General features: G+C 39.3%; 1 protein-coding gene across 1 annotated transcript; it reads left to right on the forward strand.

The window, feature by feature from the left end:
• The first annotated feature begins 577 nt into the window (after window positions 1-577).
• ngfra (nerve growth factor receptor a (TNFR superfamily, member 16)) lies at window positions 578-52,439 on the forward strand. Its single transcript, XM_053515146.1, has 6 exons — window positions 578-781; window positions 6,784-6,946; window positions 16,646-17,014; window positions 28,846-29,059; window positions 30,150-30,358; window positions 48,251-52,439. The coding sequence occupies exons 1-6, from the start codon at window positions 746-748 to the stop codon at window positions 48,301-48,303; spliced, it is 1,044 nt and encodes a 347-aa protein (XP_053371121.1). The 5' UTR covers window positions 578-745; the 3' UTR covers window positions 48,304-52,439.
• Window positions 52,440-72,089: the final 19,650 nt, after the last annotated feature.

The raw sequence follows: 72,089 nt of genomic DNA on the forward strand, positions 1-72,089 counted from the left end.
AACTACTAATTATAGTCATCATCACCATCATCATCAACAACATTACTACTACTACTACTAATAATAATAATCATTACTATAAACATCATCATTATCATCATCATCATCAACAACAACATTACTACTACTACTAATAATAATCATTACTATAAACATCATCATCATCACCATCAACATTACTACTAACAATAAAAATAATCAATACTACAGTATAATCATCACCATCAACATTACTACTACTAATAATAATAATCATTACTATAATCATCATCATCATCATCATTAACATTACTGTTACTACTACTAATAATAATAATGTGCGCTCCAAATGAACAGAAATACGGCCAAAAGGTTGCATCTCTCTCTCTTTTACTCAATGGATGAGAGAGAGAGAGAGAGAGAGAGAGAGATGTGAGGATGAAGGTGATGTCGTGCCTCCTCCTCCTCCTCCTCCTCTTCCTCTGTCTGCTCCTCGTGCCCGTCTCTCAGCTCCGCAGTACACTGGCGGACAGTACAGCTCGGGACCGGACACACGCGCGCGCGCGCGCACACACACACAGAGACACACACGCGGGACGGGAGCGCGCACGGGCGCGCGCAGAAGGAGGAGAGCACTCGGGTGCTGAAGTCCCACGCACGACAGTAATACTCGCCTCGTCTTCCACACGGGACTCAGTATGAGCTGCTCACGGCTCGGTGTCCGCTAGCTGCTGCGCTCTCACACAGGACGGGAAGCCTTTCAGTCATGGACACTCGAACGTGGATGGTGTTTTGCGCGGCGGTAAGTACAGGGGGACACTTGCCGGGATGGGATGCGATATGAAGTGTTTTCCAGCCTGCAGCACATGACAGTGGAAAAAAAAAAAAATGATAAAGGGAATGTTTTATAGGAGAGGAATGCATGTGAGGAACAATGCACTGAGTCTAGGGATGGATAGATTACTAGACACATACAGAGAGAGAGAGAGAGAGAGAGAGAGAGAGAGAGAGTTGATTTAACTTTTACAACAGAATTCTGCTTACAGTTTTATCTCCAGTGATGCACCAGCAGCAGTGCAGTTCTCATACAGTAAGTGCAGATGATCATTCAGAGTTCAGCCCTGAGGGAGTTGCACATTTCAGGCTTTGCAGATCTGCTGCATTAATAAACACATTCCTGCTGTTGGAGAACTTGTTCCTTCATATCCTGTATTCCCACGATTTCTTCACTTCTATTAGTATGCTTACTCATCATTACTTAATTCCAAAGAACAGGTCCTGTTTTTTTTTTAAAAACTGACTTACCTACTTAATTTACTTATTTTTTTAAGAAAAAAAATGGTAAATAGTTTTTGCTAAAACATATTTGTCTGGATGAAAAATAAAAATAAATCCAAGGAAAGTAAACAAGCACTTGATATGGGACCACAAGTGCATTAATCTCTTTTTTTATAGCAATTCTTTTTTAAATAAAATTTTACATGACGAATAGTATCATTTTCTTTAATTGTGTCCTTCGAGCTGGTCCTTCTTCCCGTTCACATACTTATCATTTGTTAAAACTTAAATTCATCTGGTTGACATGGAAAAAAAAAAAATCAAGAAAAAATAAGCAAGCACTTCATAAAGGACCATGTTTCATGAGACAGGTGCTTTAATCCTACTTTATAGTCAGGTCTTAAACAACAAAGCTCATAACTGACTTACGTTAGACTCAACAAAAGATTTTTTTCTGACATACGATAAAGTTCTCTTGTGATGCATCATAATGCTTTGTGCATCCAACTTGATGTTGGAAGTCTTGTAGACTCTCATAATGTACAAGTGATTATTTTTTGTCTTTAAAAGTTTTACAGTTAATTTTTCTCAATGCCAGTGCTGTTCATTGATGTACAGTGGGAATATGTGTTATATATGTGTTATTAATAATATAAATATTAATATTAACACTAGTGTAAGAGTAGATGCTGTAAGGTTCTGAAGTTGTAACTGTAAACAGAAATCAGTGTTCATAATGAAATCATCTCCCGAGCCCCGAATACATTTCAAGGTCTATTTCGTCTATAGCTTAACCTTATATAATTAACTTATATAATAAACCCTATATATTTAACTTATATTAAGTCGTTACCTGGCACTTTTGTCACTTTTTCCTGTTCCAAAAGTTTTGTGTGCGGTTTCAGTTGTGCACAAGTGTATACCGGTCTATGTATATTATAAGCACTGAGATATGGATAGAAGTGGCAGAACTCTTATGCAGTGTTGGATTCGGTTTTATTCAGTCATTCACGATTTTAAAAGCTGTAGTGTGCTCAGCTCTGGATCAGCTAAACCTGATCTTACACGGCGTAACTGAAGAAGTCCCCATGGGTGGGAGTGTGTGTGTGTGTGTGTGTGTGTGTGTGTGTGTGTGCGCGCATGGTGGGCTTTACTGCAAAATGGACAGCTTGGCTAGAACAGATTTGATCAGCAAAGGGTATTGATACAGTCTGGTTGTTTGGTGCACTACTCACACCACATGTGTGCAGGCTTTTTTTCTCTCTTATCCAGGACAGAATGCATCCCAGTGCAAGGAAACATTTCTGTGGAGGCATTGGGATGCACCCATATTTATGTTTTGCTGCATGCATCAATTTAAAATAGCCTTTATTAGAAAACCCAAATCATCCATTTAAACTATTGCAAAATTCACATCTTCACCCCTTTTTTCAGATGGAATCAATGTGGAAAAAAAAAACTTACATGTTTTTTGTCCTTTTTACATTTTTAACTGGCCAGGGTGTCAACGAGACAATTATTTTTCCCCATATGGTGACCTCATATAAGATATCTTCCTCTGTCTTGTTTCTCAACTCTGCTGCTCTCTTGCGAGGCATGGTTCAGTAGTAACCCATTTACAGAGACACTGAAATGGCATATTAGGTAAAGGAGTGTATGCATGTATTATCTAATGGATATTTTAGTTGGACCATTAAAGACCTTTGAGACATGTTAAGGTAGCATCATGTTAACGAAGGGATAAAAATACGGGACCTTTAAAGTTAGGCATTAGGGTAAGGTGTAAGCAAAGGATCACTGAGATATTATAATGCCAATAAAAGTCAATAAAAGGCTCTTAATAAAGTAAAAGAACGTGGGTGTTTTACAAACAGAAAGAGAAAAGGCAAGATACAGAAAAATATCTGTTTGATTAGTCATACGAACATTAAACAAAGCTTTGAAAGATATGTAACAAAACAAGGGCTTGTCAGCAACTGAACCGGAATGAACTGAACTGAATCGAATTAAGAAGAGGGAAGAAGGAAAAGAGGGAGGGGCAAAGTAGAGAGTAAACGAGGGTGCTAAATTGGTCCCTGCGTCTGGGCATCTGCTTCTGAAAGAAAGTGGGGGTGGTAAGAGGAGTGTGGGGGCAGAAGAGAGTATCGAGGTGCATGCATTAAAAAAAAAATCAGAAAGAGAGAGAGAGAGAGAGAGAAAGTATAAAAATTGTGATTTCAGAGAAGTACAAATTATAGAAGCTTTTCTTCGTCATGTGGTCTTGATAATTGCCTCCTTGTTCCAATTCTTATGTAATCAGCCTTGGTTCACATGACAGGGAAATATTCTGTTTGTATCAAAGGCAGTTTGTGTTTATATGTGCATAAGTTTATATATTTTCCATATGTATGAAAATGCCCATAGATGTGTACATCTTTTAAAGAATAAGCTGAAAGGAGTGAAACGAATGAATAAAACAAGACAAGCTCGGTTAACATATATGGGCACATGCTTGTCCTTTATTTTTCGCTAAGCCTTAGGATTGTGTGTGTGTGTGTGTGTAAATGAAAGCATGTGTGTTTGTGTGGAGCACTCTCAATCATCCAGCACCTGGTTGGTGGACACAATCTTAACTGTCAATCATGAACACACACTGTGCGGTGTTGTCTTGAGCAAACACTTAACTTTAACTGAGAGAATTCAGGCATCACACACACACACTCCCATGTTCTAAGTGAGAAGAGTGTGACCGTATAATTATGCTAGATTTAGATTTAAGTATTCAAGTCACTGGATGATCATTTTCACATGTATGTGCTAACAGCAGGGTTACCAATCATCTTGGGGACATACTGTATATAAATATGTGTGTGTGTAGAAAGTAGCAGTGTGTGGCCCATTAAGGCCTTATTCTCTGACCGATGTAGCGGAAACAGCTGCAAGCAAAATTGTATACCATCCCTCCTGCACACACCCTGATTTATGGACCAAGTGGTGCACTCCATGGGCTTGAGTTCGGCATTTAAAAGCCTCCGTTCCCTCAGATGAGTGAAAGGTCTTACAGGCCACTTATTCTGTGGAGGAGTTAGGGTGTTGCTGAAAAATGAGAGGTCGTGGAGGTCACTTCTAGGTCTTCGTGTGTTAAAGCATGGTGTCTTTTTCATGCTGCCCTTTTTTTACGTCTGATGTCTAATAAACGCCTTGAGATAAATTAAATCTCTGCGTACAAATGAAAGGAATACTCCAGTTCTCAATCATGACTTTTGCAGCACGACAGAGAATAATGTCTTCCTGTACTGTACTATACGGAACTGAGTAATTTCCTGGTAACGGAAGTTGAACAAATATTTATTTAAAATGCATACTTTTGTCAAATTGTTTTATGAATTATTCGCTTAAAGATTTATCAATTAAGCAAAGAAAAAATTAATATAAGTAAAATCTTTAAATATGTAACTAAGTAGTAGTGGTTAAGTCATGGAACTATGGTTCGGAAGGTCCCAGTTTCAAATCCCACGACAACCATGTTGTCCCTGTTGGGCCCTCGAGCAAGGCCCTTAACCCCCACCTGCTCAGATGTATAATGAGATAAAAAGATGTAAGTCGCTCTGGATAAGGGCGTCTGCCTAAGTGTATGTAATGTAAGTTGTTGTAGATCCTGAATGTGCAGCAGGAAAGTGTTCACTCTATCATCTGCAAGTGCAGGTTTGAATCCCATTGATACCACAGCCACAAATGGCCAGGAGACTAAAAAGAAAATTGAAAATACTGCCTAGGTGAGAGGGATGGCACATGCTCTCTTTTATCAATCACAGTCACACTATACAATCATGGCTGTAAGTGTCTATGAGTGTACAGACGAGGACAGATATCCTTATTTTAGTGCTGTCAATCAATTAACAATTTGTATCTAGTTAATCACAGTTAAAGAACTTCCGGGCGCTGACGCAAGTGGCAGGCCATTCAGTAGCGTTAGTCCCTCTTAAAAATTTTTTGTTTTGAAAAAACACTTGTGGTTTATAGGCTTTGTTTATATGCCTTCTATATATAGTGTCGTTTTTTTTGTCCTTAGCATTGCACTAGTAACTTCTGGTCAGTTCTCACATTCCTCTCATGGTTATACTGTATGTAAGACACAGTGTGCAATCATATCTACTACCTGTCTTGGTGTTACGATCCCTATTGATGTTGGAATAAAGAAATGTATGATAATCTGATTAGAGAAACCTATACAGTTTTATATTATCTCAAATATTAACATTTAACAAATGTTAAATTGATGGGTCCAGCACTGCATACAGTGGCGGAGCAGTATGGCAAAACCCACCAATGGCGTCAGACCCAAAAATCAACAACCTAAGCCTAAACCTAAACTGACCCTAAGGTGCCTAAGTTTCATAGAGTACAGTACCTTCGATGTATTCTTGTAAATATTATTTTTTTTTACCCTTGCTACCTTAAAGGAAGCTAACCCGAAGGTAGCACGCGCACAAAACTTTGGTTTTATCCAAACTTCCGTTTAGAAGCTTTGTATAATGAAATTTGCCATTCAGCACACCTGATGATGTTTCCTTTGTCATCTTATTATTTGAGTTAAACTTGCCATTATCACACACTGCCAGGTAACTGTGCTGCGGTTATGGGAAGCCAATAGGGTCAAACTTGTCATTTAGCTAATATTAATATTGACAGCCCTACTGTATTTGTCACATATGCATTACTTGACAGTGAAATTCTGTCCGTCGCATATCATAGCCTGTTAGGAAGTTGGGGTCAGAGCGCAGGTCAGCCGTGATACAGACAGGGTTAAGGGCCTTGCTCAAGGACCCAACAGCTGTGGAGTTGGGGCTTGAACTGGTGACCTTTCAATCAGCCTACTGAGCTACCACTCCACCCTGCACACGGCGTTTTCCTTGGAGTGTGTGACACTGCCCTGTGACGCAGCCTGATCATCAGTTTAAAAAGATATTTCCAAGTGAGTTTTATTAGACCAGTCTTTGGACCAGTCCATGTGGTCTAACCTTTCCTCACACCCTTAGTTCCCACTTGCAGTTAGTTTCTTTTATCTGTTTAAGGTGCAAAAAGAAAAAAGATCCTTCTACTTATTCTGCCATCTTTGATTATACATTAAATTAAATAGAGACATTTTATAAAAGGAAATACCAAAGATCGTTAGTAGCCCTGAGTGTATGGAGGTTGTAGAGTTCACTTGCATTGATATTCTGTCAATGAAGCTAGCATGAAGCCAAGCATATAATGTAAATGACATAACCAAGTTTTGGGTGGAGCTGGTGTAGGGTATTTTCCTAATATAAAAATAAAATCTAATTTGTTTGTTTACAACGAAAGGGACTGTGTTTTTTTCCCACCTTGCCTGTACACCTATCTCGACATGTAAAAATAAATAAAAATTGAGTTTTGCAAAATCAGTCCCCTTTGAAGAACAGTGTTGGTGGTGCTGACTTTAAGCAGTTTGAGAAAACCTTCAGTTGAATCAATGTGATGAAATGACCAACACTGTGCTTGTGGTTGTGTGTGTCTCCATAGGTGGCAGTAGTGTGTGGCTCTACAATAGAATTACCCTCGGAAGAAATCTGTGATTCTGGCACATATACCAACAGTGGTGAATGCTGCATGGAGTGTCCACCAGGGGAGGGGGTAATCAAACCGTGTGGAGAGACTCAAACCGAGTGCAGCCAGTGCCTTGACAGTAAGTACACACACACACACACACACACACACACCCACACCCACACACACACACACAGACACACGGTGTAAAAGGCAGTCATTATGTGGCTTCATGCAGCCTCTTTGATGTGTGTGTGTGAGGCTATGGTTAACAGCATACATGGTGTCTGATTACTTTCATTAGGAGCGTTTTTCTGGGCAGTGCACCATGTCCTGACGGATCTCCTACCTGATCTCCGATGCCTTCGGATCTGTTTTTGCGTTGTTTAGTTGACATGATACTTGGAAAGATAATATGTGGTTGTGTTGGGATGTGCTCTATAGAAACCGCTGACACATTTACTGTGAAGACAATGTCAAATAGTTTGGGCATGTTCTTCCATATTAACTTGCTATCATAAAAAAAAAAAAAAAAAAAACTTCCCTTTGTCCTGTTCTGTAATAAATTCCTCATATAACACCAAGAAAAGACCCAGGGACTAAATAGGCCTCTCTGGGTACCTGAAACAATTGGATCGATGAATAAGATAAAAAAAGCACAAAGGCTTTGAATAGCAGTCCCAGGACAGCTCACTTTTTTTTTTTTTTTTTTTTTGCAGCACCATCGGTGTAGGGTGATTCATGTGAAGAAAGAAATATGACCTTCTCAAGCAGTAGAGCTATCAGCTTTGGGGTGGAGACAAGTCTCATAAAACCCAATTCAGAATTTGATTAAAGCTCATTCTAAAAACTATTAACAAAAACATTTTCTCGGATATGATATGTTTGTGGAGCCGTAAGGTGTGTTTCGGCATCGGATAGCTTTAAGGGATTGAACTTTTGAAGTCTAGATATTCATTTGCTGTTGCATACACTTTATATTTATTAAGGCAACTAGTTATGTTTTTTTAAATTATTATTATTTTTATTATTATGCCAGCTAACGTCAGAGATTCCGAATAAAATGTTCAATACTTTTCAACATTCCTTGGCTCTTTAAATGGGTTAATAATTTTAATCCATTATTATGATTTCAGGCATTTCTGTACTTACTTTTTTTGGGAGAATCCTGTATGGCTATGGGAGTGGTGGCTCAGGTGGCTCAGGTGGCTAAGGCTCTAAGTTGTTGATTTGAGGATCTTTAGATCCGGGTTCAAGCCCCACTGTTGGTGGATTGCTACACCCCATACTACCCCAGCAACTACACACAGTGCTGATCCCAAGCCCAGATAAAATGGGAGGGTTGTGTCAGGAAGGGCATCTGGCGTAAAACCTGTGCCAAGTTGTGTGTGGATCAGATTGTCCGCTGTGGTGACTCCTGGATAGGGGCTTTTATTGAAAGAATAAAAGAGTTGTGTATGTTCAACTGTTTAATGAGAACTCACTGATCAAAGATCCCCTTGAAAATCCAACACCAAACCATCATTACCATCAAATTGGGTTATAAAAAGATTTTACCGACCTGGATCTTCCATCTAATATACAGGATATATTGGTCCATATTAAGTTTGTACTGTAGACGACATGGATTAACACTTTCGATTTGGTCGATAAATATGCAATGTGTATTTAAACTGATTCGATTCCTGACATTACACTCTCATTTGCACTTAAGTGTGTGTCTCACAGTGATGTCACACAGTGTCAAGTCCGAACACCGTCGAAAAATTCTGGCTGCCCTACTGGTAATTACATGTATACATTATGGCATGATCCACGTGACTGCTTTGCAATTCTGAAGCTTGTAATTACTGTAATCATGTCATAATGTGAATGTCCTATACTTATCATGGAAGTCAGTAAAAGTAGTGTTGTTAGAGTTACAAAGTGTGGGAGTCACAAAAATGATCCAGGCAAAACACACTCTACATAAAAGTGCTCTATACAAGTGTGAACATACTGTAGGCTTAAATGGAAAACTTGGGATAAACCACCTTTCACATTTCCTATTGTTCGAGTAATGGCTTATAATTGGACTATTCAACACCACTCAGTTTTCCTACTGGAAAAAAAAAAAAAAAAAAAAAAAAAAATATATATATATATATATATATATATATATATATTTGTGTCAATTTCTGTAAAATATGCTGTTGAAGTAATATTAAATTAAATAGTGTTGTGTTGGGCCAGAGCTTCTTAAAACATTTAGGCATTTGGCTGCTTAAATCTCTAGAACAGCTTAAATCTATCTTGACACATTTTATGTTTCTTTGGAACTGCCCTGGAGCAATCAACATAATTATTCCCTCAATTGGTGTTTTGATAATGGGGATTAACAGCACTGTACAACACATTATTCCAAAATCTGCCATATCAAATGTTCAGTGAGTCGAAATCTAGTGAATGTGATGGCCATAGCACCAGGATAGAAATATTTAATCAGTTAGATCACTGATAAATCACTCGACCTTCTAAGGGGACAACTGAAGCCAAACCATGAATTCTCCACAAAGTGTAACAGCGCTGTTTTTTTGTAAATTTTAAATTGTCACATTTCTATATCGGGAAACAACCAAAATGACTATAATATAGGATACATACACACATATCACAGACCAGCCATAACATCAACACAACATACTACAGCATTTACAAGTTACTGATAAATATCAATTACATACCAATAAACTGGTGACACGATCACAGGCAACCAAGGCTCATTTATGCAACAGCTAGGCAATGCAGCACAAATCGCCAACACTGCCATGATAGAATGGCACCAGAACACTCAGTGCACTACAGCCTGCCAGACATGGCCCCACACCTGCCTGCAAACTCCCCAGATACCATTCCGAACAAGCATCCATTTGGGTTTTAATGTTATGGCTGATCTGTGCATACAGTATGTACTGTATATGTGAGACAGACAGAAAACAGTATAATTGGTAATTTTTAGAAAAAAAGAATTTAGATAAAAATATATAGAAAGATACTGAATAAAATGATCCGTCCACTCTCTGTCTCTCTTTTTTCTCTTACTCTCTCGCTGTTCCCTAAGCAGACACTGAATGTTCCCTAAGCAGATATGATTATTGTCACATATCCCTCATCTAAAGACTGAACAAAACCCCCTCCCAGTTGTGATTGAGTCTGTGTTTATAGTCACACTTTGTACTCACTTAATGAAGTGGAAATAAAGGTGTTCAGTAGCGCAGCTCTTTCACACCAACAAGGTCTTACAGTCTGGAACTCCAGCTGATTGGTAATAGTGAGAATTTGGCAAAAACACCTTCATTTAATGAGGCATTTACAGACAGGTGAGAAATGAAACTGTGACCCGGTATGCTTGCCTGATACATACATTATCTGTATAAGAAAATTAAAGGTTAAGGCGTTCGATTACTGCCTCAGGTCTGTGTGCGTGGAGTTTTCATGTTCTCCCTGTGCTTGGTGGGTTTCCTCAGGCTTCCTTCCAGAGTCCTAAGCCATGCACAATAGGCTAAATAGGTATTCCTAAATTGCCCATAGTGTGTGTGCATGTGTGCTATGCGTGCCCCACCCCTAAGGGTTACCAAAATGAAAAATTTGAAGACTGTGCTTTAACATTAGCCAGTTACATTGTTACTTACACAAACAGGTCAGCAGATGAGTTGTTAAAATGCATTTTCTTTATACCGTTACTTACACAAACAGGTCAGCAGATGAGTTGTTAAAATGCATTTTTTTAATACCGTTTTTACATCCTATTTCTTTTGCTTTTTTTTTTTTTTTTAATGATGATTGTTATTGTAAACTTGCCCAAATACATGTAATTACGAACAATTCCAATTGCAAATGCAAGCAGTTAAATGTTTTTAGTTAAAACGACTTCGGTCATTTGGATCCTTCTGGTGCATGTTGCACTGGGTCATAGGCCATAAGTCAGTCCATTAACTCTACTCAAGAGAGTAATCTCCTGCAATCACAATAATAAAGGTAATGAACACACCATTTTGCAATATACACTCATTTTCACGGCAGGTATGAATGCCTGTATGTGCTGTTCCTGTCACTGTTCTGGCAGTGTGATGGGAAACACAGCAGGAACTTGAAATATATAATTCTAGCATTATTGTTAGTTGCATATGCAAATACATAAACACAATACATAAGCTATTTATATTTCAGTTCTAGCATAGGAATTTCTTTGCACAAGAATTTTCTAAGATACAGTACTGTAAGAGTGAACACAAGTAGAACAAGCCGAGTACTCGCACCATTAAAGCATGCCACGTGTCATATGTAGGTCAGAGTGATAAAGTGAATGCTGGTTTGTAGAGCTGAGAGTGCTGATCTGTCAGAACCCCAAAGCTGTAAGATGTTGTAGTGACCCATTCATAATTAATAAAAAAAATAAGCATACATGAAGAGAGTGAGAGAGGTGCATTGTTAGCTGACTAGACAGTTTTGGAGAACATTAGACCCTCGTTTTGCTTGTCCATATGCCAAGCAAACAAATAGGCCAGTTTGGTCTCAGCTTTAATTGGTCAGCACCAACTCTGAATATGTTTATGTGAGTGTGGGCAAAATCCGTTCCCGCCAGCATGGTTCGAGGGCAGCTGGCTTTGTATTTGCATTACAAGACTTTTGGTATTGCAGCTATGTGTGGCAGATGATGAAAGGGTGTATTTGTTGTGTGCATCATTGCCCCCCCCCCTCTCCACCCCCCTTGTGTAGCAGCTTGTGGCCTTCTCATTCATGGCATGTACAGATGTTTAGATGTAATGGCTACCATCAGTGTGTTGCCCTCGTTATTCAGTGTAAATAGACCCTTCCGGATCTCTCACGTCGATATGACGCATTTTAAACCTCGGGGTAAAAATAGAGTTTTGCTAACTGCCCGGATGCATTTGTCTTTTTTTTTTTTTTTTTTTTTTGCATGTGTGATGTTGTTTTATAATAGACTCCATTCACAAGCCATGGAATCATTTAAACATCCTACATTAGAGAAATGAATACTGGGGAAGGCCTGTTTCGAATAAGAATTTGGCCTTTTTTCCTAGCTAATCAAACAAGAGCAGTGGAGGGGGGCTTATTGGTTTGCAGATTGACTCAATTTCATTTTTCAGTGAATTTATACCAGATGCAATCCTGGACCTAACAAGGCATACTAAAATAGCTATTGCTCTATAAGTAGGTCTATGACTATAACTGTGACAGAGTGAATGATCATATGAATAGTATGGTAATAGATTATTTGGGAGTCAGAAAGGGGGGGAGGGTGGGTAGAAATTGTGCTTGTGTATCAAATATGGAAAAGCAAGCCAATATCATTCATTCATTCATTCATTCCCTCTTAACATGCTCACAAAGAAATCATAAGCAATGCCTAACAAATCAATGCCTTTTTAAACTTTCCCTGGGGAAATAGAAACAACACTATTAGTTAAACAGACCCCAGTGTAGGTTGAGATATCGCTTTGTGGGAAATCAATTTACAAATATATTTAATAAAATAAATATATTGAAAGAAATTATAAATTCACAGAAAAAGCCAACTTTTTGTGTGTACATAGGTATATCAGATCCAAACCACTTAAAACATTCGATCCACTTTTTTGGACCCCAAATAGGGAACCATGCATACAGTATAAAGTTTATACTCTCTTAAGTGTGTTCTGTTATTCTGCATAATCAAACGTCCCGGGTTTGACTTAAACATCCCTTATATCTATGTATTGTATGAACAAGGGTGTATGATTTGTGTTTTGGGTGGAGGAGCTAGGTGTATCTGGGATTTTGCTCTAGGCTTTTTCACATCAAAAATATTTAGCTGTTAACTTCCAAACTGACTGCCATTTTGCAATGAACAACCCCCTGGTTAACTATAATCATTAATCTTAAATGTTTCCTCTTCTGTAACCCTACAGACAAAAAACAGAAGAAGTTCTAAATGTGTGTATATGTGTGTGAGTGTGTGTTTACCGGTCTTGTGGAGTTCTGTAATCCACCTGCACTGCAGATTGTGAGATTTTTTTTTCTTTCCAACATACCTGACTTAAATATTTGCTGTGCATCATGACATGACTTGGAAACACACAAGGGTTTGTTCAAGCCGCTGAAATCCACGATTATCATGTCTACAGTAGGTCCCAGCCTTATGGTCAATCTGACCCTCCCAAACTTAAAAATAAATAAACTATCATTTTTTAAATTCAGTTTTATCTGTATAATGCTTTTAAGAATGGACATACCAACAAAAATTAGATTGAGAAAATGTGAATTTCCAATGAGTGAGCAAGAGGCAGATCTAGATTCTGTTGGAGCTCGAGGCATAGATTTGCAGGGGGCCTCTCTAACCAGCATTCATCACCATTATCTTATAAAAATAAACAAGTTTGTCAGCCATTAGGGGTCCCCTACTTTCCTGGGGCCCGAAAGGAGTTGCCTACCTTGCCTGTTGATAAGCAGTGCCTCTGGATACTGGATAAGGGGATTACAGTATACATCATTACACTAAACTGTATATAGTTGTATACTGTAGTATGGAAATACTATGACAATTGTCTTCTTTTAATTCTTGGTATGGCAAGTGGTTTGTAGGTATCCATGTGAGATTAATAAAATTTAAGACAAACTATATTTAATCCAGTAATCATGACTATCATTAGCTAATAATTTGTAAATGATGTTCTAAACATAATTTGATGATGTTCTAAACATAATCTTTAAATTGTCTTGTATCATGATGATTTCGTATTTGCATTGCAAAGCATTTTTAACGATATACAAAAAGCCAGAAGGGGTTTGTTAAAAGAATCCGTTACATATTTAAACCATGAATCTGGCAAGCCTTCTGAACTCTCTTACTCATTGTCTATACCACTTTATCCTGTATACAGGGTCACAGGGGGCCTGAAGCATATGCCAGAAGACTTAGGGCATGAGGTGGGGTAAAACCTGTGCGTAATACGAATCCATTGCAGAGCACACATGTACATAAAACACAAACACACGTGCTTATTTACACTCTATGGGCAATTTGGGAAAGCCAGTTAGCCTAATCTGCAAGTCTTTGGATTGTAGGAGGAAACCCACCAAACACGGGGAGAACATGCAAACACAGCCCCTGGGTGGGAGCAGGGTGACAGTGCTAACCACTAAGCCTCTGTGACGCCGGAATTCATTAAAGTAACCTCCTTAAACTATGTCTTCCTCTAAACTTCAGCACCAGAGTCATTATAGATGCCCCATGCAAAATCCTTTTTGCGCACTGACATCACTACTGCGAATAATTGATTGACTTTCTAATTATAACCGCAAATAATGCTGCAAGAATGTGCAATATTATTGCTGTATTTTTGGAAGACCATACCAAAACTCCAGCTGATGGTGCAGCTTCCTGTATACAATTCCTAAATACAATAATTTATATAGCATTAGTGCTAACTGCTTAACCAACCCTTTAGCTGACTTGCTAGCATTTTGGCGATGCTAGTTAATGATAGCTAAGTTTGTGATGCCTTTCATGCTACAGTAGAAAGCTATCTAATGTATTTATCCCTACCTAGCTAACAGATAGCTAACTTAGTCACCATGAGCAAGCTAATCAAAAACATTGGCGATAGTTTGCTAGCTCTAAAAAATAATTAAACTACGTTTTAATTGTTTTTTAAAAATGTGTCAAGTCCTTTTTAAGAGTAAATTTTTCTACCCAGGTGACTGTACTTTCCTGTGTAACCTGTCAAGATTTTTAGTCAGATTAATTTATGAGAGAAGTGAATGAGAGAGGCTAGTGTAAAAATGACTGTACAGTTTATAGGAGTTTGTAAGGCGATAACAGGAACTAATTTGTCTCATCTTGCTGACATTTCAAATCATGCAACTATGCAAACAAACTATAACTGAATAAACTTAATGAAGTGACATATTTTGATTAATACAAAAAATAAGATATATAAAACAGGTGGCTTAGTGGTTAGCACTGTCAACTTGCACCTACAGCGTCTGGGTTTGATTCCCACTTCAGTGTGCATGGGGTTTACATGTTCTCCCTTGCTTGGTGGGTTTCCTCTGACAGTCCAAAGACATGCAGATTAGGCTAATTGGCAGTACCAAATTTTCCCACAGTGTGTGAATGAACGTGTAAGTGTGCCCTGTGATGGATTGCCACCCCATTTAGGGTGTACTCCCCGCTTTGTGCCCTAAGTCTCCTAGGATAGACCCCAGGATAGATTATTATCTTTTTATTAGTCCCAGGTGGTTAATATATATTTTTTTGTAACAGCACTAACTGAAGTGCTTTATTTCTTACGTATTCGTAACTGAAGTGTGTGAAACTTGTTGAGTGTCTGAGTGTCTAAGTGTATTCATGATCGCAGTTTCCTTAATGCAATGCAACTGTCTTTCACTCTGAGCTTTTAGATAATGCAGTGCAACTGTACTTCACTCTGAGTCCTTGTGTCTATACACAACGATCGATCCTTTAATGAGATAAACAAAAGCACTGTCCGAACAAACACACACAGAAAATCAGATCAATGTGGGCGACCTTTCCAGCGACGCCCAGTAAGCACTATTATCCACATTACTCCTCTTCCATCTTTTCTGCCATTTTCCTCCTCTGTTTCACCATCGCACTAAGTTCATTCACTTGTCTTTCCTCTCCAGTTTCATCGTGTACTTTTCTAACTATAATCATCCATCCATCCTTCCTTCCTTCCTGATCTCTCCTCAGGAAGTCTTTAAAAGCTTAGTAGCTATTAATTGTTATACATTGACTCAGTTTTGTTGTTTATCACCTACAGTATGATATTTCTGTCTTTCAGTCATTCATCTCTCTCTCTCTCTCTCTCTCTCTCTCTCTCTCTCTCTCGCTCTCTCTCTCAAGTTCTCTTAAATTCATTTGTAAGTCATGCCCTATCTGACTAAGGTCATTTTAAGAATCATACACCAATCAGCCATAACATAACGAACACTGACAGGTGGAGTAAACAACACTGATCATCAGCTGTACACCAGCAGACTGGTGATAGTATCATGGCCATTCGAGGCTCAAACCCAAAGAAAAGCCAATGTAGCACAAACTGGCAAAAAAGTTAATGCTGGCCATAAAAAAAGGCACCAAAACTCACGATGCACCACAGCCTACCGCTCCCGGTGCCCAGCAGGCAAAGAACCCAAGGTCCAAACTGCTCGGATCCCAATTCGATCGAGCACCAATGGGATGCACCAGTCAAACAAGTTGATCCTCACAGGCCCCCACCGCACCCCACAGCACCCAAAGGATCCACTGTCAACTTCCTAGTGCCAGCCACCAAATACAAAACCCCAGAGGCCCTGCGGAGACATGTCCCAATGGCAACAAAGGGAACCCAAAACCTAGGTGGTTAAAAGTTAATCGTTTTAAGATTATGGCTGATCGGTGTAAGTTTCCAGGTAGTTTAAACTTTAAGCTCTAGAAGTGCAGTGTCCTGCATTTCCTACATCCTCTATATTAGTCTTTAAAAATGCTTTAGCTTCTAGAAGTACTAATATTTCTACTGTGAAATGGTTTTCATCGTTACTCTTAATACTTTTGGTTATTCGGTTATATCTTCAGTACATGCTTTATATGCATGTCAATATGCACTATGCACACAGATACACTTATTAATACACTTATTCACATGTAGGGGTGATTGGGATGTGTGAGTGAACCTGCGAGAAAAACACTGGGATACTGGAATACATGATAAACTCTACAGTCTATTATTACTATTATTTTATGAATGCATACATCAAAATCTCTATAACTGTGTTTTTTGCCCCCGTGCAGGTGAGACCTACTCGGACCAGTACAGTCACACAGACATCTGTCATCCCTGTACAGAGTGCACTGGGCTCATGCGCATGGAAACCCCATGCACCGACTCAAATGACGCAGTGTGCGTGTGTGATTACGGCTACTACATGAATGACCTGACAGGCAGCTGCGAGCCGTGCACAGTCTGTCCACGTGGTCAGGGGGTCTACACGCGCTGTGAGCCTAACCATGACACGAAGTGTGAGCCATGTGAGGATGATACCTACTCAGACCAAGAGAGTACGCTGGATCCCTGCATGCCCTGCACCATCTGCAACGACGGCTCAGAAGAATTAGAAACACTGAGGGAGTGCTCGCCCACAGCAGATGCCCTGTGTTATGGTGAGAGACATGTACTGTATTTTCCAGGCTATAAGGGCACTCTTACAATGAAGTGTATTTAAATCGGACCCTGATGTGTTTACTCAGTGTGCTCTGTTTGGACTAGAACAATCAGACTCGAAGATAAGCTTAGTGTTTTTTAAGAGTCTTTCAGTTTCAAAAGCATCATGGAAATGCATACAAATATTTAATTTAATGTAGTTTCATTTGTATAGCGGAAATAGACATTTTCACAAGCAGCTTTACAGAAACATATACATTCTGGGTATTATATTTATATTGATAAATTTGGCCCCAATAAGCAAGCTAAAGGTGAAAGCAGCAAAGAAAAACTCCCTGAGGGAGAAACAAAAGGAAGAAACTTTCAAAGGAACCAGACTCATCAACAATTGTGACAAATTTTCCTATATAACTGTTTAACCAGGAACTTATGAGCAACTTATGAATATGAGTCATTTTTGAATTCATTAGTTTAAAATTCGATTTTGTTTATCGGCTCTTAAATAATGGAGACTTGACTCCAAATCTGTTATAGCGTTAAAAAGGTTCAATCTGATATCAAAGGACATCTCAAGTAACCATGTCTACTTTAGAGTTGACGTTTTTTGCTCCAGTTTTGGAGACCACACACATGGATTGATAATTACCTGATGAGTCAGATGTTAGTGCTGAGAAAATACAAAGATGTACACCAAAGTGGTCCGGCAAGCCTAGCAAGATTTGATTTTGCTGCAAAATACAAAGCAATGTTTTTATTTTCACGGATAGCATGTTAAATTTTCATACTATCAATTTTAGTCTACCAAAAAGCAGATTGTGATTATTTTAACTATACTGTAAGAGATTTTTACTCAAAAGTTTGTAACTAAATGCAAGAAGTAAAAGAGCAGAAAAGGAACCTCTTTACGAAGTGCATTAGACACTAGACAAGCCGTCTATAATTTGAGATTTAAAATAGTCTTTATGCTTCACTCAACAATTAACAACAATTGTACCCTTCTTTACATATTTTTAATCCATTTATTAGTAATCTTAGTTCATGCACACCAATCAGCCATGACATTACAACATATTGTGTACGTAGGTGCCACCTACTGTAGGGTTCTTATTTCACCTGGGTAGCTCTAGGCCCTCTGGTGCAGGACTCTTCTGGTGTCCTGCTGTCCACCAGGATGCTGGCAGTGGATGAGTGATGTGGGTTGCAGAGTGGGGTCTTGCTGGATTGGACTTGGTGCATCCCATGAATGCTTCATTAGATTGGGATCTGGAGAGCTTGGAGGGCAGGTTGTTGGCCCTGAGTTCTTGCCTGGTGGGCTCTGTGTGTTCTGGTGCCTTTCTATAAGCCATAGATAAGCCTTGGGTAGCCATGGTCCTGTCACCAGTTTATTGGTATTTACAGTAATAGATCATCATTGTTAATGTTATGAGGTATTATTATTATTATGGTTGATTAGTGTATACATTCCTATGAATTAGCTGTTATTATAGAAACAATAATTAATTAAAAGGAGTCTCCTAATATAAACCTGAGATTATTAGTCTTGCATCCAGCACTAGTGTCAGAGCTGCTGTAATAGAAAATTATTAACACCAATACAATATCTTTAAAACAATTAATTGTTAAATACCGGTGTAAAGAACAGTCCAAACGCTCACTTGGGAAAATGTTCTCGTAGTTAAAAAAAAAAAAAAAAAAAAAAAGATTAGGAGAAAAAAACAAAAGATTAGGATTAGGAGAAGATTAGGAGAAGTGAATGCAGTCATTGCAATAACTAATTGTTCAATATAAAATTTAAATAATGAACAAAAAATAGATTGTTGCAAATAGATATAATTGTACCTAATCTCCATTTGGTGCAATGCAATTGTTCCAGCACCTAATAAGTGAGTGGATTTCTCAAGGAAAAAAAAAAAAAACTAATTCATGTCTCTGATAAGCTTTTCATTTGACTGCTCCTCATAGTCCTTTTATCAGTCATTTGTTTCTTCATCCATCAATTCATTAATCTCAGCAGATGAGCTTGCTACCGTATTGTGACATTTGATTATTGAAATATCCAGGTGAAAGAAGGCATGACTATAAATAAAGCAATTATCCATAGAAATGAATTCTTGTAATGAATTCAACACTACTCTTACAACTCGTGTGTGATTCAAAATCTACCTTTTATAAATGGTCCAGAATAAACTAACTAACAAATACTTTATTAAGATATGATTGCAACGACCATGGGAGAACACTCTGTGTCCCAGGTTTGTTCCAGTACCAATATGTTTACTGATGCACATTGAAATAGCATAATTAATTCTAAATGTAATTAAGCTAATGCATTCTTTGGACACTCCAATTAGGTTTTCCTGCTCCACATCACCTCATCCTCCTCTCAGTCTAAAAAAAAAGCGAAAAAACAACAACCCACCACTATAAATTTTCCTGACACTCTTTGTTCATTTGATGGGTTCGGGGGTTATATCAGATCACTTCCTCGTGTGTGTTCCAGCATGACAGGTGCAGGGTCAAAGTTCAGATATGCAGTTAATGCAGTCATTTAAGCAAAACGGTATAAGGAGGTCAAGACCAAGCGCTGTTACTACTCTTTTATAAAACACCTCCTAAATAGCAACGGGATAATTCAATAACATTACACTATCCCATCCAGCCAGAGAAACTGCGCCTGTATTTAATTGCCCCGTGGACACATGACATATTTTTGGTGCTTATGTGGCTGTTAAGGTTAAATAGAGATTAAAAATAGCGATGCATGAATGTGTATAAAGTTAGTAAAACAATACGATGTTATAATTTGGGTGTATGTGAGGTGGGGTGGGGTGGGGTGGGGTATCGAGTGGGCTGGTGGGGGATTGACGTTATAATCTTGTTGAGGGCCAGATGATGAACAATACCCTACAAGGCGGTTCGAATCGTCAGTTTTGATTTGTGGCGACATTTTTCCGCATTAATAATTATGTCAATGGAAAGTCTTCACGATGATCCAGTGTGTGTCAGCTGCTGCTTCAGCTGTCGGCGCAGCTGACTGTGCTCCAAGCTTGAGGAAGACTAAATCGGAGCTGCTGTTTATTCTCACTGGGGCTTTATTCTTGTGCAGGTGCAGAAATAATAATACGTTATTTAATATTACTAATTTTGTTAGCAATTTTGGAGGCATTCCCCCCCCCCCCCCCATCACTAGCTGCTGTTTTATTTTTAGGAATAAAACTAAACAAATGTGAGTGGTATAGGTGTGGCATTTGTAATCTACTGATCTAATGCCTTTTATTTTATTATTCGTTGGTGCAAAACTGGAGAAATGTAACTATATCCTAGGACTCTCTCTGTCAGTACAGATGCCACCGTCTGTGTTTTGGTCTATATAGTGTAGTGAGAAAAACAAAAGCTGGTGTCTTGGCTTTGGCTTTTATGGAAAGGGACAGAAAGCTGCTGATTTGTCTCCTTAGGCTGTATGAAGAGGACAAAAAGCAACCTTATTTTTTGGTGTTGGGCTCCATAATTAGGAAAGAAGAGCTGCGATTTTTGCTTTGGGCTCTATAATGAGGGATAAAGAGATCATTTTTGGTTAGGCTTCATACAATGAACAAAGAGCTGTTGTTTTTTTGCTTTGGGTTTCATAATATCATATAGCAATCTGTTTATTTATTTATTTTTGTACTTTTTTTTCAGGGGTATCTAGCGCTTATGTTTTTTACATTATGACGAGGAGCATAGAAACGCGTTTATTAATTAAATAATTAATTAACTTATTTCTTTTAAAAGGGGACTAAGTTTTACTTAAGAGACATAGAACTGACCTTGGTTTTGGAATTTATAAAATGTGTGCGGACACAGTGCTGTTCTTTGCTTTGGGTTTTAATAGAACAAGACATTGGGCAGCGTTTAGTTCACCATTGTCTTGTTGGAAGACGTACAGTAAAGCTGCCATTTTACATTTAGAGAGAAACATTCAGCTTCCCGTTGCGTTCCTTTCGCTTTTGGTTTTATGAAAAGACATAGAGCTGCCTTTTCCTTTGAGTTTTACGGAAAGAGACATAGAGCTGCCTTTTGCTTTGAGTTTTCTAAGAAGAGACATAGAGCTTCCTATTCCTTAGATTTTTATGGTAAGAGACACAGAGCTGGCAGCACAGTGGCTTACTGGTTTGCACCTCTAGGATCTTGGTTCGATTCCCGCCTTGAGGTCTGTGGGCACCTCCGGGTGCTTATGTTTCCTCCCACAGTCCAAACACATGCAGAATGGGCTAATTGACGTTCCCATGGTGTGTAAGTGAGTGTGTTTACCCTGTGATGGATTGGCACCCTGTCTAGGCTGTACCCTGCCTTATACCCAAGTCTCCTGAGAGCGTTCCAGGCGATGAGTGAGGGTGAGTGACTGACATTTCGCTTTGGTTTTTATGAAGACACTTGAACTGGGATCCAATCAGCTGTTGATTTAAAGTTGCCCTGTGTGCGGAGGGATAGTGAGCAAGATGTTCTATCCCTGGGAACTGGCCAACGATTGTAGAAAATCTTGCTGATTTTCATCTTTTTTCTAAATATAACCCTCAGCGTATATATTCATTCCCATGTTGAAGAATGCTTACCTAGTGGTGTTGTGATTCTGCAGTCAGATATTTCAGCACGTTTGACAGCAGAGGCAGCATTTGGTTTCAATAGCGAGTTGGCTGTGAGCTTCAGTGATGGATGAAAAGACTTCCTGGATTTAGTACTACTATTCCGGTACATTCCAGCAAGCGCTTGAATTCGATTTGCATTTGCTAGCCGTGCCACGTGGCTAGCGTGTGCGCGAGCATTCGGCCACCTGCTTGTAGTGGGGATGTTAAGTGTTATCTGTGTACAGATGGAGGGCATAAATCAGGGAGACTCTATAAGTGCAAGTCAATTTACTACACACACACACACACACACACACACATCATTGGCAGCTGTTCATTTGCGAAAGGTTGCCTTTGATCACAACAGGCCTTATGTCTCTGTTCTGAGAGAGAAGAGGCAATTATTGCAAGAGGAGACGTTGAGAAATTGAGAAGTGAAGAGAAGAATTCTTTACGCTACTGTAATCATCTTCACTGAATGAGTGGGTGTGTGAGTAAGTGTGTGTGTGTGTGTGCACCCAAAGGTTCCAGGAGGTGAGGCTTCTCAGCCATGTATCTTGCCCTTACAACAATGACCATGACTATAAAGTCATAGGCCACTTTAGCCGGTCATTGTTCATGGTGATAGTAAAGAACAAAATGAAATAGAATCATTTTATTCTTTTATTTTATTTTTTTTATGCCATAATATCAGAGAATCTCAGTTGATTAGAATCTATATGAATTGAAATCTCCTATAATTTATACTCTTACTATAGTGAATCAGGAAAAAAACAACTAGGACAGTGCCATGAGTCAGGAGAGATCACAAGACCAGCACGGATCAACTCAAACCACTGTTTGTGTGCTTTCTACAGTACAGTCCTCTCTGACTAATCTACAATTCGTGTGTACACACACACACACACACACACACACACGCGCGTGCACACACGCACACACATGTGGAGAGTCCCTGATGCTTTTGGAAAGCACAGAAGACCACCCTGAATGATAGACACATAGAGTGAAACATAAGTGATGACCTCAGAAGTGACATTTAAAGTTGCTTTCATTTTAACTTCACTCGGTTCTCTTCTTTTTCTTCTTAAAATACCTCTCTTCTGGCAGTCTTTTGTGCCGCCTGGGTTTCTGATCTGCATGCCTTTGATTTAGCGGCACGTTAGTGACAATGGATTAATGCACACATGCACATATACACACATGAACATGTAATGGACCTTAAAGTGAATAAATGCGTTGGCGTGTGTATGTGGGATCATTAACTCTTCGTCTTTAGTCCCATTGTCCAGACTCCGGTCTCTCATCTATCACGACCTTCATTCTTTTTTAATTTCAGTGAAAAACTTTTTTCACTTCTCGGAACCTACACTTGACTTTTTCACACACACACACAAAGCTCTACTTCTTCTGTTTATTTAAACCTTTTAACCCCTACAGCTGACCACAATATGCAAAAGTAGTAGTACTGTAGTTTTCACCCTGAAATTCCCTTTCATTTATTTAACAGTCCCAGTAGGAGTCTGAAATTCCCAGTAGGATCAATTCGACTATGTTAATTAAGTAAGCATGACTGTAGACATGTAACTCAGTGTTGTCAATACCACTTTATCCTGAAGTCTATCCTACAGTAGGAGACTTATGGTCTGAGGCGGGGTACACCCTGAACAGAATGCCAATCCATTGCATGGCACACACCCACCATAAACACACTACAGGGCAATTTGGGAATGCCAATAAACCATGTCTTTTTTTGAAAGATTGTTGGAGAAAACCCACCAACTACACACACACACAGACCCGAGGCGGGAATCGAACCCCCGAACCCTAGACTTACAAGGCGACAGTGCTAACCACTAAGCCACAATGATGCCTTAGACATGCAACTAAATGATCTAAATTTAGCATTAGATTTATCATTTTGGAGAAGAGGGGGTAAAATTAAAGCAAAAACAAAACATTGTTAGAGCAGATGAATGAGACGAAACCAAAAGAAAGATAGATAGGTGAAGAGAAATCGAGAGAGAGAGAGGGAGAGAGAGATGTGCTGAGTTGTTCACTCCGCATGGTCGATAGCGCTGCTGGAGTTTCTCTCTTAGCATCAGGTTTCAATCTGTGACCTCTATCAGCAGCCATTACTGCCGCATACACACGTGCACGCATACGCACACACACCTTACGTCTAAACTTTCAGTGGAGCTTTTAGAAGAGACACAGAAAAGAAGCGCTATTATTAGCATGTGTTTGTGTGAAATTTTCATCCATCACTGTACTGCAATGTAGTGTTGTGTTTTTTCGTTCTATATTTGTCCACTCCGTTTTATCGGACACTCCATATTCCTCCTGCTCCTGTCGTTCCCAGCGTCTGCTTCATTCTTCATTCTTCCCATCCATGGTGCGGCTCGCCTTTTCTCTCCTCACTTCACTATCTTCTAGCCTAAGCAGACAGCGGGGCTAAAGGTTCATGCATGAATGACTGAGACTTTGTGAGAACGTCTACATAAGTTTGTGTGTGTGTGTGTGTGTGTGTAAAATGCCTGCTGCAGCGTAATTACTGCAGCTAATCAGAACACTTAACAGCAGCGCCTCTGTTCATTTACTCCTTCACCCACTCCCTCTCCCTTTCTGCTCTCACTCTATTCCCTTCATTACACTCTTATCACATTCACACACACACACATACACGCTTACACAGGGTGAGAGAGTAAGAGGGGCACTGAGTCTGTGTGTCTGTGTGTGAGTGTGTGAGAGAGAAAGAGAGAGAGAGACGTGCAGAGATACAGGCCACATCCTTTCTGGCAGATAAAGAGAGCATTATAAGGGTTGTGGCCCCAGACCCCTCCTGGTAAGGAGAGCTATAAAGATCTGAATATAAAGCCTGCTCATTAAAAGGGATGCACGGTTAACAAGTGCTTAAAAAGTTGCCAATGAACCCTGAAAATGTTAAGCTGAGGATGAAAGGAAAAGGAAAAATGAAAAAGAAAAAAAGAAAAAAGAATTTGACAGCTTTTCGGCAGAACTGCTCTGGCCTGGCCTTTAAAAAACAGAGGAGCTGTTTCATTTTTGCGTATACCCAACTTTAAATTACCCATGAAAGTTCAATAATGGAGAAGGTAAAAATGATTGTGGGACTTTATAATGGCTTTTTGTAACGCTTTTTAAAGGAAAGTCAGAAATATCTCTCCTGCAAAATATCTGAACGTGTTAACTATAAAAGCATGCATGTCAATCCCACATATACTGTATAGTCATAGCTGGCTTGTAAACGTCTAGTAAACTAGCTCACATAACTATATGACCAGTTGCCACATAGTTTGAAGTGCACTAATGTGTAGGATATCAATGTATGATCAGGGGTGGAAAGTAACGAATTACATTGACTCGCGTTACTGTAATTGAGTAGCTTTTTTGTGTACTTCTACTTTGTAAAGTAGTTGTTACGTCAAATGTGTAATTTTACGTTAACTTAAGTATGTATTGTTTACGATGCTAAAGTATTGTACTTCGCTACATTTGAATTCACATTCGCTATTGAGTAAAAAATAAATAAATGAAAATGAAAAAGAATTAAAAAAATAATGCAACGAAGAAGGAAAAAATTGCACCTAGAAACCACTGCACTGATTGATTTCTGGGCGGGGAGAACAAACGCGTTAAATTCACCAGAACGATGGAGACGGACAAAACAGATGCCAGTGATTTAAACTCAGCTAAGAGCAAAATGGCACCAAATTCTTATGGAGCAAACACCTGGCCATATTTAAGCGACCATTTTGAAGGCAACAGCTTTATTATGCAAAGGTGTTCCTTCAATTCAAAACAACTAGTTTGAGAGTTATATCCGTTTATCTTTTTTGAACTACACTAGAATCCCCCATCCCATCCCCGCTGGTAAAAAAGTAACTCAGTAACTTTTACTCTGAGTAAATTTAAACTACTTTTTACTTTTACTTGAGTTGATTTTTACAGTATAATGGCAACTTTACTTGTACTTCAGTAGAATTTCAGAAAGAATTTAGCAAAATAATTTAGCAGCTTGTGTGTTTGTGTGTGTGTGTGTGTGTGTGTGTGTGTGTGTGTTTGTGCATTTTTCTCCGTGCTTGGTGGATTTCCTCCAGTTACTCCAGTGTCGTCCCACAGTCCAAGCACATGCAGTGTAGGCTAATTGAAGTGTTTGTGTCCCATTGTGTGAGTGTGTGTGTGAGCACCTTTCTGTTGCAATGGGTTGCAGTGCGTTGACACCCCATCCAGCCATGTGCCGTGACCTTCCTGGAATAAGCTGCAGGCTCCCTGTAACTATGCAACATGAATCAATGCACTAAACATATCAGGGAGCAAATCGTGTTGTTCGGTATGCTCTCATGTTCCATCAATGGCCCCTTACATCTTCAACCAGTGCGGCTGCAAGCTTTAAATCAGGCGCTCTTCGTGGAAGGAGAGACTGCCTGGTCTTGTAACTTTTTTTTTCAAAGTTCCGAAAACGCTCAGAGTCCTAAAGCACGAAAGGTAGGACAAATGCAGTGGAAAGGGGTAAGGGTACAGTATGACACATAAGCTCAGGCAATGGATGTGAGTACACTTAAGTCGAGAGAAAAATTGGTTAAAATTAAAATATGCTGAATTTAGCTAGTTATATTCAAAAGTTAGTACACCCTCTTTTAATCCCATGTAAATTTTTTTTGTAAAAATACAATAAAAAAATCATCTGATTGTACAAGGTCTCATTCGGAACAACATATAACTTTTTCAGTGCGCCACTATTTATTTAACAGAAAAAAATAACATGGGAAAAACTAAGTACCCCCATGATTCAATACTGTAGTTTGCAAAGCCACCTTTTGCAACAGTAACTTAGTAAACAGTCGTTTCCTGTATGACTTTATCAGACTCTCGCATTGTGGAATTTTGGCCCATTGTTCTTTACAACATTGCTTCAGTTCATTGAGGTTTTTGGGCATTTCCTCACGCACAGCTGTATTAAAGTCCCACTACAGCATTTCATTTGGGATGAGGTCTGGACCTTGACCAGGCTATTCCAGAACCTTTATTCTTTTATTTTCATCAGCCATTCTGATGTAGATTTACTGATGCGCTTCGGATCATTGTTCTGTTTCATGACTTAGTTTTGTCTAATTTTTTTGCTGCCTCACATTTGTCTCCTGAATACTCTGGAGAATACGGAGGAGTTCATGTTTGACGCAGTGACTACGAAGTGCCCAGGTCCTGTGGCTGCAAAACAAGCCTGAATCATTACTCTTTTACCACCGTGCTTGACAGTGGGGATGAGATGATTCTGATAAAAAGCTGTTTGGTTGCTCAAACAACTTCATTTTAGTCTCATTTGTCCATAGGAAGTCTTGTGCTTTGTTCACATGCAGTTTTGTGAACCTCAGTCATGCCTTCAGGCTTTCTTCCTAACCCTAACCCTAACCCTTCCAAACAACCCTTTCCCAGACAACCCTTCCAGAGTAAACCTTGTTCAGTCTTCTTCTAATTGTGCTGTTATGGACTTTTAACATGCTCAGTGAAGCCTATCGGTTCTGACCCTGGGGTGATTGTGTTGGGACATCTGCTCCTGGAAAGATTGGAAACTGTCTTGAATGCCTTCCCCTTGTAAATAGTCTTTCGCACTAAAGAATATTAAATTCAAAATTATTTGTGGATGTTTTTTTTCTTTGATTCTTTACCAAATTGATGTGTAGCAATAAAACCATTGCTTATTTCTTTTCCTCTTGGCATTAACACACACTTGAATGCTCCAGATCGGCAAACTGACAAAACTTCTGCTTTTAGAGGTCTGCAAATCAACTGCTGATGATTAGCAGCACCTGGCTGCAATTTACGCTCTTAAGTCCTGTGGTAGCAGTAAGCAGGTGATTAGTGTTACCTGTTTGACTGTTTTTTCTTTTGGTTTCATTTCCAAAAAATAAAAATACTGTATGGTATTTGTCCGAGGTTATGTTTGCTAAATAGTAACCCCCACAATGATCAAAGGATTTTTTAAATTATGTTTTTAAACAAAAACACACAATTAAAACCGCGGGTACTAACTGTTAAACACCACTGTAGAATTATGAAATCCGACCCAAACACTAATCTGTATAATCAGAATCTGCTGTTCAAAAGGCCATTTAAGAATCAGTTTATTTTTTTTAGTTACTATAAAAGGGTTCATATAAAAACAGCTCAGTTGAAGAACCCTTTGAAGTCCTTTGCTCTATAATAAGGTACCTCCCTGAACATTTATACTGCTTAGAAATGCTATTCAAATGCAATTACAGTGGAGTAAAATGTAATATAGCACAGTAATTGGGTTGAGTTCAAATTCTATCACTGCTCTGCTTAAAGAAAAAAAAAATCACTCTTACCCTCGTATTACAAGCTGAGTTTGGACAGTATGCAGGGTCCAGATGAAACGAAATTAAATATTTTATGAGGTAAGTGAAGGGGCTAAAGAAAAGGAGGGGAACAAAAAACGGATGGTGCAAGAAAGGGTGGGGAAAAAAAGGGAGACTGATGGCAGGTAACAGGAAGAAGCAGAGTGAGAAAGAGTGATAAGGAGAGACATAGTGTTGCTGACAAAACAGTGGCTCTTGGTGGCGTGCGGTCGATACACTTTGACTTAAGATGGCTGGCATGTCAAGCGGTTTTCTTGCGATAAGGAGACGTGTGTGTGTGTGTGTGTGTATGTGAGTGAGAGAGCGAGAGAGAGACAGAGAGAGAGACCTAAAATAGATTTCAGCTACTGCCTGTGGAAGACTTTTCCATCTGTAATTTAATGTACTGTACACCGTGAAACTTTCCGAATCGCTGTGCTGTGTAAAATCATTTCTGACTGTAGGTGATTACACCATGTTCTAGAATCTCACTAACGTGAGTCTTAGTGGTCTTTTGAGAAGAAGCAAGAAGATGTTCCAGAATGTAATTTTGTATGGGAAACATACAAGCACCGGAGAGTGTATATGTATAAGATAGGATAAGATAAGATATAAGAGAGTACAGGATGTGTGATGCCTGCCTATGTATTAATTATGCATCAAATCAATAAAGATAAGAAACTCAGGATATGATGGTGAAAAGAAAGGTTTTAACTTGGAACTATGGTGCAATCATGAATTCTAGACAACTTACTCACACAATTAAAGTTCTAACCTGCAGCTGGACACTGATCCGTATCTGAGTCTGTATTCCAATCGGACTATTTCTTCTCTCTTCTTCTGCCACAGATCCGCTGGCACCTACCATTTCATTTTCCAGCCCTCCTCCTGATTTGTTCACGGACGGTGTGGGAAGCCCTGGCCCCGATGAGGAGAGCACCACGACCAAGCCAAGCTCACCTCGCTTCATTGGCAGTGGGATCAACGAGAACCTCATCCCTATCTACTGCTCCACACTGGCAGCCGTGCTCATCGGCCTGCTCGCGTACATCGTCTTCAAGAGGTGAGAGATGGAAAAAATTATAACCGTGTATATATGTTTATTTAAATGCTATTTGTGGTCCAAGGACAAAGCATATCTTTTGTTATATTATATATTATGTAATTCTGCTCTATTTTATTGTAGTGGATTTTTTAAATAAAAACAACAAACAAACAAACAAAAACTAATATCACAATATAAGAAGAAACTAATTTCTTGCGACATATGTAGAAGTAATTTAAAAAATTAAATAAAATATTACATCAAAAACTAGAAGAAAAAAAAAGAGAGGAAAAATATCAGCAATAACTGCCGATTTAATCATTCATATTGAGTTTTTGTATTAATACCTTTTTAAAATGTTTCATGGTCTTCATGCAGTTTGTAGAGGATTGACTCAGATATCATGATAGTCCAAACCTGACACATTTTCCACTTCTAATTTTTTTTATTTTAATTTTTAAATCCACAATCCAAGTGTAATGCACATGAAAAGTAAAAATTGATTTTTGCATAATAGTTTATCCACTTAAGGTCACCTCCATAATAATAAAAAAAGCTAAAAAAAACCCCACTATATATTCTCAGAATCTAAACATTTTATTTTAAACCTTCATTTATATATCATCTGCACCTGTTTCTCACACTGGGTCATGGTTTAAATTAGTTGTTTTTTATGCTTGAATGATTCATTGGTCACTGTGTGGCTTAACAAACCAAAAAAAACCTTCCTCTAAAGCTGATCATGCACAGGACCTGGACTGAAAATGAAAGTCAAAAATTTGCCGTCCTTCAGGAAGCCTGGAGAACTATTCCTCAATATTACATTAAAAATACAAGCAAGTCTGGCTCTTTAGAAGCAAAATATAAATAAATGAGGGATGGCTTAAGACTTTTCCACTGTACTGTATAAAGAAAACAATATCATTTCCATATTTCCTTTAAACAAGTAAACAAATGAAATTATGAATAACTCAATATAGCCAAATACAAAAATAAACACGAATAATAAAACTAAATGAGAAGCTAAGCCTGATGCTACAGTACATACTACTAAGTCCACTCATTTTAAGTTTCCTTATTTGTGACTGTGTGTTTGTGTGTATCTCAGATGGAACAGCTGCAAGCAGAATAAACAGGCAGCCAACAACCGAGCAGCTACAGCCAATCAGACATCTCCATCTCCGGAAGGAGAGAAGCTCCACAGCGACAGTGGCATCTCTGTGGACAGCCAGAGCCTTCAGGAGCAACAGCAGCTTCAAACACAGGCCGAGGCTCACACACAAACCCAAACTCAGCTCCACGTGCCTGAACAGATCGGTAAGATTCACTAGGAATGATGTGTTTGTAAGAGTCTGACTATAAAACAGAGCAATAGTGAAAAAACAGCTTTTAAAATTCGAATACAGTACTGTTTATAACCAACTCATTTAACGCTCACTGCAGTGTTACTGTATGTCATTTATTGTCATTCTCCTGACAATGTAAGACGATACTATTATATATGGAAGCGATGATACTAGAGTATGGTTATACGGAAGTATATGGTTATCAATCCATGAATTTTTCATAATCTCAAATACTTAAACATTATTCTTAGCATTGCACCGGAAGATATATATCCGCTGTGGGTTTTAAGTTAATACCAAGGCCATACAGTATGCAGAGGCTGGCTCTGTCTTGACCTTAAACAATATGGTGACGTTTCGAGGAGGAAATTTGTTAGAGACAAAAAGCACTGATATAGAAGAAATGTTAAAGTGGGTGAGATAAGTGGCTGCTTGCAAACTTCCAGTAAATGTTCGAATAAGCCGTCCGATGTCATCAACTTACGGGCATCAGCACCACAAGGGACGGAGACCTTTATTGACGTTCTTTATTAGACCCAGCGTGGCAGGATGGCAATCAACCTAAAAACACTAATTGCCTTCATCTTTTAAAACATGTATGTTGACACTTGACCATTAAATTCATATGTACAGTACCTCCACTCTTCTAAAACTCCCAGATTCCACTGGATTTTGAGTGTGTGCTCATTTGGCCACATGAGCATTAGTAATATCAGGTGCTGATGTTGAAAGTGGAGCCCTGCAGCACAGCCAGTGTTTACAAGGGTTTGGGTCAAAGCTTTGTACTCAAGTTCTGTCTTATTTAGGCTGGACATTTTAGTTCCTGGAAATGGGAATCGTTATGCCACGGTATACAAAAACATCCTATTTAATTGCAAGCTTTCAACAGTTTTTTTGTTACAACAATTTTAGACAAGAACCGCATAAGGATGTGATGGTCCACGTTTTTTGTTCAATCTTTTGTTCATATTAATTTGTAATGTTTTTTTTTTTTTATAATACCAAAACAGTCATTTCTACTGTACACTGATAATCATTTCAACTCAATGAAATTAAGCAATTATAAAGAGATTTAAGCTCCAGGCACACTGGATCATTAAAGAACAAACCTGTTTCATTGGAAGCATTATTAGCTTTAGTATTTAGTCAAATTTTCTCCTGTTTGATTAAAGTATTCTGATTGGCTTTAGTAGGCCATAACAAGGACAACAGATTAAAAATCAGGTTTATATTGTAACATGACCTGCATGGCAACATGGGAAAGAAAATGTATTCTTTACAAAACAAAAATGCAGAATGCTACTGTGCCAGAAATACAAGAGGCACTCAAGTCAAACTGGGACTTGTGATGAAATTTCTTTAAACTGATTGGGAGTAAAATATTTTATTGGTGCAAACATTTTAAATAGGGCTATACAGTAGATCCGTGAATAATGATTCCATCCAAGGTGGCTCAAAGTCCATTGCAGTTATTCTCTAAGTGGAACACTTTCAGGGAAACATCCTGCTTTTATCACCAAGGCCATTCTATTGTTCCAAGATAATGCATGACCTCATACTGCCCACTGCACCACTTGCACATTTCAGGAACTCAGCTAAGAGACACGGTCACATCTGACCTCGCTCCAAGCCAATGTTTGAGCCATTAGAGGAATTCCTGTAAGCATTTTAGAAGTAAAGCAAGCAGTTTCATCATGTCTCTGGTGTACGGGAAAATCTTTCTACCTTGGTGGTACCCAAGCACTAGTGAAATGCTGGGATGAGTGCAGTAATGTAGCCAGCGATTATATAGAAAAAATTAAGGTAGTTTTTACTCCCATAACTGTGTTCTCTTATTGGCTTAGCAGTCCAAAGCACAGGTAGGGATGTCTTATGTGATGAAAGAATATAAGCTACTACTGCAAGTAAGCATAGCCACAAAACTGGGTAAAAATAGAAACAAAAGGATTAAATCATGATTTAAACTCAGGCAAAGATGCCTTTTTCATGTCTTTGCTTCAGTGGAAGGCGTCCTCAGAAAACCGATCCACACTTATATTGCATGGACATTGAAGCAGAACCCGAGCCATACAGCTTCAAAACTTTATTAAACATCAATACTTGCAGCTGACCCTTTTCTGTCACCCGTCTCTTTTTCTTTTTCATCATTCAGCTTCTTCATCTTTCAGCGCCTTCTTAGTCTTTCTCTTATCTTACTCTTAACCTCTCATTTAACCCTTCTGATCTATCTGTCCTTCATCACCTAGTCACTTCTATCCCTCTTCATTACAAGACCTTGAGGGGCTGCGTGTGAACATGGTCAGTCCACCGGAGGTCAAGGAGACCACAGATGTTGAAACACTCACACAAACACACATGTACCCATATGTCTCGGTGAGAGCCACCTGACTTCTCATATGAGTAACGGAAGAATGCTGCTGCGTAATAATATTTAACGAGTAAATGCAACAGTGACATGATGTGGCCTTGAGGTGCACCCACACAGTAAACACACACACACACACACACGCACACACACACATGGCTATGGCAACAGGCAGAGAGTTGTGAAACAGAGTGACCATGTTGATACTATCTATCAGAATCGAGAGGAACATTTCAAGCATCACCCTTCCAGGCTGTGCAATAATGTGTAAACCCTGTCTCTATATCTGCCCCCCCCCCCCACCACCACCCCAAGTGTGTTAACTACATGAAAACAAACGACACACACTCAGTGCTATAAGCAGCCAAATAATTAAGAATGATAGATAAAAATATACAGTATATAGAGTAGCATGATATTTAGGTTTAGGGCCAGATTAAATCCCACTATAAGAAATGATTGGAAAGGGAATTACAGGGTTTAAATAAAATATGTGGGACTTAAAATTATTAATAATCACAAATAAACTATGCAGTGATCAGTTTTACCTATTTGGGCTGTACCAAAAGTAATGCAAAAGTGTGCAAAACATTTTAAAAAAAATTTATTATTAGACATTGGTTTGTTCAAATTGGTAGAGTAACTTTTACTCCTACTATACAGAGGAAACTACTCAATGTAGTCTCCATCAAAAATCATGCATTTGTGTCATCACTAAACCCAAATCTCGAATCCTCTTTAAAAATAACCCTCATACTCAAAAGGTCTGTCAAAAAGTGTTATATGTGCAAAACTATTTAAACAGTAAATTATATTTAATGTAATGGAATTTCTGTGCGACAAGTAACTTTAATGGGACAAAGATGGAGACAAGGACGATGCAAACACTTCTGTCCTAAAGACCTAAAAAAACGAGACATTAATAATCACATAATGAAGTATTACTGTACAAACAATCACATCAATAGACACTCATCACATTTATACTTAATGTGGAACTTCTGTCAGAATTGTGCTATTATAATAATAATTATAATAAAAAAAAATTATCATACCTTCGTACCAGGAGAATTCAACCACACTGTAGTATAATAGACAATAACACAGAATAATACATGCTCCGGCAAAGAAAGAACTCCAGGGTCTGTCAAATATAATCTCCACCCACGTCATCTGTATTGTACGTGTGAATTACACAGACAGGAGCTACCTGTAAATGAACTTTCTTAACCTTTATTGCTTTAGTGTTATTGCTTTCATAACATCCACCTCATAATTCTTCTTCATTATTCTCAATAGAGGGGGAAAAAAAAAGCATTTGATGATGCAACAGCTGTCCAAGATATCTAAGGGAGAAACATTGCTATATTCTCCGGGGCATATTTCCTCTTCTCATCACAGTAAAACTAGAACATCATGGGCATCTGTAAGCTGATGTAGGTGTAAGTGGGTGGATAGTCCTTTCCCCTGAGGTTGCATTTGAACAGATGTGGTCAGCTGTCTTCACATGCCTCTGGTTGGTAGCTGTCATGTGATAAGTGAGGGCTGAATGACGGATGAAAGTTGCCTGTTACTAAATTAAAAAAGGGAAATCAGCAGGAACAAACATCTGTAATCATTGTACATGAACATGTGGTGAATAGAAATAAATTAGCAAAAATACTGAGACATTTCTTTAAAGAAAGACTGGAATCAGACCTTCTTACTCTCCTGTCGTTGTGTGTTTGTTTGTGCCAATCACTAGCCTATATAGGGCACTGTGGATAAAAGCAGATGATTAATGAATAAATAAAAAGCACTAATATGCATTTACTTAAAGTAAATGCTTTCCCTGGCTCCTGGGAGTTTGAAAGGCAGAAAATCATTAGAGTGTGTACAATGCATCAGCCCAGACATAAGCAATAGACATGTGCAAGAGGCCTGGTTGGCAGGCTTTCCATCTTTCAGCCTTATTCCTTTGCCCTTATCTACACAATGGCCTACTTTAGCGAACTGTGACAGTTGTGTGAAGGAGATGAGTGGACTGACAAAGCTTTGATAAAGTCAGTGTGGGTGGCTGTTTTATCGTGCTGAAACTTTCCAGTGTGTAACATTTAGAAGAACCTGGTGTAAATATCTTCTTTCAGTCTGCCAAGTGATATGAATGCGAAGTGATTGGAAAGATGGAAAGTTTTGGGGGATCATGATTTCACATTCACATTCCCAAGAGGGCAAAGCAGTGCATGATGGGAGTCTGCTGAAGGATTCTGATCCATCAGCATAAGAGTAGGAGTCCATATAAAAAGAGGGGGTGGGAGAGAGGAGGAGAAAGAGAGAGAAAGAGAGCGATGGACAGACAGGAAGAGAATTGAATTTTAACCAATTCCATGTATTTAGAGCTAAAAGCAACATCAAATGATCAACCAAATAAGTGGGAAAACAGATCAAACAAAACAGATCAGAAAACAACTTAGTATAAAATGACCACAGAACCAGTTTAACTGTTTTTTAAAAAACAAAAAACAAAAAAAACAGGCGGTATTCTGGCCATCCATCCATCCATCCATCCATCGTCTATACTGCTTATAGTGTGTATAGTTGTGTTGGGCTGGTTGCCTATCCCACGTAATTTAGGGCACAGGTCAGGGTACACCCTGGATGGGGTGCCAATCCATCATCGAGCACAAGCACACACAGAAACATACACTAGGGGCAATTTGGAAACACCAGTCAGCCTACAGCAAATGTCTTTGGACTCTGGAAGGAAAGCAGAGTACTAGGAGGAATCCCACCATGCACAAGAGAGAGAGAGAGAGAGAGAGAGAGAGAGAGAGAACCTTGGTCATTTTTAATGTTCAGGACCTCGAACTGCCATTTATAACACAATCTACAGAACTGTCTAGACAATGCCCATCTATCAACTCAACCTGTTGTTTTTATTCCTTGACTTCAGTGTCCTGCTGTGTTCTTTTCTTATCTATTCCTTCCTTTATGTTGCTGTCATCTTAACAGTAAAAGATTTCACACAGAATCTCTGCACCAGAAACTAATTTAAGAGACACAAATACAAATATACAATGACGCACACATATCCACATATGTGGATAACCATATGATACCAATGATAACCACAGATGTTTGAGGGCCAGTTTAATTGTAGGGAGGCAGTAATGGACTAATATTGATACAAGTCAATCAGTACTGCTTGATATATTTATATTTATCATTATGCAACAATTAAAGCTTGTGTACACCCTTATATTCAGTATTGCAGTGAGTAGCTGTTAGACTGCGAAGTTGTCTTGGATTACCTCTAGTGCTACAACATCCTGTCTTTAACGCCGCACTGTTGTGTTTCTGATGTTTGGTTGCATGTGAGGGATCAGTAGGGAAAGCTCAGCTTTTGTTATGCTATGAAAGAAGATGACAATAAAGTTGAATTGACGGCCAAAGTTCTGAGTTCTGACTTGTCTGGGCGAGCAGATCAGGCTCTACAACATTCGCAGTTTGTTTACGCTTGATTTGCTCCAAATAACATTTGACGGTATTTTACCATGTGCCAAAAAAATTAATAAATAAATAAATAGCATACCAAAATGTATAAAGATTGTGGTGGGTTATTTATTGCTGGCAAGAAACTCCAATCAGGAAAAAAGAAAAAAACTAGTCTACCCTAGTGCATAGCTGCAAGAGAGAAGATGATGAGTATGATCACGATTTTATAACTGCTTACTTTTCTGGCTGGGTTTAACAACCAAAGGGACTATTCACATAGTCTTCCACAGTCTACTGCCGAACGTTGAAGTGAGTAAAATTTGGTGGATTGTGGGTTGGCATACTCTCAGTGACACACTCCTACTTCATCAAATGAAACACTTACTTATAGTTGTCTTCTGTTAACTTACGTATGTAGAAGAGGGCAGATAACACGTTCGTCTTAGTGTTTCGCTGCCCTGCTGTGTAATATGAGCAGCAGTTGCATAAGATTGATGTGCCCCGGAGAAAGGCACATGCTGGACTTCAACTTAGCTGGTAGGCAGCTGTTGTGTGACAGAGAAAGCTTGTTGGCGGGTGGGATTAGCAAATGATGAGCAAAGTAAGAAAAAGTAAAGCGAGTTGACAGCTTACATGTCAGGCGAAATTACACAAGGTGAACGGAGTTATCCCCCAGCTAGATTGAGAATAAGCACATGGAAAAACTCTAACAAAGCCATAACGCCTTAACTTAGAAGTCTTTATATTTTATATATACCAATTTTTTTAAGGGGTAAAACTGTGATGATTAAAAGAGAATAGAGAAGCTGAACTCAATATTCAGACAATAAATGGTTTAAAAGGAAAAACCTGTTTATGTTTGTAAAGTCTGAGCATGATACCCACAGCACCGCCTCCACTCCAATCAAATATTAAACTAGCCTAAAGTAGCACCGTGCTATGTAAAGTAACCGCTCCAGCAATAAAACCATCATTGCGAATTTCATTACACCAGCTTTGGAGTCGATATGAAAAGTGAGATTAATGTTTGTATTTATGGTAGGTTTTATTGCTTCTGAAAAGTCATCATTTTTGGTTTCCACTGCGATTTTTCTTATTTCTCCGGCTTAAACGTGTTCCGAGCTGATCATTACTTATATATAAGTCACTAACTATACCCAAACTGCCCTGACATTTCCTCAGCTGTCTTAGTCCGTATTTTTACCCAGCGGTTTGTTTGCCTTATTGGCTCATTAGCAGGTGTGCGGTGATGGATTGCAGGCCTCACTCGCTCTCCTGGGGGCTGCTTAAAAATTGCAGCAATACCAGTGTTTAATGGCTGCTAATTAGAATTACCAAAAAAAAAAACTTGTCCTGTTATATCTAGAAGCCTTAAAGCTAGCCTATTCACATACTTTCTGTGCTCGTGTGTTGTGTATCGGCAACTCATTAAAGACAACTCAATAAATCTGTAAAATTAGCATTTCCTTCTCTAACCCTAAGGTCTTGATCTTTTTATCTCTACTTCATTTCAGAATTACTCTGGGGTGGCAAGGGAATCTAGACACGTTTTAATAGAAACCACAGGGTTTAGGAAGCTGAAGCACCAACGTATAGCTGCATCTAATAAAAAAAAAAAAAGATGCTTGCATTGGCTCTAGTCTCCTAACATCATTGTTGCAAATGTTGCCTGGCTAATTTTATATTGTTGTTGCAGGTTATTATTTTAGCGTACCTATTAAAACACACACTAATGGTCACTTAAGCTTTGTTAATGATTACAAGAATGCATCATACTGTGCAGCAGGGAACTGGTCTATTTTTCTAATGTATGGCCATTTATGACCTTGGTTTAAAAAAAAAAAGAAAAACTTATTATAGTTGCATATTTTTAAAATGTATTATTTTTGTTTTATTGACTGTTAGTTTGTTTCCCCCTGCTGGTTGTGAACAGTTTATAGGGGATACTTTTGTTAATCAAACCTGCTAATATTAAGACTTTTTTTAATGTCTTGTCGAGGAGTCGCCATCCAATTCGCACAACATATTACAATAATCACATCTGTCTGAGTATAACTCTAATGCATAAAATGAAAGGAAAATGTGGTGTTTCATATATTTGGAACAACAATTGTACTGTCATAGGTATACCACATAGGAATAATCACAAAAAGCCTCTGGCACTGCTTACTGCTTGCTAGTTAAGGGAAGCAAGATTGAAATTTGGCTAGTTAGTCACCTGTTGATGCACATTCTAATGAGGGACTTAATAACTCAGTCAATCAGCATGCGAGATTGTTTGTGAGAAGTGCATCCTCCAAGCCAGGGTGCTACAGTTGGTGTTTGGGCAACAAATTCTTATTGAAGTTACTTCAATTCAATTAAATTGTCTCATAAACACAATTTTGTATTTAACATTATTTGATTTTGTATTTGTTCTCAAAAACATATATATTTTTTTATTTTATAATTATTTTTTATTTTATTATGTCATTAATCACATACAGTACATAATTTAAGCTTGTAATTAGAGCTTGCCTACATTTGGTAGACAGCCTTATCCAGAGTGTCTTTCTTTTATCTGTTTATACATCTGAGCAGTTTAAGGTTGAAGTCCTTGCTCATGGGTGTTAATAGTGACAGCCTGGTGGTGCTGGGATTTAAACCTACGACCTTCCAAACAGAATTCAGATGTCTTAACCGGATTATTTAACCGTTCAGCTTTTCTGTTTTGGTTGAAACTTAGGCCTTATCTTGTGTTAATCAAATTTAGCAAACTGGACAGAAAGCAAAGAAATGAAAAATAAAGAGCAAAAACAGAATAGCATTCACACATAATTTCCCTGCAGTTAATACAGTGCTTATTGCTGTAGGTGAAAAATTGTGCTATGATCATGGCAGTGTCTTGTAGTAAGGAATGTAATGACTTGTAATGTAAATGGTTCAAAGGGACTAGAGCATTCTCTTCCATTTTGAAACAAATATAGCAACTGAATGAAGGAATTTGGGGCTGCAATATCAAGTCATGGGTTGGAGATTAGAACCACTGATCTTCGATGCTGCACAGATAATGACAACAGTGATCATAGGCAACACTGGGGACTGGATTCAAAGTCAATATCAGTTTCATTTAAAAGTTTGCTAAACCCTCTGGCTGTCCCCATACGCGAAGGATATTCCACTACAATGACAGAATCAAGACGCAGAAAGACTCCCACACTGTCTGATGTAGACTCTGACTGGGGGGGGATTTCCCTCAGGTAAACTTTACCATCCCATTTCAGTCTTGTTCAACAAGATCAACAGTAATTACTCTTCGTTCCTCTCTCCCTCCATCCTCTGCAGCTCTATCTGGCCCATAGGGAATTGAGGGATGGATGAATGGATGTCAGAGGGAGGAATGGGTTGTTTAAATTTTAACCATTCCATCTAGAGCTCTCCTTCCCTGCTTTAATCTTTTATACGTCTTACTTTATAATCAGTCTCCATTCTTTTTTTTGTTTGTTTGCTTGTTTCTTTTCTAATTGACAGTTGCAGCATCTCAACTGCTCACTGTTTCTTCCATTGGCATCTCTAATTCGGCTATTACTCCCTTACTCACTTTTTATCATTTACAGCTTTCTTGTTCTTTCTCAATGATCATTAATGCTTAAACAGCCTTCGCCCACTAAAAGGTGTACAACACAACACTAAGTTTTATACACAGGCGTTAGACAAATGCTTTGCTAGCTGTAAGACAATGTGGATGTTCTGCTTTCTCCTCAATCACAATCAAATGCAGAAGTTCAGCCGAAGTGTTGGACCCCATCTTAAAGAGACTCATGAACTGCTTCAGTTCCTAGATATGGCTTGTAGAAACTGTTCAAAAAGATGTAACTTAATATCATTGATGGTTGTTTCTACTGTACAACAGCAATCTGTCATTATAAAAGCAATAATAATAATACAAGTGGTAGATGGTTTAAATTGGATAGGTTGTGACTAGTGAATGATTATTTTAAATGAATACATTTGTTAATAGATGCAAATATAGAAAAGAATAAGGAATCTTTTTCCCTAAAAGCTCGCCAGAACAATTCACAGGACATCAGGTTGAGAGTAGAGGTATGCATTTGGACTTCTACAAAATAAAAAATAAAAAGTTGCATTGGAATTGAACCCACACATTTACATCATCCTCATTTAGTACTTGATCAGGGTCATGTCTCTGGTAACAAACAAAAAGGAAAAATTCTTAAGATGTGTTAAGCTCCTGGATCAGTAAAGCAAAGAAGATCAACAGGATTCTCAACCTGATTCCTTATGAGCAACTGTAAAAGTGATCGCCAGTATTCATAATCTGGGTGACCTGGGCTTTCAGGGTAGTCTGTACTAATATAGAGCCCTAAGAGTGAAAATACCTTAATAAAAATACAAACAAGTCTTAATGAACAAGACATTTTAACCTTTCCTGCTTTAATGCATCAGTCATTTGAACCCTCACAGCAAGCAAAACCTTAAAGCAAGATGTGCAACATTTGGACAGATATGCTAATGTACAGTCTGAGCTGCACGGGGGAAACTGCGAATTACTGCTTGTTTCTCACATTAGGGGAAGATGCAGTGGAGAGATACTTATGATGTCACACACTGACAGGCCAAAAAAAGGGATAAGTAAACAGGCGTTGTAAGGCTGAACGCTGTTGTACCATTGCATCGGCATGGCGCGACCGCGATTCAGACACAAAAATGGAAGCAAAGAATTCAAAGAGCGCTCTCTGCATTCTGGAATCGTTTCCATGGCTCCTTACACTTGACAGCAGATTGAAGGGTTTAGTGGGAAAATGGGGCATTTGTGTGTCGTACTGAATGTAGTAATGATTGCAGTTAAAAGAGCATGGGAGGAGGGCGAGGCTGAGCATCCAGCTCGAGAGAGCCCCCATTAGGTGATCGCTGAATAGACTGTTAAGCTAAAAATCATGAGATATTCTTCTCCAGCACTCTCATTAAACACAAACTGAAATCAAAAGGCACATTGTTACATGTTAGATTATCTCATCAGTATTTCTCAATATTGATCAAAGAAATCTAAATGCAATGCCCAGCTCTAAACATCTTCTGACATTGGCATGGTTTTGTTAGTGTGAAAAAAATTAATGAATCTGTAAGTGTAATCCTTCACAGCATTGCCAGGAATGGAGTTTTTGTGCCAAATTGCACTTACGTTATGGGTGGGGGGGAAAAAAGCATGCCTGTACCTAGGTGGAGTAAAAACGTTTGAGTAGTTTCAGTTTCAATCAGTTTGTGAAAATGTAGCCTACATGATATACATTTGGATAAGAGAAAATGTAAGTGCAGACAAAGTATCCATGATGCACAGAAGTATTTCCGCTATAAGCCATGTTGTAAAGATTAGGAGAAGGAAAGGGGGATTTTGAATTCACTAAGACTACCAGGTTATGGTTCCCTTTCAGTCGATTCACTCGGTACAACACATATAGTATGGGATATCACGCCCTCTCGTGTCCTGGCTGAAGCCACCTTTATTCACGCCGTAAAGGCAGGCAAACCTGTGGTGACGTAGGTGTAGCCCCGCCTACACCTATAAACCATCGTCGCCACGGTTGACCCTCAGTTCTTACGCTCTTCACCTCGCTGTGAACACCTTTTCCGTAGAGTTTTCTAGGTGCTGCTAGTAAACTCTACGTTTTACGTTGAAAGACTGCGCTTAAAATCAGCTTAACTGCTCTTGTTGGCGTTAGCGACAACAGCCTCATTTTGGTGAGTCGTCTACCCGCGGGGCGCTGACTTTTAAGTTTCCTGACAGTCAGAACATTAGCAACATCTCAGTTAGTTGGCTTCTGTTTAGCTGTGCTAACAGCGCTAGCTAAGATGAGCATGCAAGCTAATGTAGCTAAGAAGAGGTCCGCTGTTCGCCCCTGTCCTCAGGAGTGCGGCTTCTCCTTGCACGAGAAGGACCAGCACGAAGCGTGCCCCGTCTGTCTGGGGATTCTCCATGCTAGGAGAGCTCTAGCTGAGCCAGAGTCATGTGAGCTTTGTCGCCAGCTCCGGCGTTCAACGCTGGAAAGACGGGTCACGTTCGTGGAAAGGACCCTGGGGAGAAATACAGTCGCTCAGCAGGACCCCCTCCTTTCCGAATCAGCAGTCCCAGCTTCGCCTGTGTCTGCTGACGAGGAATTTCCGTCAGAAGTCCCCGCACCTAGCTGGGCGGACCAGATGGAGTATCTCGAGGGTTCGGAGGACCGTGGGCTCTCCTACAGCGCTGGCCAGCAGCCAGGCACCGAGCAGCATGCTTTCGAGGACGATGACGTGCTCGACATCGGCCTAGAGATACATGGCTTGTCGGAGGACGAGCATGAAATTGTGCCGCCTGCTCAGAGCTCCGCTGCTACTGCGTTAACCGCTCGGGACGACACTTCATTTTTTGCTCTCTACCGCCGAGCGGCTGAGAAGCTGGAGGTGGAGTGGCCCTCCCCGCAGCCGGCTCAAAAACCGTCAAGGTTCGCGGGATTTTTTCTTCCTCCTGAACCGACAACAGTTAAGAACTGCTTGCCCATGTTTCCCGACTTTGTCGGCGAATTAACGTCGTCATGGAGCAAGCCGCTGTCGACCCGTGTATCAGTGCCCGGTTACGGACAATATTTGGAATTAGACGGAGCTGAGAAGGCAGGACTAGTTAGCCCACCGCCAATGGAGCCATCTTTGGCTGCTTATTTGGCACCCTCGCACAATCATGGAGTGTCTGGACCTACTCTCCTTCCGTCTAAACATTGTAGATTCTCCTCTGCCCAGCTGGAGAAGATTTATCGCGCTCAAGCGGGCACTGCTCGTGCGCTCAATTCCGCTACGCTGCTTCAAACATATCAGGCAATGTGTTTGGCAGAGCTCGGCTCACTGGTGCCTCAGGAGAGCCCGTTCTGTGCGCTGCTTAACGAGGTCAGGACAGCGACAGACTACATTTTGCGCATGTCTCGTTGTGCGGCTCTTTCCCTCGGAAGAGGGATGGCGAGCGCAGTAGTAGCACAGAGGCATTTATGGCTCACGCTCTCTGACATTCCTGATAGAGACAGGGCTGTCTACTTGGACGAACCGCTGTCTGCTGAGGGTTTGTTCGGCCAGTCACTCGATGCCATTCAGGCAAAGTTTGACTTCAGAAGGAAACAGGCCGAAGCGTTGCGAGACATTATTCCGCGACGAGAGGTGAAGCCCAAACAGGCTCGAAGTATGACCACTCCGCGACCACCTCATAAGAGACCACCGCCGGCAGCTAGCTCGAGCTCTCGACCGGTGAAACAACAGCCTCCCAGGCAAAACCCACGGCAGTCGGCCTGGGGTATGGGCCCCCCACCAGGCGTCCGAAAGGATTCAGCGACTAGGAGGAAGAATCCTCACTCCTCCTAGCTCAGATTTTAAAGAGAGAGGAGCTCTGGCAGCAGGGAGACACTGCTTCTCCTCTCTCAATGCCGCCCAAGAGGCCGCTACGTTATGTTCAGGAAATCAGTCCCAAACGGCGCTGCACTTCCCTAACACAGTCTCCCAAGCACAATCCCCCCCCCTCACACACAAGTGTTTATGTTCGAGTTATGAACCCCAGTTGGGGCGTGTTAAAAAGTTCTCAGGGACTTACAGCAAGTACCCTCGATGTTTGCAGTGTGATTGCCCCAAAAATGGTGCATTTTGTAAATCATGTGAATGTTACATTATTGAAACCAATAAAGAATTTTCCTGTTTACAATGTTGCAAAACAAAAAAGCCCAGTGCCATCGATGAGGCTGCACTCTGGCGAAACGCCAGGGGGCAGCAGACCCCTTTCAGAAACCAATGCGGGCCGGTTGGCGTCCCACGTTCTCGAGTGGCGCGCATGCGCAGTCTCGACATGGGTGCAAAACACAGTCGCTATGGGATACCGACTGCAGTTTCGCGTAAAGCCACCGCGCTTCTCTTCCATAATCAACACCGAGGTGTCGGACGACGCCGCAGCGGTGCTTCGGGAAGAGATAAATTCTCTTCTGAGCAAAAGGGCGATTCAAGTGGTGCCTCCTTCGGAAGCGAACTCAGGTTGGTACAGCCGGTATTTTGTCGTTCCGAAGAGGGGGGGAGGACTGCGTCCTATTTTGGATCTGAGAATATTGAACACGTTTCTAAGAACGTACAAGTTCAAAATGCTTACTCTGAGGCAACTGCTAAATGCAATAGGCCCGGGAGATTGGTTCACTACGATCGATCTCACAGATGCTTATTTTCATATAGCGATCTTTCCGCGCCACAGAAAGTTTCTGAGGTTTGCATTCGAGGGCGTGGCCTACGAGTACCTAGTGCTGCCGTTCGGCCTGTCACTAGCTCCCCGAACGTTCACGAAGTGCGCCGAGGCGGCGCTGTCTCCTCTTCGGGAGAAAGGCATTCGCATATTAGCCTATTTAGACGACTGGGCACTGATAGCGAGCTCAAGCGAGCAGGCAGAGAAACAGACAGCACTAGTTCTGTCTCACATTCAGACTTTAGGGTTCTCAGTAAATATGCAGAAAAGCTCACTGATTCCGAGTCAACAGTGTTCATTCCTGGGTCTGGAGATATGCTCCGTTACCAGCCGAGCACGTCTCTCAGAGCACAGAATAGCCGCGTTTCAGCGCTGCCTTGCTCTGTTTCAGTTGCAACACAAACTTCGTTTCCGAGTGTTTTTACAACTAATGGGAATGATGGCGTCTATGATCACTGTGGTGCCTCTCGGGCTGTTGAACATGCGTGCGTTTCAGCGCTGGGTGCGCTCTCACCGCCTATGTGCGGCGCGCCACCTCAACAGGAGGCTGACGGTGACACCGTCATGCATGTCAGCCCTTCTGCCCTGGAGGGAACCCAGGCTATTACGTCAGGGCTCTCCGATAGGCAGGGTATCGTTTCGCAAAGTGGTGTCAACAGATGCCTCCCTCAGCGGCTGGGGCGCTCTGTGCGACGGCTCCGCGATCAGGGGGGCGTGGTCACAGAAACAACGCAGGCTTCACATCAACTATTTGGAGCTGTTAGCAGTGTTCTTAGCCCTGAGTCATTTTCGTCTGGCTTTAACAGGCCATCATGTTCTAATCAGGACAGACAATACAACAGTGGTGTCGTATATAAACAGACAAGGGGGGACTCGTTCACTTCCCCTGCTGAAACTCTCTCATTCTCTATTGCTATGGTCCAGTGTTCATCTTCTGTCACTCAGGGCCACTCACATTCCAGGGCACCTGAATTTGGGGGCGGACCTTCTATCCAGAGGGGGCCCGCTTGTGAGGGAATGGAGATTACACCCATGGGTGGTAGCTCAGATCTGGGAGCGCTTCGGCAGGGCAGCAGTGGATCTTTTTGCATCCAAAGAAAATGCTCACTGCCCACTATTCTTCTCCATAACGGATCGCAATGCCCCACTGGGGATCGATGCGCTGGCACACTCATGGCCCCCAGCTCTATTGTATGCTTTCCCTCCGGTAGAACTGATTCTGCCTGTCACAGAGAGGGTACGTCAGCAGGGCCTGTCACTAATCCTGGTGGCACCTCATTGGCCGGCGAAGTTGTGGTACGCAGAGATAGTCAGCCTGCTAGCAGCAGAACCATGGAAACTTCCTCTCCTCAGGGACCTTCTGTCTCAGGCAGGGGGAGAGGTAGTGCACCCGCGTCCCGAGCTGTGGAACTTGCACGCTTACCTGTTGAAAGGTCCAATTTGTTAGCAAAAGGGCTTCCCCCGAATGTGATTGAGACAATCCAAAGTGCTCGGGCCTCGTCTACTAGAGGTTTATATGCTTACAAGTGGCGAGCATTTGAGCAATGGTGTCAAGAACATAATGTTCTTCCATTTCAGTGCTCCATGGTGGAGATTTTGTCTTTTCTACAAGAACTATTAGAGAAAGGCCTTTCCTTCTCTACTATTAAAGTGTACTTGGCGGCTATATCAGCCTGTCATGTTGGTTTTGACGGAGTGTCACCAGGGGCTCATCCGCTGGCAGTACGGTTTTTAAAGGGAGTGCGACGTCTGCGACCCACTACGAGGTCCAGTGTTCCGTCCTGGGATTTATTGTTAGTGCTTGAGGCCCTCTGTGGTCCTCCTTTTGAGCCAGTTGAGTCTATAGATATGAAAATTCTTTCATATAAGACGGCACTTCTTCTTGCTTTAGCATCTGCTAAACGAGTGGGCGATCTCCACGCTTTATCCGTGCATCCATCCTGTACGCAGTTTGCTGCTAATGGGTTAAAGGTTACTCTACGGCCGAACGCGGCCTATGTACCGAAGGTCGTCTCCACTGATTATAGCTCTATGGTCTTTGACCTTTATAGCTTTTTTCCTCCTCCTTTTGCTTCTGATGAGCAGAGAAAATTGCATAATTTGTGCCCCGTACGTGCACTACGAGTGTACATGGACCGTACAGTAGATATGCGCTTATGTGATCAACTGTTTATCTGCTTTGCCAGTCCAGTAAAGGGTAAAGCGCTGTCTAAACAGCGGCTTTCCCATTGGATTGTGGAGGCTATTACACTAGCTTATAGTAGCAAGAGTGTCCCATTGCCTCTGGGTGTGAAAGCACATTCAACGAGAGCTATGGCAACATCATGGGCTCTGTTCAAAGGAATGTCTGTGGGCGAGATTTGCGCGGCAGCCAGTTGGTCCTCACCACACACTTTTGTCCGGTTCTACCGACTTGATATAACGGCCCCCTCGGTGGCTCATTGTGTCCTCTCTGCGGGGTCCATAATGCAGTAGAGTAGCTGTCAGGGTTCTTGTGACTAACTTTGATAGATACTCGGCGGGGCGTGAATATATGTCCCATACTATATGTGTTGTACCGAGTGAATCGACTGAAAGGGAACGAATGGTTATGACTATAACCTCTGTTCCCTGAAGGAGAGGAACGAGGTACAACACATTGCTGCCCCGCCTCATAGTTACGCTCGGCGAAGAGCGGCTATCGAACTGAGGGTCAACCGTGGCGACGATGGTTTATAGGTGTAGGCGGGGCTACACCTACGTCACCACAGGTTTGCCTGCCTTTACGGCGTGAATAAAGGTGGCTTCAGCCAGGACACGAGAGGGCGTGATATCCCATACTATATGTGTTGTACCTCGTTCCTCTCCTTCAGGGAACAGAGGTTATAGTCATAACCATTCGTTTTTGACCAGGTTTGCTAATTCTGCAAATCAGAAATGCATGTAGACCTATGAGAAACAGAAGAAAAAGGTCTTCTTTTGACAGGTTTTTTTTTTTTTTTTGCAGTTATTAGAAGTTAAAAAACATCTGGCACCTCTGCCTTTGCATGTAGTTTTTTTTTCCAAATTCTGGTCCATGAGGACTACCTGCCCTGCACATTTTAGAGTTTTCCAAACATCTAGCGCACTTGATTGAACTAATTCACTATTAAACAGTATTTGCTAAATTGAAGTGTGTGTGTGATAGAGCAGGAAAAACACTCAAATGTGCAGAGCAGGTCATCCAGGACCAGGGTTCGAAACCTCTGCTCTAGACTATTCTTCTAGGAGAAAATGGATAAATAATAATAAATAAAAATTTAAAGCGACCTTTGGTCTGTCTCTTTGTCAGTAATTTAAAATACTGTATCTAAGCTGTTATCCACAACAGAAGGTTTCAGTAAGTTCAGAGAAGTTCTTCATGGTGCTAGACACCAATAATTATACAAACAATTGTAAATAACCCTTTATCTAGTACTATTTCAGCCTTTTTTTTCTGTGCTATTTCATAATACCATTTTAGCCTAACTGTATATTTGGGATTAAAATGAAAATCTGGGTGTGTTATTGAAACTATGTCACATTATGAAAAAAATATATACTTTCACTTAATTTGCAGAAAAATGTTGTATGTTTGATGTAGAAGCTAATGTGCTAGGTTGTGGAAAGTAGACTTCAAAAAACCATAATGTGTGCATTATGATAATGGTATAAGATTGATGCTTGTATAATACAACAAAGTATAGTAAGATTGCAGAACCTTTTATCTTTGTCCAAAGCAACCAAATAAAAAACAACAACCCTCTTTTTTCCCCCCATTCTCTTTTCAGTGGTGAGGGTGGATGGAGGGGCTCAGTCGGACTCTCCGCCATCACAGGCATGAATGGAGCAACTGAAGAAAGTGACACCATCAGGCAGATGAAGGAGAAGAAGTTCCATTGAGACCAAAGTGGTGGGAAGTGTGAGGAGAAAAGTGGCATTTTGTTCTGGTGGTCATTAGCTAACTGTGGCCGTCAGCTCCTATAAAACCCAGTATAGACATTTCTCTAATGCACTGGGTCCTGTTGGCTTGGATAACTTCAGCAGTCAGACGTTTTGGACCACAAGCTTCAGTTCTACAAAAATGGCATCATATATTCGACATGCTTCAAGGTCAAGACATCACAGGCTGAAATCCAGTTCAAATCATACCAGCAGCTGTCACTGGTATCTAACAATACAGCCCTTTTAATGCCACCAACCAAATCTAAATGGCCTTATAGCATCCCTCAATGTATTATAAATGATGTATACTCCAAAATATACTGTATGTATGTAGACCATGCATTTCTCCCCCCTAACAAACTAATTCATAAAAGTAGTCAACTCAAAAGAACTGGAGTTCCCAGTCCAAGCAATGCCACTTCATCTTTAAAAGACACTTTGACAGAAAGGAAAGCAGTCCTGTTTTTCAGACTGATGATCTGATCCCACCAAACTTTCAGAAGACTGAGAGATGTAGATTTGGACCTATGACGCCTGTAGGCCATATATGGACTCCACAAGAATGCCTCAATCGCACTAACTTACTTTGCCCATGTTGTTTGTATTATTCTTTATTGTTACCCCTGCATAGGAAATAGGATTAAAAAGCAGATTCCTTCTTTCAAAGTAGTGTACAGTACAGAGACTTGAAAGGTTGCCCTTTAAATCCAAGCCTGTTACTGGTGCTGTTTTCATCCCTAATGGTGGTTTGTGAAGCGAAGCTAATTCTGTAGCAGCAAGTGTAGGCGACATCTTGAAAAGGTGACATTTACTGACCTTTATGTTTGTAATGACTCACATCTATACTTAGTATTCTCTCTCTCTCTCTCTCTCTCTCTCTCTCTCTCTCTCTCTCTCTATACCCATACAATTCCTGTTTCCACCACTTATATTGTAAGTGCATCGTATTCCCTCCACTATTACCTCACTTCCACTCAGAGTTATGTTACAGTGCTGAGTTGTATGTTTCTCTTTTCACTGAGAGCAAACTATACCGGGTCAGTTGGATGCAGTTGTGGAACAGCAGAGGGAGTCGGCTTTAGTACATCACCTTCTCCTTTCTTACACATACTGTAGACATCACCAGTGTAATTCCCAGACTCAATATTCGGTGATTCATCTTTAGACTTCTGTTCATCATTTACCTCTTTCAGTTTCACCCCAAGGCTGACTAACCCGGCTTTGAGAACCATGGGTAAATGATTCATGCCGTGGTTGGTGAGTGGGCCACATGTGGTAAACTGAGGTCCATTAGATGCTTTAATGTGGTTGTGTTCCATAGCCAGCTCAGCATCATTTGACTATGAGTGTTTATGACTGGCCTGTAAGTGCTTTATCAGTGTGCTAGTGATAATGCTGTTAAAAAATGCGTCTAACCAGCACAGTTCTACGTCTCGTCCCTTACGGGGCCCCCTTTACTGTTCTTTGTGGACTGAAGGTTTCTCTGGAGAAATATTAAGTTTAATGTAGAATTCTTCTTCTGTATTTGTCCGGCTTCCTAAATATCGAATTAGTGGATTGATTATGAGTGAAAACGGTTAGCTAAAACACCACAAACAAATATATATATATTGAAAACAGCGCTAAAGTGGAATTTGTGTTGATGAATTGCAGCCCCAAACAACTACAGTCATTTAATTCCATGTGCATTTCGACTTTAGCTCAACGAGTGAATAAAAACGTCTATCATATTGTTAAATTACTTCAAGGTAACCTGATGGTGCATGAAGAAGCTTGGGAAAGAAATTCTCGAGAAGGAACAGTGTGAACGTGTGGCAGGCACTCCCATGCCATCCACACACCACAAAAGAACAACCAAAGCCAAACAATTTCATCTGCTTGTTTCCTCATGGATTACATCCTTCCTTCATTAACCTAATGAGCGGTAGCGGCATATAACTGCATCGCGTACACACACACACATACACATATATAGTTTTACCGTGTCTGCTGCATGGCCTTCTAGTTTACTCCACAATCCAGAATGGGAGCTTGTAATCTAGCGCATCACTCTCAGGTCACTGGGCACAAACTGAGGAATGGCGGCGGGATTCAAACTGCAATAAATAACCACTATAGTATTGATCAAACTTTGTTTAACGAGCACAGTATTAACAAAAAAAAATTTTTTTTCTTCTATTTTACTCAGGCTTATCTAATGTAAATAGCTGACATTTAAAGTACTGCATACTGAATGACTGTACATTGACTTAATTATTTCTGTAGCATTGGGCTTGGAGCAGCTGGAAGATGCCCATACGTTTGGATGTTAGTTTGACAGAACCTGGTGTGTACCATTGCCTTATTGCTTCGCTCTTTTGTATCGCTTCACTTGGCTAATACGAGTTTCAGCTTGGCATGATAAGCCCGAACTCAGTATTCACCTCCTGTCTCGCAGAGCAAAAGAGAGTCTGTTCTTACGCATTATAGTTCACAGCCGTCCTCCTCACTCAGCTGGGTGCTTTCCATTAAATCATTCTATGGAGCGTATCATTGGCCTCTGCAGCTAGCCGCTGTGTTGGAGTGTAATGCGCTTTATGGCTCTATCGCCTCACTCACGGAGCTCTGTTCTGCCGTTTTGTTGAAAGCACTTCCAGGTGAAAAAGAAAGACAAGTCGCTATATTGTTGTGTTTTTTTCCCCCTTCTTGATCGTTTTCTCTGGAAACCCAGAAGATGACGGAGGACAGCTGTCATCTTTGCATGAACAGAGGAATAAAACGGGACGCTCGTCAGTTTTGCAGGACATGATGTTTCTTCAGTTTAGTCTCCAGAGTACTGATATTTTCATACCAATAAAAAAAAAAAGGAATACAAGTGATTGAGTGGATAAGAAAGTGTTCCTTGTATCAAAGTACAGCGAACAGAACCTAACATGGATTTTCCTCTATGAACTGCTCCAACGGCACATCGAAGCACTTCTATATTCAGCATCTTAGTGTACAGTCTTCACTCAATAACCAGCTTTTACTTCCATTTATCACCCAAGGATGAGTATAGAATGTACACAAGCCTAGTGATTGATATCCATATGCAAAATGTGTTGCGCTAGCTAACCTTGTCCTATCTCGTGTTCAGTTCTATTTTTATCCAGTCCTGTTCTTTTATAGAAAAAAAAAACATAGTTTCCTTTCTTGATAGAATTACCTTTTCAAAGCAGAATTTTATAAAGATGGTTTACTTTTGTAGCACTTAAACTGATTGAATTAGTACACTCAAAGAGTATCCAGCACCACAAAGTGCCTGTGGACTACGTCAGGTGTCTTTGAGCTACATTCATAAATTTCCATTTTGCATTGCTTTGCTCTATTTTTTTCCCTTTATGTCTGATCTGTACAAAAAATAAACATGTAAGTTGTATGTATGCTTTCAACATTTTATTGGGTCTTTTAACAAGAGAAGTTGGTCATGATGGTTATAGGACATTATTATTGAACACCTTTATTGAAAATAAAACTACATGCAGGTTAAAGTTAAACAGAAGTTGGCTTGAACATTCACAAGCTACACATGCTATATGTTATTAGGATAATAAAATACGTTTTAGAACCTATCATATACTCTCCATCTCCTGTATTATTATACCATTCTATGCATTAACAGGATAATACAACAACAATCCAAAAACATTCTTGACTGTGGGTACTGCATATCTAATCAGTGAAAATTATTAGATGTGAGGTTGTGTTTGACAAGCCAAAACTTTTAACATGTCATTAAAACCCTGCTTTCGATAGACAAAGAGACACTCCTAAGAGACCATATGTTTAGACGAAGATGTCAAGAGGGATTCTCAAGGGGGAGTTCACTCTTTCAGTCCCTGCTCCCATAATGGGGATGAATGTTAATTGTACTTAGCCCATATTCTTCAATGCATTGTGGATCAATAAATGTGGCAAATTTCATATAGTTGTTATGATGGTACACTTATGTAAATGACAAATGAAGCAAATTAGTTATCTAATAGAATAAAACCAAATATGATTGCTCCTGTTTCATATGAGTCTTCTTCCTTTCTTTTACTCTGCAATAAAACTGGGTATGTCCATACAGTATGTGTGTATGTATGTATATGCTGTATATAGATAGATAGATAGATAGATAGATAGATAGATAGATAGATAGATAGATAGATAGATGGATAGATGTTTTATGTAAAGATAAAATATTAGGCAAATACAAAGTAAAGCAAACAACAACATATAATTAGGTTCACCATGACATTATTTATTTAACCAAAATTAATATTAATAATAATAATAATAATAATAATAATTCAATTCAATTCAATTTTATTTATATAGCACTTTTAACAATGGTTAGCTCAAAGCAGCTTCACAAAGATGAAAGAAATTCAATAAAAAAAAAAAAATAATAATAATAAAAAAAAAAAAAAAAATAATAATAATAAAATAATAAAATATTAATAATTATAATAAATTGTGTGTGTGTGAGAGAAAAATGTGTCTAGATGATAACGAGATGAATGAATGAAATTTCCTCGGGATGGGTAGAAAAGTACAGAACAGATGGAGAGAATTAGCGTAGTTGCCATTCAGAATAGATGTACTGAAGTATGAGTTATGGGATGAGTTACGTGTATGCCAGATTAAAGAGATGCGTCTTGAGTCTACTTTTAAACTGGGAAACTGTGTCTGAGCCCCGAACACTGTCTGGAAGGCTATTCCCCCTTTTGTAGACTGGTTAGGTATGTGGGAGCAAAACCATTAAAAGCCTTGTATGTAAGTAATACTATTTTGTAATTAATTCTAAATTGAACAGGTAGCCAGTGCAGGGATGATAATATAGGTGTTATATGATCATATTTTCTGGATCTGGTGAGAACCCTGGCGGCTGCATTTTGGACTAACTGTAGCTTGTTTATTGAGGATGCAGGACAACCACCTAGTAATGCATTACAATAGTCCAGTCTGGAGGTCATGAATGCATGAACTAGCTTTTCTGCATCAGATACGGATAGGATGCTCCTAAGTTTGGCGATATTCCTAAGATGGAAAAAGGCTGTCTTTGTGATATTGGAAATATGATTTTCAAAAGACAAGTTACTGTCTAATATCACGCCCAGGTCTTTTACTGTTGAGCTAGTAGTAACAGTACATCCTTCTAAACGCAGGCTGAATTGTGAAAGCTGTTGTGTGCTGGTTTTTGGGCCGATGAGTAATATCTCTGTCTTGTCTGAGTTTAGTAAAAGGAAGTTATTGGTCATCCAATCTTTTATGTCCTGGACACACTCGGTTAATCTAGACAATTTAGGTATTTCGTCTGGTTTTGTTGATAATAATAATAATAATAATAATAATAATAATAATAATAATAACAAAAACAACAACAACAACAATAATAATAATAATAATAATAATAATAATAATAATAATAATAATAACAAAAACAACAACAACAATAATAATAATAATAATAATAATAATAATAATAATAATAATCATCATCATCAACAACAACAACAATAATAATAATAATAATAATAATAATAATAATTGTATGTATGTATTTAGCTACATGTTACATTAACATAAGCCATTCATGTTCCATGAGCAATAACTGCAATATTAATATTGGTAATATACAATACATTTGACCTCACATCAGTTTTACCTACCTTTGAATAAGCATATTAGATATGAAAGATAGTACAACTGTTAAACTATTTGACAACATTAAGCTTACAGTATATGTCCAAGTTTTCTAATTGGAACAATAGAACTACACATACAATACAAACCTTAATCATGCAACATTTCAAGTAGGAGCTAAAAATGCCGAAAACTATAAACTAGAAATGAAGGGCCCTTAACTGTCCTAACCTTCACCCTACTGTCCTAGATTACAAGGATGCTTAACTACCCTTACTTGTAAGTAAACCTAAGAAAGGATTTTTAATGAACCAAGCAGACCTAAGAATTGTTAACTAACCAATGTTTCTTGTAGAAACTTTACACAATATTTCAAGAAGAAGTCAAGAACCTGTATCTATTTAAAGTTTCAGTTCGAACTAAAGAACCCTTATCTATGCAATGTTGCAAGCACAAGGTAAGACTCTTCAACTAACCAAGGTTTGAAGCTATGAACATTTAACCCTTAGCTAACCAAACGCTGCCAGCAGACTCTAAGAATCCTTAAATCCTTAAAGTTCTAAGTCTAAATTAAAACCCTAAATTATCCAATGTTTAAAGTAGGAGATAATACCTGTAACCATCCAACCATAACTATTCAACCTTTCAAGTAGACACTAAGAACACTTATCCAAGCAAAGTTTTAAGCAATAGCTAAGTACCCTTGGAAACCAATGAATTTCAGTCTGAAACATAAAAAACCTATAACTGTCCAAAATTCTTCTGTTCGTCTCTGAACTTCCCAATTTTACTTACAGGAAATAAGAGCCCCCAACGATTGTTTAAAGTAGAAATTATGCTAAATTCTAAGAAATCATTTAAAATATTCAACTAGTCAAAGTTCCACGTTAAACATAAAAACTTGTTCCAAACTGACCCTATGAACCCTGAACTTCCCCCATAAACCCTTGAGGAATGGCACAATACCGTGAAGAAAAGCTACAACAAAACTGCTTAAACAAGCAGACAGTTTCCCCTCATCTAAACAGTGCACAATGCACAAAATTACACTTCTGCAGATGCAATCACAGCATAAAATCCAAAACATTTTGCGGTAACCGGTTTTGCTGACACCAACTATCCACAAACCATTACCTATTATAGTAAATAAACATTGTCAATGAGTAACAGCTATTGGCAATTCAATTGTATTGCTGTAGTGTGTGAGAAGCGTGGGAAACTGGCTGGATTCGGACCAACATCCCACTCTGAGACCAAGGGATTTTGAACAGAAAGGAGAACTAACGTAAAAATATTCTTGTTATATCAGCTTCCAAATCCAGTTCCCATCCACTGTATCCTAATGCAAATATTTGATAAGTTCTGCCTTTTAACTATTACTGTCTGAGTTTCAAATTCCTCACCTTAAAATCCTGGGTTTTCTGAACATCTGCAAGCATGGAATTTGGAGATGGTTTTATTGACTTGAATGACATTAGTTGATCAGTGGGAAGCTAATGGCTATGGACAATAACCGTCAAATTGATCACTAGGCTTTAATTGCCAAATGTCAGTTTTTCCGTAGGATACATAAGAATCGTTTTCAATTCTTGTAGGAACACCAGAGTAGGTAGAGAGAGAAACACCGCTGGGTAAAGTCTTTGCCAAACCACATAGCAAAACACATCCATATGCTTCATTAGAACTTGGCCCCTGACCTACTGCAATTCATGCGCCACTTAGCTTCTCATAGATCTGCCCAATAAAACTGCACTTTTATTACACAAGCATTTAAAAAAGTCACCTATTTCACCAAGAGCTTTTAAAAAGAAAAAAAGAAAATCAGAAGTGCCTCCACTTTATGGCTGTGAGGAGGTAAAGAAGCCTCCACACATCCAGTGGAGCTTTTTGATTGCCGGTTTACTAAGTATAAAACACACACACACACACACGCACACGCACACACACACACACGCACACACACACACACACATTCCTTAACCAAGAGCTGTCTCAAATGTTTGGGAAAAATCCACTCAGATCCAGATGTTGATCAGTCGGGTGGCGCGCAAAAGATAAGCTGTCACAGTCTTTGCCTTCAATTAAATTAGCCACTCAATCTAAACACCACAGCAAAATGGAGTTGCTAATTAAATAATAAGCCCTTCATCGAAATCAGCTCAAACTGTGTGACGGTGTGTGTGGTGTGGAGAGATGTGAAGATAAAAAGCAGTCGTGAAAAAAAGGGTCATTTCTGGTGTAAAACTGAATATTAATGTCAGTGCTATAGCAGTGCACATGCCTAGGGTTACTGCAAAGACACAGACACTCTGAGTAAGACACAAGCAGAGAACAGAGAGGGGAAACCCTGGTGCTTTTCAATCTAACCTCTATTCTACAGTACGACATCGACAATGCATGCAATTACCATATAAAGGAATGCAAAACTGGACTGTCACTTTAGGCGTTTACCGATTTCTGTTAATAACCTTGTATGTGAAACAATTGATTTTTGTCAGAGGAATTTGTAAGTTCAGCTCTAAAATTTAATTCAATTACATAATTGACAGAAGTTAGTGCTTCCACCGTGTAGCTCCAGGGTCCCCGGATTAATCCTGAGCTTAACAGTAAATGAACATATAATACAGTCAAACCAAAATATTGCCGTTTGAGTTTGTCTCCAATTTTTCTCTTTGTGGGATTCCTCTTGAATGTCTGACTTCCTCCCTTCTCTAAAAAAAACATGCCACTGGCTAAGCTAAACTGCCACTACATGTTAACAAATGTGTGAATATACAGTATGTGTGCAAAGTGCCCTGTGATCCAGGTGGTATTCCTTACTCATACCCAAGGATTAGATCCTGGGATTGGCTCCAGATGCCTTCTAACTCTGATCAGGGCCGAGTGCTTACTGCAGATTAACGAATGCATGAATCTGAAACATTCATATTTTTAGGAATGGGATTCCTTTAACCAAAGTTTATTTGCACAGTCAGTATGGATGGATATACACTACAGTATACGCACAAAACAATTTAGCCAAGACTGCAATCACATTGTATCTAAATAATGTACGTATACTTCGACATGGAGTCGGTCCTCTTTTTGCAGCTATAACAGCTTCCGCTCTTCTTGGAAGGCTGGTCACAAGATTTTTCGGGTGTTTCTATGGGAATTTCCTGCCCATTTATTCTGTAGTGGATTTATGAGGTCAGGCATTAATGTTGGATGAGAAGGGCTGTCTCACAATTTCCGTTAAGGTTCATCCCAAAGGTGCTCGATGGGGTTGTGGTTGGGGCTCTGTGAGGACCAGTCAAGTTCTTCCACACCGAACTCATCAAACCATGTCTTTATAGCACTGGGGCACAATAGAAAAGAGCCTTCCTCAAACTGTTTGGAGAAGTAAGACATTGTCCAAGATATCTTGGTATGCTGAAGCATTAAGATGGCCCTTCAGTGGGAATAAAGTGCCTGATTGAAGCACCCAAATTCAATAAATAAAAGGTTTGGCCAAATTGTCCATATGGTGTATCTAAAAAAACGTACCCTAGTTTTTGGTTTAATTATGCAAAGAAGCGAAACATTAAAGTTACATCCTTGGTAAACCTTTCTCCTCTAACTTTACTGTTAAACTATAATGGGCTGTTTTGAATTTCCCATGTTTACCAATTGCACTTAGACTTATATAATAAGTGAGGTTGTTGAAAATGGGTTTTCCATTCTTTCTCAGTATGAGAAAACGTATTAAAAGTTGTTGTTTTTTCCCTTGTGGTAACCACACCTATGCTGTAAATGCAATGGATACCGATTGGGTTGCAAAACACTGATGCATTCCACTAAGAACAAGAAAAGTTCTTGCTATAGGAAAGTTTTTGACTTTACAGTGAATACTTACTGCTTCCTCTGCATTAATACCAGTATGTATATTATTCTCTCTAATCTTATCACCTGACTTTAAACTCCCTAATGTACAGTATCACTAAACTCCCCTAAAGTTTTGTTGGCTGAATTTCTAACATATATTCACTGAGTCTTTTAAACATTCCAAGATGTTGTCTGGTGTTATCGGGAAAGAATGTGTCTTGTAAGGACTCTTGGTTTGGATCATAAAGGCACAGGAGTATCTTTTTTTTGATTGAGTTAATTCGTTTTATGTCTTTCTTGCTACGGCATCTAGCAGTGCGCAAACTGTGACATTTGCTATGTGAACAAATCATGCTTAGCTCGCATGTTTATTACCATGTTTATTAAACTGGACGACTACACAAATGAAGAATATTTTAACATGCCGGAATAAAAACATAGTTCATGCATTATATACTGTACTTGGTCTTAACACAACCCGTTTGTTCAGATACAGAGACAGAGCTTGGACTGCTGAAGCAATTAAAGCACTGACTAATATACTATTTAACAAAATAAAGAATATAGAAGGAGCTTTTAAAATGCAATAAAAATTCCTTTAAATCATGTTTTTTTTATTATGGGTTACATCATCTGTGAATGTTAATTCCATTATGATACAAAAGGCAAGTTTTAATGGTATATGGTAATGAAGGAAGCACAGGATTCTTTATTAGGGTTTGCAGATTAATGACTGCAGCAGCACTGCTATTGTTTCAATATGTGCTGGAATTGCATATTTTTTTTTTTTTTTTTTTTTTTTTTTTACAAATGTATGAAAGTACAAAGAAAGGTCTTTAAGTCTTACTGTGGTGGCTTAAAGTAGCTAACATGGACAACACTAGCTGTTGGAAGGAATACTCCAGCAAACCTGATCTCTACACACTGAGTAAAAAACTTAAACTTAAGAACAAAAGTTTGCATACACTTTGAACATACCAAATACAAATAAATATAACTTATAACAATCACACAATTACAAAAATATGAAATTATAATATTATATGATATACTGTACTGTTTGGACAAAAAAATTGCACATCCACTGACCATAGGTGGATGTGAAACTATATATACTGTATATGAGTTATGCTGATTACTTTGGTTACACGCAACCTCTTGAAATAAAATTAATTACAGTAACCACCTGTAGACGTCATGCAACTAGGGGTTTTCTTTTTTGGCTCAAATGAATAGTTATACCCCATCATTTTCTTTGCAAAGTAAAACTGTCACAGTCTGAGTCTGCAAATCATTGTCCATACACACACACACACACGCACACACACACGCACACACGCACACCTGCTGCTGCCACAAAATGTCTAAAGACCACCCCAATGTGGAAAAAATATAGCTGAAGAAAGAGAGAGAGAGAGAGAGAGAGAGAGAGAGAGAGAGATCTAATCCGACAGAAACATTTCTAATTAAAATGCATTTCTTAGGATATCATTATTATATTTAATGCAATATGACACATATATGCATACCTTCATGTTCACTCGCGTGCACACACACATACACACTGTCTCAATTACAGTATTTCATCATTGCTGTGTTAAATGAGGACTGCAAAGACACTGTCTAGCCATCTGTTCATCTGTGACACACACGTACACACACACATGTACACACACGCTTACTGCCATATGCCTTAACGACTCACATTGCAGCCTTAAACATAATTTTATCAGATCTGCTGTGCTGTTTGATCTTTTCAATAATTCTGTGCATGCTGTATAATATACAGAATAGACTGTAAATATATAATAGTGTGTGTGTGTGTGTGTGTGTGTGTGTGTGTGGTTTGAGGACAAAGGGAATCTGGTGTTGATATATGAAATTTGCAATTGTTAGACTACTGTATATTATAATGGTGTGCCTTATGACCACAACATGGATTTGCATTTAAAAGTGTCTACATGTGTGTGTTTCTCCGTGTGTATTCCGGCACCACATGCAGCACATGGCTCAGAGCCGTGGTGTACAAACAGACCTGTGGCAACTCATCTGTGCATCCTCGCCCCTGCATAATAAAATGCGACAATTTATAATAAGCATTCATTCATTATTTTACCCCATGGCTGCGTTTGTGTTTAGAGCTGAGGCCCATTAAAACAAGCGGCTTTGAATCACGTCCTTCCATCCATTTGTTCTCTGTTTGTTTACCTCTTTATGCATTTTCTTCACTCGCATTATGATAAATAGTGCTGCAAGGGCAGATGTGGCAGGAGTAATGGAATAACTGATGGAGCTGGAGTTCCAGCTTCATTCATAAATCTGTATTCATTTCATGCTTGCTAGAACTGCCAGAACATTTCTTATCCTTTTTTTGATAAAAAATTTAAAACGTAATTTAAAGCAAACAAAGGTATGAGTAGGAGGTAGGAGTCATATATATATAACTCCTTGTACCTTGATTTAGGAAAAGAGCTTTGATTTATGAAATGCATATCAATTACACACTTCACACTTCATTTCCACATCTATCCATACATCCATTATCTTATCCTGTGTGTTTTCATGAGTAGCCTGGTGTCTATCCCAGGGAACTTAGGACACAATGTGGGGAACATCCTGGATGGGGTGCCAACTCATTTCAGAACACATATGCATGCACAAACTCACACACCACAGGGAAATCAGAAATACCAATAGGACTACAATGCATGTCTTTGGACTGTGGGAGGAGACAAGAGGAATCCCACCAAACATGGGGAGAGCATCTAAACTCCACACGACTTATGGAAGTGTGATTTGTACCCAAACCTCCGGAGGTGTAAGGTGACAGCGCTAACCACTAATCCACCATGCCCCTAAGTCCCTCGTTTTTCTTATGATTATATGTAAGAAATGAACAGGGGTTGAAGAAGTACATTTGAGAAACCCTGCACTTGAGTCAAATTTGAGATATCCAAAGTAAAATATTACTTCAGTAAATGTCAAAATTCTTTATTTATATTTCAATTTGAATAAAAGTACAAATTTACTCACCTTCAAATCTACTTTAGTATGAAAAGTAAAAGTACGGTGATGTACGAGGGTGAGTCAATTATCTGCACTAATGTAAAATGTACTGTAGGGTTTATTTTGATGCACTTTTAGAAAAAACAAATATATAATTTTTCAACATAATCTCCTTGCTTTCAATACACTTTGTCCATCTGTCAACAAGATTTCATTTTTCCTGGATAAACAACTGTTTAAGCCTGAGCTGCAAGCCATACAGTAAATGCACCACTGGCTTCATTCCTTCATCAGAAATGAATCTTCATCTTTGTGGAAATTCGCGGACATGCATTGTCATGCAAGATCGTGACACCCTTGGATAGTAAGTCTTCAGCTCTTCAATTAACATCTGACTGTAATAAGCGTTGTTGATTGTTGAACCTTTTTCCTGATAATGTTCCAATACTGGCACTTGAGAATCCTAGAAAACTGTAATCATCAATTTTCCAGCTGATTGTCGACTTTTGAACTTTCTCTCGGTCCGGGATTGAGGATGTTCCTGTTTCTGTTGTTCTACTCTGCCATTTACTCTCAGGCTTGTAATGATGAATCCAGGTCTCGTCACCAGTAGTTTCTAAGAGTCCTAAGAGTGATTGCGAAACACAAGTGGGCAATCTGTTTTTTCTTACAGTTACAAATGAACTGATGTAACACGTTCACACTTGCACAGCAGTGACTGGGGAGACAGTAGTCTTAAACAGAAAGCGCTGAATAATATAACCTGAGTGCAGGTAATTTTTGACTCATAATAATGTTATTATTATTATTATGATTAGACTCTTGCTTATTCTACTCATTGTAAAGGCTCTTATATTTCTCTGAGCATGAGGTTAATAAAACGTTGCTAAATTAGTGTTAGACTGATAAACATTATCATAAGCAGTCAGCATGAGTGAGGTGAGTCATTTCTATTAGGTAAATGTGTGTGGTTGTGAAATAACAGGATTTGATGAAAATAAATCATTCTTTTATGAGGTAGGTGTGTCATAGATGTAAAGAGACACCGGAGACAAACCATAGAACAGTAGATTTCCAGTTCACATGCTGGCTGTTTAAGCATCATCAGCTCTATGCAAAATTAGTCCAAATAGTTTTTATTTTCCCAAGCATCACCATTTAATGTTTACCATTTCACAACACAATAACACTATATTCTAACGTGAAACCGCAAGCTACAGTAGTCGCTCGCTTCAGCCTGTGCTGCTTTTGTTAAGTTTGGTTGAGGTGTAGTAATGATTTGCTGGTCGAAAGTTATCTAATACTTTACATACAACTATACAATCATGGTAATAATGGATTCATTTAAAGCACATACACACTGAAAGATTTTAGACATTTCATTAAAGACGACTTATACAAAAAATGTGTGAGGCAGGCAAAAAAAGCCTTAAAAATGAATGATTCCCTCTTATGTTCGAGAACTAAAATATCTCAAATCTTTCAAATAAGACCATCTTTAGTCATGTTTTTTTAAAATGGTCAGTGTTGTAGGCTGTTGCATTGACTTTGTAAGAGTAACTACAGTAGGGAGATAGAGCTAAAACTGCACTCTGTACCCTGATTGGTGTCTTTCTTGGATTATTCGTTTATTTATTCGTTTGTTCGTTCATTCATTCATTCATTTATTCATTCATTCATTTATCTAAGGACTCCAGGGGGAGCCTATCCCAGAAGACCCTGGATGAGCTACTAATCCACAGCAGGGAATAACCTAACCTGCGCGTCTTTGGGCTGTTTGAGAAAACCGGAGTTCCCGGAGGAAACCCACCAAGCGTGGGAATACCCTCCAAACTCCAAGCACACAGACCTGAGGAGGCATTCAAACCCTCAACCCTGGAGGTGAGAGGCCACAGAGCTGACCGCTATGCCACCGTAATGGAGTAGAAACATTCTACAGTACTTTAAAATTAAATGGAGTAAAAGAAAAAAAAAAAGTTCAGTTATTAAAAAATAAACATTACATTTACTTTACATTTACTTTGTTCCTGTTCACCAGTGGTATGCTGGACCATACTCTATACCGCTTATCCTGTACAGGGTTGCTAGACCTGGAGCCTACACCAGAGGACTAAGCACACTTGGTGGGGTCCACCCTGTATTTGATGCCACTGCATGCCAGGCCACACAAGCATACATGCCTAAATCAGCATGTCTTTTAGACTGTGGGAGGAAACCGGAGTACCTTGATAAAACCCATCAAGGACAGGGAGAACATGCAAACAGACTACGGCAGGAACTGAACCCACAACCCTGGAGCTCTAATTTAGCCATTCTAAACTGGATTATTTTGCAATAACATTCCATCCTGTAGTGTTACATTCACAATTCATTTACAGTATGAGTTTATAGTTACATTTAATATTGTAGAAAATCTACAAAACAAGTTACATCAGCTATATTATCCTCTCTTTTTTTCTCTCTTGACTTTAATAAGATAAAAATCGCAGCTTGTCATTTTAGACTCTTTTGTCTTGAGAAATTCCTTGTGACAGTGAAAAAAATATATAAAAAATAAAAAGAAATAACACTACATAATACATAATATCTCTACAGAAGAGTTTGATGCAGCATGAGCAGAAGTTTGAAACGGTGATTTTGGCTCGCCTGGTGCTTTATGGAGGAAGCATGTCTTAGCTTTCACCCTCCGTGCTTGGTAGCTAATCGTGGAGAGCCAACTCATGGCTACCTTTTGATAAATTAGAACAAACTTACAACCTGCTCACAAGCTAAATTTCCAAAAAAAAAAAAAAAAAAAAAAGCAAGACTAAACACTTGTAAGTTATTTATTTTCGAATGTTGATCCCTGTGCCCCTTTCTAACCCTGAGCACCTGTTTCACTCCTGTCAAGAGAAGAAGCCTGTCCGGAAGGGATTGGTAAATCACACCACATGCTAATTTACAATCGCATAAGTGAAACACTTGCTTCTCTTTCTCACTCTCACTCTCACTCTCCATACCGCTTATCCTATTTAGGATCACGGGTGGTCTGGACCCTATCCCAGGAAACTCGGGGCGCAAGGTGGGTACACCCTGGATGAGGTCCAATCCATGGGAAGGCACACACGCATACCTACACACCCAAACACACTACCAGCAATTTGGAAAACCTACTCTGCATGTCTTTGGACTGTGGAAGGAAACTGGAGTATGTGGAGGAAACCCACCAACCCCGGTGAGAACATGCCAACTCCACTCACTCAAACCCGAAGGCTGAAAATCATAATGATGCATCCTGAGCACAGTCATGCAAATTGTAAATTACAACAAATCTAAACGCCTTCTGTCTCCGATTGTGTCCTTAGAGAGAACAGAACATGACCCTCCAAGTACCTCCAGGTTCTATTAAGTGTTTTCTAATTGCTCTGGCCTGTGCGCTTATTGTTTTATTAATATTTAAACAGGAAATATTGTTTTTCTTCAAACAAAACATTGCCATTTTCTCTCTCTCTCTGTATGTGTGTGTGTGTGTGCGCGCGTGTGTTAGTCCATGCCTCAAGGGTAAAAGCAGCAGCGACATTTACAAGTGTCATTAAACAAATTAAAAATCCACAAGCATGTACTGGGACAAAATGCGCTACATTTAGAACTAAGTACATTAGCTGTGAGAACAGTCACCGAATATCAATGGAGTGTGAGATGAGCTTGTTACTAAAGTCTTACACTTTGACCTCAACCCATCTTAAATCAACGGATACTTTAAACAAATTTATAAGCGTTGCCGCCTCTCAGGGTCCCCAGTTGAATCTTAAACTTGAACCTAAGGACATGGTGCCCTACGATAGACTAGACCCCCATTCGGACTGTGTCTTAGCCTGGCGCCCTGAAACATACTGTAAGATTAAGCATTGTTACGGAAGATGAATGAATGAATGATTTTGTGAATACATGAATGAAGAAAAGAGCTTTAACCAAATTGCAAAAAATCAAAAAATTTTATAAATCTAAAACACGTTCGCATTTTAAAAACACGACAGGCTTTTATAGTTTATGATGCAATAACTCTCGCCTTTTATGTGGTCAGTATGATTTTATGATCAATGATATTTTGTACTGATATTTTTATGTCCTCATTTGTTCTTTAACAAATTACTCAAAATATTCCTTCGTTTAATTCAATTTTTAAGAATATGAGTCTCACATCCTGTCCTTCATGTGTTTCTCCAAGTACTTAGTTTCCTCCCAGAGTACAAAGACATGCGATGGTTATTGTTGCCAAATTGTGTGTAGTGTGTGATTGGGTATATGAGTGTGTGCGCATGTGCCCTGCCGTGGGTTGACACCCCATGCATGGTGTACTCTGCCTCATGGAGCTCCCTGGGATGGGCTCCAGACACCCTGCGCCCTGACACATGGATGACTGGATGTGGACTTCCCTGTTCAATTTAAATCAAAGGTCAAAAAGGTAACAGGTCAAACCACAGGTCAAGGTCGGACATGGTCCTTTACTAGAAGTCAATTTAGAATGAATATGGTTTGGAATGATTTCTTTCCCACATCTGACAGATATCCATTCTGATTTAACAAGCGTTGTAATTTACACCAACTCAAGCTTCCGCACTTGTTTTATGTGCAATCTCTATTTTCACATAAACGCCTAGTGAAATTTCTCTATGTTCTGTCAACTTTATTAGATATCAGAATATACAATGATATCATGACCATGCAACTCGAAGTCCCGAAACAAAGCATTTTATAGAATAGGTTCGGAAAAAACAAAATACAGACATATGCAGTTTCATTGGTTCATGGTGGAGTAGTGATTAGCACTGTGTCCTTGTGCTGTATCTCCAGGATCAAGGGTTCGATCCTCACCACAGGTCTGTGTGCATGAAGTTTACATGTACTCCCTGTGCTCGGTGGGTTTCCTGCAGGTTTTCTCCCACAATCCAAAGACATGCAGAGTAGGCAGATTGGTGTTTCCCGGTGTGCTGGTGTGCCCTGTGATGGACTGGCACCCCTAATGCCCCTAGCCCCCCTGGGATAGGCTTCAGACCTCCCATGACAGGATAAGCGGTATAGAGTATGTGAGTGAGTGACAGGGTGTTGTAAAGGTAACTGGGCCAGCTTCAGCATTCCACGTTTTATTGACACAGGTTTTTATGTTTGAAATGCCGCTTTTCACACACACACATATGAAATGAGAGGTGTGGGTTCATTGCTAAACTGTGCTATTTTGAAAACCATGATTTTTCGGGCACCTTCTATGCCTCAGTATGGACATTTATCCAGTCCTTGCCATCTGATTGTATTTAATAATTGTACAATGTGCTGCTCTTTCTTGTACTGTAGGTGTTAATAACTTTGGTCTCCGTAAGGGTCGAAAATACAAGTTGTTTCCCAACATAATGAAGGACATGCTTTTAAGTTTGTTAAGAAAGATAAAGCGAATGACGGCACTCTCATGTTCAGCTGCTCTCTGTAGTTGTGAGTCTCTGAGTTCTGTAAATGTTTTGGTAACATGGCCTCCAACGTCGATCTTAAACGATCTTCGTGTGTACCGCCATGCTATCACAAAAAGTCAAATAGGCAATATTTGTGCTGATTGCACATCTGTGAATCTAAACACTACAAACACAGAAAGGAAAACATCAAAGTGACCGGACGAGATGGTCTGTTTCTAATGAATACATCCAAGATATGCGGCACACTCAAAATGCAATCTGGAACAGTATTGCACAGCTCTATAATCCATGTCATAAGATTAGCATTTGATTTAGTCTAGTAGTAAAAAGAGCTGACACAGTACATCTTTAGGCTTTGTGCATATGTACCAGTGCTGTTTCCCAAAGTGCTCTAGAGTCTCTTAGACTGGTAATAAAAAACATTCAAATCACATTTCAGATCAGAGATCAGAGCAGCCCTCCCCAAGGCATTTGAACCTCATGATCTACAAAAGAAGAACTTCTCGGAAATAATTTGCACTGCTGTCCAGTTCTGAACCTTTTAAGCATAGGATAGGCGAGGTTTCACTGGTAGGTTCGGGCCATTGACACAGTATGTTTGTGACCATTGGCTGACAATTTGGTATATATCAAAAGATCAGGGTTTTATAAGTTCCAAGTTAAACAGAAAGCTTGTAGTCAATAACCAGTCAAGACCGGCCAATACTTAGTATTCCTCATGGGAATTCTTAAAGGAGCTCTCCAGCTGGACTATAGCACAGTGGTTCTGCCTTCCTGTGAAAGTCCTGCACGCACAATCTGCTCACCATGTGTGTGTGTGTGTGTGTGTGTGCAAAAAATTACGTACACATGGAGCTGGAAAAAGAGGCAATTCATTGTATATGAGGAGTGAAAAGGTGCAGATATTTAGACAACCAGAACGGGTATACTGAATGAAGACAAGGTTAAACTAATTTTTTGATCAATAGGGATAAAAATGTGTCAGGAAAAAAGGAGGGAGCGTAAAAGAGTGAAAGAAGAGTAAATAAAAGGGAAAAGGAAAAAAAAACAGAAGATATCGGTATTGGGAGGTTTGTTAGGAAGGACAGGGTTTCACACAAGTAGCAGTTGGTAAAATTCCACACAGGGTGTCATGTTAATTCCCCCATGAAGTCATCAATCAGCACCACATGGGGAAGGGGTCTGACAGCTACAAGAGGTACTAGAAGGGTGTGTGCGCGTGTGTGTGCGCGTGTGTGTGTGAGACAGAGAGAGTAAAAGACAGATGACAACTTTGTTCAGCTCAAATCTGATTTGTTGGCATATCCAATTTGAGCGGCTAAGATTTTCTTCGGTTTAAAGTTTTTCAATCAGATTCGCCCCATTCAGGATTCCAAATCCAATTACGGTCAAACCTTACTGACATGCAACTCGGTTTACACCAGTTAAATCAAATTTCATGTGCTCACATGCGCACTGTGTGGCATTTCTCGAGATAAACATTTGCAACAATAGCAACAACACTGCACTGTTAAGGTTTTAGCACTCGAGTCATGATGTTCAACCAAATAGGAAATGGAAGCGAAGATATTAAAAAAAAAGATGCAATGTAGACACACTAAAAAAAATGCTAAGGATCCTCATTCCTAAGTGCATTTTTTTGCATTTAGCTGGATAAGTTTTGCATGCATTTATTTGCCATATTATCGATTTTTTGTTCCAAATTTGACAAATGTTAAATACAATGTCAAATGTTAAATATTTTTTTTTTTTATAAAAAAAACCTTTTATACAAAATTAACTTTTTAGGCAATTTTTAAACATACAGTGTGTGTGTATATGAACCAAAAAAAAAAAAAAAACATAAGACAAAAAGAATTTCCTGCTGTTTTTTTTTTTTTTTTTTGCACTGGCCAGGATTTAATCAAGCCAATTAGATTGTCCTTCTAATGACCATATATATATAATAAGTACCCCTCCCATGTCTTGGTGCTCAGATCTGCTCAGCTCTTCTGTTCTCTGGAGAGGTCTGACTCAGCAGGAGCTCATTTACAGTATGTAGACACAGAAATGGTGTGTTTGAAATAGAAGAGAAATAAATGTTTGAGATGTAAAAAAATTGCATTATCTGAGTAATATTTCAGCCGGACCATTAGCACACACCTCTGAGACGTATGTTAACTTGCTAAAGCAATAATAAAATATGGAACATTTATCAGCCATTAAAAGTGTTGAGCAGGATTAATAAAAAATAAAAAATACAGCGTTAGAAAAATATAATGTGGACGTTAGTGTGCATTTTGTTAAAGTTAAATGTCAAAAGCTCCGTAAAATGGTGTCTGCACTGGAGCTGCAAACATACAGTATGAAACTGTGACATTTGTAATATTATTGAGAAGATTTTTGGTTTCGTAAATTGCTTCGAGACACCAAGTAAATGGTATCATTTATTTTCCAAAAATGTAATACATGCCTTTCACTCATAATAATTTGCACTTAAAATCACTGTTCCCATAGTGGTTTTTTAGGCGAAATAAATTGTACTGCAGGTGCAAAATAGAATCAATGAATAGGTAGCAAAGACACAAGTTGAACTGGGTGTGTCTCACTGATCAAAATCACCCAGACTTTGGGGTCAAGTGTTCTCTGAAACGATCCCAGGTCCCTAATGTGGAAATGCCCCAAGTTCATCAGTTATATTAACTAGGCAGTAATGGCTCAATGGCCGGGACTCTGGATTGCTAATTGGAAGGTGGAGAGTTCAAATCCCAACACTGCCATGCTGCCACCCTTTGCCCTCTCGGCTCCAGGGGTTCTGTACCCTTGACTCTACTTTGCTGTTTTAAAGGGAAAAATGTGAATTCAGCACTGTGATAACAAATTTGACCCAAATACCTGAGTAATAGATTTCAGGCCCCATGTCACATGTTTTAAAATTTTACATTTACACCTGTTTTATGTTAATGTGTGAGTGTAAGACTACATGTGATCGAGATAAGATGATACCTCTGATAGTATTAATTCCTTTTCTTGGACTCATTTCTTTTAATGCTCTCTCTCCCTCTCTCTCTTTCTTTCTTTCTTTCTTTCTTTCTTTCTTTCTTTCTTTCTCTCCATCTTTCTTTCTTTCTTTCTTTCTTTCTTTCTTTCTTTCTTTCTTTATTTCTCTCCATCTTTCTTTCTTTCTAATTAGACCCTAGTCCACATCCTCTCTCCCTTTTCCCTCTCCTCGCATCTGCTTGTCTTCACAGCTGTCTGGGGGTGTTATGCTTCCCATCTATTTCCAGCTGGTGTTTTGCTAACGTGTTACAGGATCTTAACGGCCTAGCCTCTGGGCCCGGTTGGATGCCCCTATCCTGCCTGGGTGAAAAAAAAAAAAAACTGCAGTGCCGTGTGTAGTGTGTAACCAAAGACTTCTGGGTGAATGTTACATCAACCTCAGCCTCTGAGGTGTTAACCCAACAGCAGCACTGATCACTTACAGAGCATGGACTAACAGGCTGTAGGAGCTAACGAGTTGTTAATGGTTTAACAAGTGTATGACTGGCAGCCTAAAGGTGGAATTCCTTAATGCCCCATAGTGTTACAAGATGGGTCAGATTTAATACAAATGCAGTATAACGTTACTGTTATAATACAGGCGATAGAGCATTGTAGAGCTCACACTTACATACAGTACAACCCAGTGTTCTTACTTATATGATCAATACATGTGGCCTTTAAACTTCTGGATTCTGGTTGCTATAATCAACCCAAGTCCTTTGATTGTAATATTATCAACATTCAAAACTAACATCCAAATACCACCATGCTTATATTTTAATCCAATCTTGTGTGTCCTATACCTATGTGTATAAGAACTTATTCAGGTGAGCTTTAGCAACTGTTCTGCCCTTTATATGGCTCTCCAGATCAAGTCACACCTGCTGGTTCATGAGCTCAGAGTGCATTTTCATCATAATCATCAGCATTGTATCTAACAACCTGTTCAATCCTCCTAACTAATCAATCACTGAAAAATTACTCCTTCTAAGTATCCATCCAACAAACAATCAGTGGTCATCATTTTTTATTTTTCCTACTGACCAACCCCTGGTTACCATTGTTCCTAGCTACCAATGACAGACCATCATTTCTTTTAACGACCAATCGCTGTATATAAACATCCCTGTATTTTATCCTGTATATAGGGCACCTGATGCGCCTATGCCAGGAGACTTAGGGCACGATGTGGGGTACAAACTGGACAGGGTGCCAATATATCAAAGTGATATAACTCTATTATGATCTATGTTATTTTCTGGTGACTTCAGAAAATTTCTTCTCCATTTTTATATGCAAATAGTCACCAGACTCAAACAAATTAGTCCATACTGTAGCATAAATTGATGGCTTTTACAGAAGATTATTTTTGAGTCTGCTTTAGCTACATCCAGAAGAGGTACATCCAATAATCGTTTACATAATAATTACCCAGATGAGTTCGCAGATCATTCGAGAATATACTGATAATTTCTATTATTTTTATGCTTAAACAATGTAAGTGTGCATGTCCTCACCAGAGGAACACATGCATAGTTCACTCTTATTTACTACTTCAGTTTAGTCCTACCAAGTTTTTTTTATTTGAGAGTAATGTCAATGTCAAATTTACCCCTTACTTTTAAATACAACAACACATTAATAAGTAATAAGATTGTTTTTTACATTCCAATAAACTGGCATTAAGTAATAAGATGTTTAATATATATATATATATATATATATATATATATATATATATATATATAAACTATAAAAATAAAACAAAAAACCAATGCGAATGTGTTTGGACAGAAACCATAATTCTCCATATAAACATAAACTTGCTGACCTAAAATTTTGGCAGGATTTTAACTTTTTTTTAAAAGCCATATGAACATTCCACCAACTTCAGGACAAACTTTTATTATCGTTTGCTTGTAATGAGCCAGAATCGCACTATAATTTTATTTTTTAAATAAGCTTAATCTTTGTGGTTAAGGTTAGCAAAATGTTGTTGTGTGTTTTTGTGTGTGTGATTGTGTTGGGTGGGGAAGTGAGAGGTTTTTATATGATGGAGCTCAAACTGGAATGGTAAATTTAGATTTATGTAGATTTATACAGGAATATACAACAGTTCTGACCTTGTGGGGACCAGCTACTGTCAATGTCCTCAGAAGGTAAATGGTCAAAACTGCCTTTTGCAATGTTTCTTTGTTTATGCTTTTTGTAACTGATATTTAGGTTTGGTTTGGTTTTAGAAGTAGCATACAGTAGCATTAATTAGTTGCATTAATGAAAGGTCCTTACAAGGATAATAAGCATGTGTGTAGTAACCACATAGCCCTGTTATTAAATTACAGAATTACACAGAGGTTAATAGCCTGGGGAAAGAAGCACTGCCTCTGTGGCCAACCTTAAAAATATATTCCACAGGTTTCAAACACAGCCCTTTTACAGCATTGCTCACATCCCACTCACAAAATGGTTACTGTCCCAGATCTCTTTCTCTCCCTCTCTTACACACACACACACACACACACACACACATTTTATAGTGTTCTGCACTTACTTTAAATGCCATTGATTTAAAGGCTGCCATCGCCTACAGCACGCATGTGTGTGCAACTACGGCCTCCACTAAATATTCTGAGGTCGGTGAATTTTATAAGGTATGCAATGCAGAGGAGTTTTAAAATCCACCTAAATGGACCACATTGACAATTAGAGACCGCCAGCCGAT

This window comes from Clarias gariepinus, chromosome 16 (genome assembly GCF_024256425.1).
Source record: "Clarias gariepinus isolate MV-2021 ecotype Netherlands chromosome 16, CGAR_prim_01v2, whole genome shotgun sequence".
NCBI classification, from domain to species: domain Eukaryota; kingdom Metazoa; phylum Chordata; class Actinopteri; order Siluriformes; family Clariidae; genus Clarias; species Clarias gariepinus.

Excerpts from the sequence above, each read along its gene's own strand:
- ngfra (XM_053515146.1), top strand. The coding sequence starts at position 746 with ATGGACACTCGAACGTGGATGGTGTTTTGCGCGGCG. Across the intron at positions 782-6,783 it reads GGATGGTGTTTTGCGCGGCG|GTGGCAGTAGTGTGTGGCTC; the intron begins GTAAGTACAGGG and ends GTGTCTCCATAG. Across the intron at positions 29,060-30,149 it reads GCGTACATCGTCTTCAAGAG|ATGGAACAGCTGCAAGCAGA; the intron begins GTGAGAGATGGA and ends TGTGTATCTCAG.